Here is a 72089-nt window from a genome sequence, read left to right on the forward strand (position 1 = left end):
AAAGAAGGTAACTTTCTTGAAATTGACAATTGAAGAGCATTTGGAGTGGATAGATTTTAAAATGAGTGAATGAGTAGTTTTTGGGGGCATAAATTAGTAATTAATTTTAGAATTTTTATTTATATTATTAACTAGTAACGAATTATTAGCTCTTGAATTCTTTCTAGTTCTATAAGTTTTAGATTGTTTATTGAACACATCTTAATTTTGGTTATACATGGTATGTTTTTTCATGAATTCGAAGATGTTCTTTCATTTTAATTGCTTGTTTAATGTCAGGCATTTAAATGTCAAATATCAATATGTATGATGTAGATGAACAAATGGAAGAAGAAGAATTGCAAGAAGAGTTGCATGAAATCATTGAATATTTGTTGATGGAAATTTCTAAGACCCTCTATGTGCTATATCAGTATATAGCTAACATACAGGACGAATGTGTTCATCGTCCCTTAAATAGACAACCAATAAGTACAAGTGGATATGATTATATTCATAGAATATTAAAAGAGAATCCAATAAAGTTTCAAGAAATTTATAGAATGTATCCTGACGTATTTTTAAAATTATGCAAGATCATTAGAGAAAGAACCTCCTTACAAGATATAAGACACATCTGCATTGAAGAAATGCTTGCCATGTTTTTACTTGTTGTTGGTCATAATACTCGGTGTTGCTTGTTTCGTAAAACATTTGGACGATCACATTAAAATACTAGCCAAAACTTCAACAAGGTATTGAAAGCATTGAAGAGCATTGCAATAGATATGATGTTCAAACTTGGATTTGCAATGCCAGAAAAAATAAGAGAGAGTACAAGATTTTACCCTTACTTTAAAGTAAGTATGAAATTATTATTATTATTATTGTTGTTGTCGTTATTATTATTATTATTGGTGACGGTGGTGGTGGTTGTTATGTTATTGTTGTTGTAGGATTGTATTAGAGCTATTGATGACACTCACATTCTAGCTATGGTGTCTGGGCAAGCTAGTAACAATTATCGTAACCGTCATGGAGAAATTTCTCAAAATATTTTAGTTGTAACGACCCGCCTTCTACTAACTAAGCTGTAAGGCCGGACCGTCACATTATGCTGTGCTAAGCTATACCCATGACCATCGCTAAGTCTAGGTGCGGAAGCTGTACTAATTAAAATTTTGCTAAACTATTATCATTTCCTGCTTCTACATGTGTTAAGGGGTGTAATCTAAACTATTCCTGTCCTATATTACAACCCCCAATGGTCAAGGGACTTAAATAAAGGTTTCTTGCTGATATCAGGCCTCCCAATCGATCCACGGATCGATTGGATTGATCGATCCAGGTGGCCACTGTATGCGGAAGTCAGGTTGGATCAATCCAGTGATCGATCCAGCACGCTACTGTGCTCGGGCCAATATTCTGGATCGATCGGCTGATCGATCCAGACTGGCTAATCGATCCAGTGATCGATCTCAGAGCCTTCTGTTCGCGACAGAATTTGTTGGATCGATCGGCTGATCGATCCAGAAGCCTACTGTTCGCGGTACGAACTCCCCCAATCGATCGACTGATCGATTGAGAAGCCTCAAATCGATCGACCGATCGATTGGGGTTTCTGATTTCGTATAGAAGTCTGATTTCAGCACTGTTTCGTGCCAAAATCACTTATAACAATTCTAAACTAAATGAAATGCCTCCTAACATCAATTATCTAGCATTCTACACATGTCATGGTGCATAATCCACTAATTCATAACATTTAAGCAAACTGAACGGCAAAAACTAAAATAACAAAGTTCTAATAGTTAAACTTGCTAAAATCCCTAAGATCTTTGTTCCAAGTTCCATCCACACACATCTTCATCACTGCATTGACCTCCATCCTCCACTAGTTCATCTTCCCTTTACCTTTATCTGCAGTATAAGGAAAATAGTATCTGTAAGCTTGAGAGCTTAGTAAGAAACCATCTACCTCACAAAAACATGCATACGATGCTATTTATGCTTTGAAAACATGCTATTTGAAAAGAATATACTGAATATGCTAAACATGGCATGACATACAACACATGGAAATCGAAACTGATCATGGCAATAAATGCTAATCATAATCTATCATGTTGTATCAATTGAAACTAAACTGATACAAAAGCTGAGCTAAGCTAATACTAAACTGATACTAAAGCTGTATTGATTCACATAACCATTTTGTGATGTTTGAAAACTATATTCATAAGTAGATTAAAATAATAATCATGCTGTTGTTTGGGCCCGACAACCGTACTTGCTGTGCGCGCATCCCTAACTAAACCCAGGGTTGCAAATTCCGAATCTAGTAGGGTTACTAGGTTAGCTGAACCTAGGGACGACTATGGGAGCCCAACCCAATGGATGTCTAATCCAGTACAGTGCCTCTGAGAAAATAAAATACTGAACATAGCTAATTATTACTTGTCTTGCTCTTTCTAGGTTAGCTGAACCTAGAGCTAGGTTGTCTGAACCTAGAGGCGACTGTGGGAGCCCACCCAGTGGACATCTAGTCCTATAAGAGCTATAGCAAGACTAAATAAGCTGTGAAAATGCTTCTATTGCATTTATCTAAGCTAATAAAATGTCTAAGTTGCATTTTAACTGTGCTAACAATTTATTCGAACACCTGGTATACGCTAGTTCGCATCCTTTGTGCCAAAAGTCTACATATTACCAAACTGAGGCTTACAATTCATACGAAAGCTACTTATACTGCAGGTGAGGGGTTTCTTACCTCCTGTTCGGATTTTCTTACGATTCTAATCGCTAGATTTCCGGTGGAGACGATCCTTTCGACGATCTTCTCGCATCCACGCGTTCCTCTCGCGGAGGGGAGCGTCCTCGTGTCGAAGTCGTCGCCGGAAAGTGCCCTTGGGCGGAACCCTAGCCTTGCTTGTGGTTGGCGCCGAGAGAGGAAGAAAAGGGAGAGGGGTTGGCGGAATTAGGTTGAGGAGAAGAGAAGTCTCGTTAAAAATTATCTCCTCACTAATTAATTCCCTATTTATATCTAGTGGGTATTTCGACCCAACATAAACATAAATATAATTGATCCCTTTTCCTTTCAGCACGACCCTGTTGGGTTCACCTGGTTACCATGGTTCACCATAAGTCATAGGACCCAATAGGTCTCGGGTTCAATTCCCGCATAGGCTATTTTACGGTCCTATTTATTTTTGCTACTTCAGCTACTCTAAAAATTTCATAAAAATACTCTAAAATTCTAAAAAAATTATAGAATATTTCTAAAATAAGTTTGAGAATTTTCGGGCATTACATTAGTAGCTTGTAACTTTGATTTAGAATTTATATATGTACTCACTGCGTGGGAGGGGTTTGCTCATGATTCACTTGTGTTGACAGATGCTTTATCAAGAAATAATGGAGTTAAAGTGCCCGGAGGTATTTTTTTGTTCTATATGTTTCTTAACTATTTATATTTTTTTAATTTTAAAGAATATATATGTTACTCATTGGTTACTTGATACTACAAATATGGTTTTATAGGTAAATATTTTTTAGTGGATGACAGGTATCCAAATCGATGTCAATTCTTGGATCCTTTTGGAGGTATACGTTATCATCTTCAAGAATTCACTGGTCAAGGTCATCATCCTGAAAATGCAAAAGAGTTGTTTAATCTTCATCATGCTTCTTTGAGGAACGCCATTGAGAGGATATTTGGTATATTTAAATCACGATTCAAAATATTCAAAATAGCTCTGTCATTTCCATATACAACACAAGTAGCGCTTGTATTGACTTGTGTCGAATTTCTCAATTTTCTTCGCAAGGAGTGTCATTTTGATGAATTTTCAATTGAACTGGATAATGAAATCTCATCATCTTCATCATAACAAGTTTATGAAGATGACAACTTTGATCAATTATTTACTCAAGAACAACAACGAGCGAATGTTAACTCATGGAGAGTATAGCTAATCAAATATGGAGTGATGTTGATCATGTTATCAATAACGATTAGGTTTTTCTTCCATACAAGAATGAAAAAATATTAAATTTTCTCAATATTTTGATTATTGTTTATCTAATTTTGGTATATATATATATATATTTATTGAATTGACTTGAAGAATTGAAATTTAATTTTAATAAATTGAATAATGATTCATTATCATTTTTCTTAAATTAAAGTGAAGCTAAGTTAGAATTCATTTTTACAAATAAGTAAAAAAAAAGTTGAAGATGTTACTCATGTTCAATTACTCGTTCAAAGAAATCAATAAAAAAAATAACACAATTATACAAGTTATAAAATTCACGGAACTCTATAAAAAAATATTACAAATGCTTACAAAAAGTTCGCAAGAATCTATGAAATCCTATTTATAAATCTGTAAAATTTTATTTAAAATTAATAAAAATCTATCAACTTAAGTCCATCAGTTTAAAAAAAGTCATTAAAAGTTACTATAAATCTAGAATGAATACATACTTGTAAGTCACTAGTGGTTTTTTTTTAAAAAAAAATTTCGATCCGCCGTGACTTCCCTTTCGGGCCGTCGATAGCGGCAGCATCACGCCGTTAAAAGGAATTCACAAGTCAAAAAGCGAATCTCTTTCTTTCTCCTTTGCTCTCGATCGCAACGCATCTCCCCCTTCTCCACCTCCCCACTTCCCTCCTCGCCTGCTCGCCGTGGCTTCGGCCACTGAAATTCAAGCTTAGATCTCGAAGAAGCTTCGATGGAGCTGGAGAAGCCGAGCTCAGAAGTGGAGGAGAATGCCTGCGGAGAAGCGGCGTCGGAGCCTCCTCCCTCCACCTCCTCCTCCGCGGTGGAGGAGGGGATTCCGACTGTGGATCGAGGACACTGGGGAGTGGAGAAGGGTGGGCCGCCGCTACTCGATCCTTCCTCTGCGAGTACTGACGGTCGGTTGTGCTCGCAGGACCTGGCGGGGGCCGCGGCCTCATCGGAAGAAAATCCCCGCTCAGCGCCTATCGTGACAGTCCCTGTGGTCTCCGTTCCTTGCATCTTGGCCCCGGTCTCTTTGGCCGAGTCTCATGAGTCCCAGGGGTTCGTGGTTGGTGATCCTGATCTTTCTTCCTTCTTTTTGTACAGTTTGTATTGCTCAACTCGCTAGGGCTTATAGTTACCTTGTTACCTGATTGTTGATGAGGATTTCCTTGTTTCATTGATCGCATCTCTCTGTGAGTGATACTTCTGTTAGTTGAGCTGTGATATTGGCGCTTATTGTTTTTTTAGCTATTAATTAGGTCAAAGATCTGACCTTTGTTAATGTAGAATGCCTGATTTTTAACCTTAATCATTGTGGGATTTAATTTGTTTTATTCATTCATCTTGGGGGAACTGGTCAATCTGTAGTTTGGAACACCACAAAATTTAAATTAGAATCCTAGTAAAGGATGATTGATTGCTTAATCTATGTGAAGGGAAAACATTCCCAATTAGTACTACCTAGTCTTTATATATTTTATTAATAAAGGTGAGATATTACAATTACACCCCATAAAGTCTACATATTTACATGAGTGGCTCATAATAACATAATTTTAAATCTTACATTGTACCATCTGGCTAATCAAAATGTATCGTTCCGATAAATTACCGAAATTCAATACATCTTGGCACAACTAATTTATCAAGTGTTGTTGTCTCAATTATGTTGATAAGTATCATGTCATACTAATGTTTGACACTCGTTGACATACTATAACATGTGTTAATATGAATTAAAATAATGTTTGCTATATTTTTAGCTTTTGTCCATGCAATACAATGTCAAAAATATAAAATTGCATATAACCGATAGCATTCCTTATGACAATTAGGTATATAGTTGTGTTCTTTTCTTATTATTCCTTTTCATCTTGTTTTACCTTCCTCATTCAATTCTCCATTGATACCATACATCAAAATATCGATATGATACTAAAAAATATCATTCTAATTGAATGTTTATTTCATCAGGTTTTACCTTTATCCAAAAAAATATCATTCTAATCGATGGTCGAAACTTCGACATGTCTTGAGATTTTGAACCTTTTTTAATTCTCCCCTCAAACTAGTTTAAATGTATTAGAGGGCCTAAACTTATTACAAATATATTTAACTTTAAGCCCCATTAGCAATTTGTTCAGCAAATTTACCAATTGATTGTTATAACTAACAAAAGAAATAATAATCTAACTAGATTACTCTTTCTCTCTAATAAAGACAATCAAGCCCTTGGGGCTATGGTGCACGGAATGACGCCAAGTTGTTACCCAGGCACCGCGGTTCAATCCCCATCTACGTCAATCCCCATCTACGGCGCATTTGCAGGGATTTTTCCTCCAAATGGGGCGCACAATTATGAGATGCTGGGCTTCTGGCCGCCCGTCACGAGTGCTTCCCGATTTACTTTGGCGGCGGATGGGAAACTTCCGTGGGGCTTGGCCGGTCGCCCCAGGTTTGGTGTTACCTGGTTTAATATTTTTTTTTTCTAATAAAGACAATCAATCTCAATATAATGTCTTAGATTTGAGGCGATATGCATTGTACTTTGTTTGTCACATTAACTTCATGGGCTGTGCTATGGTTTATCCTATTTTCGTCATCAAATGCTTAACCTAAATAAGTTCACATGTTGCTAATACTATGACTTTATATTTGCTTTTGCATTGGACTTTACCACCACGGGTTACTTTTTTTCTTTCTTAAGAAATGAGATTACCTCCTAAGAGAACACAATAACCAAATTAAATTAAATTGTTTATTTGTAGAGGAGGCTGCCCAATTGGTAGAGATAACCGAATGATGAAATTCAGCATAGTACTAATGATAGTCTTTCTAGAGGCATTTTTGGAGGCATGAATAGCCAAGAAAGGTGCTTTGTGGTGATAACTTATCACAATCAAGCCACTTGAGATGAGCAAAGCAAGTGCACTTAAAGACCTAGGTGTAACAGAAATATTGAAAGGAGAATAATAAAGGAACTCAATCTCAAATAATGGATGACATGTAATTAATCAGATAGCATGTAGTGAGAATAACATTACTCTATAATGAAAGGGGCACATACATATTCAAGGGCAAGGTTGAAGTGGTTTTTTCGTTCAGCCACACTATTTTGTTGAGATGTACAAGGACATGAAGATGAATGGAAAATGCTAGGGTGTAATAAGAAAGGCTAGGAGGAATGAGCGAAATACTCTTTTAGTACTGGCATTGCATAGAATCTTGACAGAGATGTCAAATTCATTTTTGGTTTCAACATAAAAAGATGAAAAGAAATTAAATAGTTCAATATGGTATTTCATGAAAAATACTATATCTTTCTTGAATAATTATCAGAAAGCTAGAAAGGATTTAAAATATAAAGTTGAGTTTCAGTACTCGAGCTTTAAACATCTTAATGAACCAACATAAAAGGTCCAGGGGCACATTTATTGATGCTCCTAAGGGGACCTAACATGTATTGCCTGATAAGATTCACACTCAGGAGATTAAAAATTAGAAAGACAAGGTACCATCTACATCACTTGTTGAAGGGAAGGATGACCAAGATGACTGTGTAGCTAGAGATAATAAAGTGTAGCCAAAAGAGCCAACAACAATAAAGACACCTTGAACTAGTAAAGTCCATATGAGATATCTTTGATGCACTCACCTTGCCCACTCTTGAAGTTTGGGTAGTAAAATATAATAGAAACATTTGAGGATCTAATAAGTTGACTAATTAACAATAATTTTAATGGGTATATAGGAACATAGAAGACAAAAGACAAATGAAGCAAGGGCTAAGTGGAACATCTCTAATGCCCTTAACCAGCGAGTGTGACCCACAGGCTATCATGACATTAGTAAGAGGCCGAGTGTGATGCTAGAGGAGGAGGAAAAAGGGGGGGGGGGATAGCACAATAAAAATAATTTTCAGTTATAAGCACAACAAAAATAATGATGCATTAAAACAGTAAAGAAATAACTCGGAGATTTATGTGCTTCAGAACCTCCTATCCCTACTCCATGGCACCATGACATATAGACTTGTAAGTTGAGTAAGCTCTTGTAGTACTACTACTTTTCGCTTCTCGTTGACCTTCCTGAGCAAGCGAAACCTTTTTACAAAACATAGGAGATGAAATATGATAAAAAGATTTGCAAATTATGGAGCTTGAAGGTAAATGAAGGATCGAAAGCGCTAGAAGGGGGGGCGGGTGAATAGCGCTCGTTGCTATTTAGCGATTTAAAACTAAGAGTAGAAACGCAGCGGAAAGTAAATGCAAACGACGCAAGTGGTTTACTTCGTTCGGAGCCTATCTCGACTCCTACTCGAAGGCCCGCGGTCCTTGACCGCTTTCGGTGGGCAACAACTATATAACGCAAATCTTTACAAGTGAATAAGTACAAGTATTAAATTTTAAAAGATTATACCGACAAATACAAAGATGAATGAAGTGGTTGTCGATTGTCGGAGTAGCAGAGTCTAGTTGAAGCTTTCGGAGCAGCGTACAAGATCACACGTTCTTCTGATCGAATTCGATGTTTTGAGTTGCACCTCGAGGCCTCCTTTTATAGCTCTGCAAAGTCTTATCCAGATCCCCAAGTCTCGGGATCAGGTTTGACCCGACGCGGATCGGTCGACCGATCAGGCGATCTTCTCCCATCCGATCCGCCCGATCCTCTCGCTCCGCTGGTCAAACTCTATCCGAGGTTCGGTCGACCGATCACCATGTTCGGTCGACCGATCAGCTCTCCTGACTCTGTCAACCTGGCCTGATCTAGTCGACGCCCAACCCTGGTTCGGTCGACCAATCCCTTGATCGAGCCTGGTCCAACCTCTGGAGATCTGATCTGCTGGCTTGTGGGTTCGGTCGACCGATCCCAAGGTTCGGTCGACCGATCCCGGTCACTTCTAACCCTGCACAAAAAGGTTAGTCTCCTGCAAAACAGAGTTAGAGCAAAATGGATAATATATAAACAAATGAATTGACAGCCTTCGGACTGTCCGGGTCTGACTTCGGGTTTTCGACCGGAAACCCTAGGTCGACCCGACGCCTACTGTTCCCTCTACGGGGAACGCGTCCTCACCTACTCCACTCAGGAGATTTACCTGATGCCAGTCCGGTCCTCCAGACCGACTGGACTTTCCGCCTAGGGTTACCGCCCCCTAGGGTTTTTCTCCACCTAGGGTTACCACCCCCTAGGACCTAAGGTTGCCGCCCCTTAGGGTTTTCCTCCACCTCCACCTAGGGTTACCACCCCCTAGGACCTAAGGTTGTCGCCCCTTAGGGTTTTCCTCCACCTAGGGTTACCACCCCCTAGGGTTTTCATCTGCCTAGCCGCAGCTAGGACTTTTGCCTAAGTATCACTTAGGACTTTCCTGCAAGCTCCATGAACCTTGTTAGATAACACCACAGCTTAACTTTGAACCATTTCCCATAATCAAAACTCAGGTTCGATCATCTGGTGCTCACTGCACCAACAGTAAAGACCTTAAGCTCAAGAAACAAAAGAAAATAAAAAAAATTGAAACAATTAGGAGCACTAGGAGGTTGAAACAATTTGACTCACTTCATTACACCTATAATGTAAGTGCCAAATAACCTGTTTTTGCACCCTTGACGCATAGCATTGAGTAACACAATATGAACTTAATTTGAACCTTTGCCAAACACAATAAAATCATATAGTTGGGTTCAACCATTTGGGGTATGATTGCAGCAACTACTAGTAGGACACGTGGGAAATATGAGAATAGAGAAAAAAGATGCATTACCAAAAATGTGTTAAAAATTATTGAGTTTAGGGTCTAGAAGCGTGATTGTGACCTGGAGGTATGTGAGAGGCATGTAGTAGAGGTACCTCTATGGGTGAATGATATAAGAAGCATTAGCAGTTGCTTGGAGCTAAAGAAGCCAAGAGTACTCCTCTATAGGAACTATAATAGTGGAGATGGATGAGAGGTATCAGAATAAGCTGTATGAGTAGTGAAATCCATGAAGTAATTAACATGTATCTTTGATGTGCTTGAACCTTCCACAATAAGTGTATTTTGAGATGTTTTGTCCTCTCCGATCAACTTGTTGGCCTCCATGACCACTTTGTGATCCTTTAGGTGATGAATTAGCTGCAGAGGCAAAATAATCTACCACAGAATTAGAGGAGCGCGAAGCAGAGTCTGAGGCATGCAACATCCACATGTACACATTGAATAAAGGAGGATCCGCCGAGCATTTAGATCACTTATTCAAACTTAGGTTAGATAGCATGAAGAAACATGATGACTAGCTTGTGAATGTGATCCTATATCTCTTGGATATCAAGAGAGATTGAAAGGATATCTTTAAATTTAATCGTGATAGTTTGGAAGCAATCTCCATGAGTGGTCATTTATGTGCCACTCTAGTGTAAAAAAAATAGGTTGCCAATTACACCATGGGTCTATAGATGCCACTCATGTAGATAACCTTTTTTTTGGTCTTGTAGCAAAAGAGATAGCAATAGAAGATGCTTATAAGACTACAATAAATTGATTGTGTAATAGAAAAGCAAGAAATTGTGCATCCATGCCCTCACATGTGGACGATTAGACCCCACGACGGACTATTAAACTGAGTGATCTCCACAACTCAAATAGTTAGGTGTTCTAGTTGATCCCGATCCATAAACTATACGCGAATGGTGACAAAGTAGAAGACAATTCTTTCTTTTGAATTTCTCAGCTGTGATGGTCATAGGTCCTAAAATAGCTAGAATATCCTCCACAAAAGGCATCAAGGAGGTTGAGGAAGAGTTTGACATTTAAGAGTGCAACCAACACAACAAAATAGATTCATGACCATAGTTCTTTTTGTAGGATTGTTGATGGTTTGGCTTTAACCCAACTAGAGGTGGACAGATGTATAGCCGGTTCACCTAATTTGATTTTTCTTTTTTACACAAACACAACGAAGTAATTGAATACGTGAGTGCTTATGTGTTGTTCGTGTTAAGAGTATGCAATGGAAATATATAAAAGAATTAACAATCAAAGCTAATAAAGTTTGTTTAATGTGGCTTAGAAACCCCGTTCCTAATCCATAACCTATGATTCATCTTATGAGTCACCACATAATGAACCCATTAACAAGAGGTAATGGGGTAAACCTCTTTCAATCCCATGTTAGCTTGGATGTTGTATAATTAATTCATTCTTTGCAACTAGAATGAAAGGCAAAGCTAAAATAAAAGAGAATACTAAGGTGCTTGAGTTGAGCCTTCCACCTTATCTATGCCTTTGGAAAAAAAAATGTAGATCCGCTACATTAACGACCCCCTTAGTGCCGTCCCCATGGATATGGAGGGAGGTATATACAGGTACACAGACGTCAGACGCATGGTAGGGTAAGAATCGACTCCTGACCATTACGCCAGAGATGCCATGCACCCATCGTCTGCGCTACGCCCTGGGGGCTTATCTATGCCTTTAGAAGATTTTAGCATAGATGACACAAGATCAGTGGAGCTTTTAGGATGTCTTCATGCATTCCATGCACAACTTAAAACTCTCCAAAAAGCTTTTATAAGTGGGACATATTTTGTCTGCTTCTAATTGACCAAAGGTACTTACTTCACCACTATGGTGGAGGAGGAATGAGATATCCATGGTGTAACATATAGAGAGGTTGTGCCGTGTCTGGAGAAGACACATATGGTTTCGTCGAAGGCAGAAGGGCGAGATGATATGAAGTTTGTGAGAGTTTACCATGTCTGAAGAGACCGCATCATGTTTGGAGAAGAAATGGATGGGTGAGTGACAATTAGAAGAAGTCACATCTAGCATAATAGTTTGGAGGTGAGGCGTGCTGGATTCACCTCAGGTGAAGAGAGAAGAGCCGACGCGGATGATTGGCCTAGTTGGGCTATGACTCTGATACATTATATATATATGTTATTAATAAAGGTGAGATGTTACATGTTACAAATGTATCCTATAATTTCCATATTCACATGGTTGGCCCACAACAATCTAATATGCTCCACATCTTAAGTTTGAACCCTTTTAGTATTGTATAAAAGTAGATAGTTTGCAAAGCCTTAACTTTAATATATTTGGAAATATAACATTTTGTTGACTATTTGATCAAAGTACTCATCTCATTACAATTCACAAAAGGATTTCTAGGAGCTTTCACTAGTACTCTTAGAGAAGAGGAGCTTTGGCGTAACAGTGTAAGTAAAGTTGTTATCGTGTGACCTTGTGGTCACGGATTCGAGTCGAATAAATAATTTCTTGCAATGCAAGGTAAAGCTGTGTACAATCCAATGTGGTTCAACCCTTCTCTAAGACCTTGCATTCAAGAGCTTTATGCACCAGGTTGCCCCTTTTTACCACTAGTACCCTCAGACCATGTTATTTGCGGATCAGTAAGATATGAATAATGGCAAATTTTGTTTATCATGCGAAAACTTTCCGCAAGCTTCATTTAGGATATTCCTTGTGTTGGTCTTCTTTTAATTTCGAATTTTATTGAATTATTAATAGGTCAGAAATAATACTGTGATTTCAGATTATTTTGGGAAATAATACTAGAGATGTCATTGTGTACTTTAATCTCTATATTGATACCGATATGTCTTTTCTTTTGTGTCCATTGTTCAACTACAGCGGCAGCTTGCAATGGCCCATCAAAATGTTTTGGCTACTGTCACAGTGCAAAAACAGATGGAACTACAAGGACCATGGCCATCTGCATTGAACTCATCTACAACTATGCTATCTACTTTTGTCAACCCCATGCCATTACAACAAGTGCCCCCACCAACACCCAAGGTAAAAATTTGTTAAGCCTCAACTCATTTTCTTCTCTGATTTGCACTAAAATGGATCTTCTGTGTTGTGAAGAATTGTTATGGAGATGCTTATAACTGGAGAAAATATGGGCAGAAGCAAGTGAAGAGTAGTGAGAATGCAAGAAGCTATTATCGATGCACAGATTCCAATTGCTCAGTTAAGAAGAAGGTTGTACATTGCCCGGATGGTGCTATTATTGAAGTAATATATAGAGGTAAACACAACCACGACCCACCTCAAAAGCATAGGTACATAAGAGATAGAGGACTTCAATCTGGTGAAATCCCTTTTGAAAGTCAAAATTTTGAAAAACCAAACACTGAACCTGGCAAACCAGATCCTCCTTCTATGACTGAACAGAATCTTAGCACTGAAACTTCTAAACAACAGCTGTACTGCTCTAGTGATTGTGAATTTGATGCTGGGACTAAGAGTGAAGAAGATATTTATGATGAATCAGATCCAAAGCGAAGGCAAGCATTTCATCAATATTTGTGTAGTTCTCTTGTGTTGGTTACTTGGTTTTGATTTTTCTTTTGCTTGTTCTGCAGGCTTAGTGAAAATTCTAACTGTTCATCCACACCAATTCAAAAAACAATTCGTGAATACGTCGTACAGACAGAGATTGATGCAAGACATTTGAATGATGGATATAGGTGGCGCAAATATGGACAAAAGTTTGTAAAGGGAAATAGTAATCCAAGGTACAAGTATACAACACTTTACAAGGCCTGTTTTGATATGTTAAATTCCAGCAAAAAAAAACAGTTATTTGATCTTTCAAAAATATTTTTTTTTTGCCACCCAACATTTTTGTATCATTCATGGAGTTTTTTTTTTTTCTCCTCGACTTGTTCCAATGTATGCTTTCATTAATCGTTACACTTTTTTTTTTAGCATGCCTAATTAGTGTGTATCATATAATGAGAACTATGAGACTGGTGTTTCAAAGGGAGATACTGGTGAACTGGGCTTTATATTGTTAAGACTTAGAGACAACAATTGCCAGCCTATTCTTGATCTTGATGCCAATCACAACTATTACATTCCTAATATTGTATTCATTTATAGTTGTGTAAATACTATTTTTATACAAGATGAAATTTATATAATGATATCAGCTTTTCCCTCTAAGGTGGTGGATTCCAATTCTCTCGTTCTCATTTGGTACTATTCTAGGGGTTGACTTATTTTGCTAAATCTGCTACTTTGTTGATGATTCTACGGACTTTGATCCTTTGTCTATAAATATAGCCTCTCTCAGTGCACTCATACTATGCTTGCTCCCCATGCCACTCGTCTACTCCTCTGGCAATTGCTCCAGGTGCTACTCAGCTTCTCCCATGCCTGCTCTATGCCTCTCCTACACTATTTATGTCTTCTAATTGATCCTACTGTAGTTGCTTGGAATCTCGCAGTTGCTGCTTCCTCACTGATAGAATCTGTCAGCTACCATGAAGGCAATTCGATTCTGTGCACAGCTATTTCCTCTTCTTTTCACTTTTAAAGCCTACAATTTCAACAATAGGAGGCCACCAATAGCCTCATTAGCTTTGAAGCCACTTTGGCCAGATTGTTGGCGCCCCTGTCCACCCTGACAGCTTCCTCTCTAATCTTGAGGATTGTTGCCTCTGGTTGCCATCACCTTCTACGTTCCTCGCGATTGATTAGATCCTAAATTTTTTTGCTTTCCTGATCCATGTCTTGTTCGCCATATAGATCCACTTATCTTCTAAACTTCTTCATCTGCTCTACTGTCTTTTGCTGAACTTCTTCAGATGTCTAATCATTTTGTCTCCAGTGCGAATATTCATGATTCAGGTGGATGATGACAAAGTCAACATGTCTTCAATGATTAAAATATACATTTGATTGGCCCAGTTACACTTCAATCCAAGCTTCTATAATTATTTAATGGGGTCCTCCCCATGCAGAATTAGAGAGGTTAAGAAATTCAGACAAAATGAAGGGAGAACTTATACAGAAATATAGGGCCACCTCATCAAGATTATTAAAACAATTTGGTTTTATCATGCATCCATCCCTCAAAATTTATTGCTTAATATTTATTTCTATCATTACATGTTCCTTGTACATTTCGCCATTACATAAAAATGTATAGATCATCCATAGGTCAAGGTGAGCTGTCTGATCTGGCTATAGCTGGTAATCCAAATTTTTTAATTTTGTTGGCCCTGTCACAGATATTTTGTCATTCGAAGTATCTGCAGATCATCCTTGGGGCTATGTGTGCTCTCTTATCCGCTTAAGTCGGTAATTAGAATTTTTTGCAATGTCTAATGATCCATCTTGACAGATAGTTGAGGTACCTTCAACATATTTTTGTCAACCACAGCTATTACATTTCAAATATGTTATCAATTACAGCTGTGAAATACTAATCTACACAATGACACCATATCAGTGAATAATTCCCATCATCTAATTGTTTTACATATGTAATGATTTACTGGGTTCTGATGGTTTCTCTGAACATGTTTTGGCCAATAAACAATAGGAATTTAATATAGATGATAGAAGAGTAATCTTTCTTAGTTAGTAGCAATGACTATTGTAGTACCTCAATGAAACCTCCATGCATGCTAATATGCATCTTGGTTCCGTATTACATCACTTGGACTAGGGCCCTTAGTTATAGATAATCTGATTAAAAATCTATGATTTAGTTTATCAGGTCTTTATTGACAGAACCTAGGGTTCCACACTATTCCTGCATTGTAACTTGGAAAATGACAACAGGTTGAATCTGCATTACTCTATTACTAGTAAATTGTGTTCAGGCATGTTATATGTTTGATCAGTTCTATTCAATAGATTTAAATCTAAGTTTAAAATTCGAACTTGATCAAGCATTTTGATGGGCCTTCCTTGTCAGCTAATATATATTGAGATGGGTAACCTTTACAATGTTTCTTTATCAGAGCACGTAGGGTGTATTCATGCAATATCATAAGTTAGGTTCCAACAGTGTCAAAGGTCAAATGATGTAAATAGAATTTTAAATTGTTGAGGACAACAGTATGTTTGGCAACATCTCCATTGATAACTTGTACTTGCCACATTAAGTTATGTGGATAAGTCGTCTTTACTCAGTACAATGTTGTCAATAGTTCAGTGAAATTGAATTATGAGTTGGCATCATATTTATGCAACTAAGCATTGGGAACAGAGGCAGTTGAGATGATGCATAGATTTACTCAGCTTGGGACAGTGCCTTTGTCCAAGCATCCTGTATCTAGCTGCTAGGATATTCTCTGTGGACCTCAGAAATCTTGAGTGAGGATGACTGTGATGTCCTTATTAGATTCAATGGATACAAAATAGAGGTCTGGATGACAGTAAAAAATTGTCCACTCTCAAGGAGGGTCATTTGATCTTTATTAGGGCAAGGAAACATGTTGTTTCTCGAACCAATAATGGAGAAAAACATGTTGCAAAAATATCTTCCTTTTCGATGACAAGTAAGAAGTTTCTTTTTATGTGGCAACAACTATCATAATGGAGTATGGGGATAAAATATTAAAGCAATTTGGAGGGATGAACTATAATGGTGTATTATTATTAAAGAGGACAAATAGATCCTGTTATATATATATACACTGATAGGATTCATACATAATTATTCTATGATTAAAGTAGGAACTAAGCTTAATGACACACAACTATTAGTTTAAATAATTAACTCCCTCTTATGTTGGACCATAGATATTATGTATATTTAGTTTGATTTGTTAGAATATAAAAGTCCCATAATATAGTCACATGAAAATGAGCAAACATTCGCTGAGTATGATGAATAGGCAATATTGTTGCAACAATTGAGAAGCTTGATCGTATGATGCTTTGGACTTATCTATCCAGATTAAGTTTTAGGTGTCGATATTAGTGTTGGTTTTGATATTAGCTCCAATCCATACTTTCTTGGTGCTGAGCCATGTTAACTATCGGCACAGATTGACATGGTTGAGATGGTTAGAATTGTGTGGACATGGTTTTTTCATTGGCTCCACTCTTTTAATGTTATCTTCTCCGGCTTATTTACTTCTATAAATAAGAATATAATTAACTCTATAGTAAGTTGAATAGAAATTTCATAAACAACTCAATTTTTTTTTCATAACTATGAACTTCAAACATACCATAGTAATTAGTAAGAGTGTCTCCCCTAATATCTTGTTACTAGGAGACTTATACTAGAATGTGTGTCTTGCATCGATGAGAGAATTAGTTCTTGCAACACCCAATGACTCAGATATTTTTTTATTGCTCTAATTAATTATGTAGTACCCTAATTTAATCTTTATGAACTAATAGAGGTGCTTTATAAGCTTGGATGAGTTACTTACTATTAAGTTGTCTTAAGCATTATGGGCTAGTAGTTGAGTTGATAAGTTAATGAAACAACTTTCTTATCTAACTGGGCAATAACAATCAGGCCCCTACGAGTTGACATAGTTGGTATCTGCATGGATGGTTGTTTGGTCCTAACCATTGGTATCAGAGTGAACCTAATTCAAGGCATGCCAAGAAATCGGAAAGGGTTACTTGCGTGATGGTGGAGCACCATTGGACTTCACATGATAATGGTTGGGAATGATTTTGGGCAGGCTATGAATTAAAATTGGGATGGAGATGGGGATACCAATGTTATAGCATCCCAATTTAGTTTGACATGGTGAGTTATGGACTAATAGAGGAGCATTATAATCTTACATAAATTAGCTACTATTAACTCAGTTTAAGCATTTTGGGGTAGTAGTTGGGTCAGATAAATTCTCTTATCTAAGCGAGGCTTGACAATATTATGACTCTAATTTAGTTTATATGATGACTTGTAGGGGTGCTTTATAAGATTAGGTGAATTAACTAGCATTAACTTGACTTAAACATCTAAACATCTTGGGTAGTAGTTGAATTTGATAAGTTATTGGGTCAATTCTCTTATGTAAGCGGGTTGTGACAATATTGTAACACCCTAGTTTAATCTCATCTGATGTGTGGATTAACAGAGAAGCTTTATAAGCTTAGATGAGGTAGCTTTTATTAATTTTGCTTAAGAATTTTGGGCTATTAATAGGATTTGATAACTTAATGAGTCAATTTTCTCATTTAAGTGGATCATGATAATTAGTGTCAGAGCGAACTTGATTCAAGGCATGGTAAGACTGTCTAAAGGGTTACCTGCATGATGGTAAAACCACCAATGTATTTCGCATGATGATTAGGATGATTCTACGTTATTAGTTAAAGTTTGTTTGACGGGATGCTATACCTTATGTTAGGGACATTGTATCACATCAATTTAGTTCCACATGGTGAGTTATGGGCTAATAGAGTAGCTTTATAAGTTTAAATGAGCTAGCTAATTAACTTGGTCTTAAACATTTTAGGCTAGTGGTTAATGAGTTAGTTTTCTTATCTAAGTGGATATATTGTGGTTTGTTCTTTATATTAATCTAAAATATCTAAATCTTTATAAATTGTCACTTTACTCTATATACAAGTTAGATGTCAAATAAAAATTTGACTCATTTACTTCATCTTTAAAAACAATTTTTGCGCCTTTGTTATGTTAAAAATGTTTTGATATTTTTATATTCAATTAACTAATGTACTCTTATGATTTGAAATTGTTTAACCTTTTGTAAGAGTATTTTAGTCATTTGTGATTGTTCACAGTGGCTTCATCACAAGTGAAACTCAGTTGTGCCTAAGGGTGTCAAAAAGATAGGCAACCTTAACCCTTCTTGTTGGGACAAAGTTAGAGGGGGGGGGGGTTGAATAGCTTGTCTCGCTCGCTTCGTAGATGTTGTTGCACAGATAAACTTGAAGCAAAGCTCCCTAATGTTAACACAAAGAATTTACTTGGTATCCACCTCAAGATGAGATGTCTAATTGAAGGATCCACATACGAGCACACTCTCTATTATCAAAAACAGTTCTCGGAATAATCCGAAGGTAGAGAAACCTCGTACAAACTTACATAAGCATACAACTCAAAACAAGAAGTAAATACACAAAAATACAAACGAAAACCTTCCTGCTTGATCTCTTTAGCTTGTAGATGCCTTGGACCAGTTGGAAAGTACAACAACACTTGTCTTGCTTGAAGTCCGGTGAATAGTAGTGGAGAAGAATTGTGTAAGTGTTGCAGAGAAGAGATACGGTGTTTGAACTCGCCGATGACTTTATCTCTGCGCTTTTATGGTTCCCAATCGATTAAGCCTGCTCCCAATCGATTGCCACATCAGATCTACGCAATCCCAGCTGTCCAAAGCTCGCAACCTGCGCAACAGTCATGTCCCAATCAATTAATGAATTGATTGGGGAGGCTTCGATTAATCAACTGATCAATTTAGAGCGCCTCTGTGCTCTCATAGGAGACCTGGAATCGATTGACCAATCGATTCAGGCCGTCTCGTAAAATTACGAGAAAATCTTCCCCAATTGATCAACTGATCGATTGGGAAGCCTTCCGCACGTGATTTCCTCTCAATCGATCACTTGATCGATTAACCTCCTCGTGTCAAAAAGCACTGTGATCGATTAAACTTTGGTTCAATTGATTACCTGATCGATTGACCAACCCAAACTTGCTCAAACTCAAGTCTAAGGTTCCCACATCCAATATCCGGTCAACCATGACCTTTGGAACTTCGTCACTAAGTGTCCGGTCAATCTTTTGACCCACTTGGACTTTTTTCCTCTGCCGAGTGTCTGGTCAATTTTTGATCCACTTGGACTTCCAAATGCCAGTGTCTAGTCAACCTTAACCCACTTGAATTTCCACTGCCTAACTTCACTCACCAGGACTTTTCTTCTGCCTAACTTTGCTCACTAGGACTTGCTTCATTCACCACTTACTAGGGCTTTTCACCTGGCTTCACTCACAAAGATTTTCCAACTGCTTAACTTCACTCACTACGGTTTTTCACTTGGCTTCACTCACTAGAATTTTTCATCATCTAGCTTCACTCACCGGGACTTTCCCAAACTGCTTAGCTTCACTCACTAGGACTTTTCATCATCTAGCTTCACTCACTAGGATTTTCCCAAACTGCTTGACTTCACTCAGCAGGACTTTCCCAAACTGCCTGGCTTTACTCACCAGGACTTTCTCACTGTCCGACTTCACTCACCGGGACTTTCCACACCAAGTGTCCGGTCAACATTGACCTACTTAAATTTCCATCTTATGTCAACCTTCCCATTAGACTTGGCCTTACTTAACATCCGGTTAGGACTTCTTAGTCAAGTATTTGGTCAACCTTGACCTACTTGACTCCCAATCAAACCATCAATATTTCCATATGGATAATTGCACCTGCATTGTACATATATTGTCAAATATCAAAACTCAAACATCACGACTCAAACTCGAGTTAACTCAAGCTTAGTTAACCTGGTTAACCTTGACCAAGGAAATTGCACCAACAATCTCCCCCCTTTTTGATGTTTGACAATACGTTTAAGTTAGGTTAATCCCATAACCTTAACTTCTTCTTTATGCCCAAGCATGAATGAGGGTTTTCTTCATTTTCCCCTTTTACATAAGGGTTTCACACTCTTCCCCTGTGAACATGGAGAATTTCCTAACTTAATTCCTACATTCTCCTCCTTTGGTACACATCAAAAACTCTTCTCCTTAAGAGTTATCTTATGTCGTTCACAACCTCACTTGTTGTTCACAACATCACGATAAAGGTCCCATACCCTTCATTGTGCCCAATACTCACCCTAGACCATACTTCCATCACACAATGCTCATCCTAAAGCATTCACAATTATGAAGGTTTACAACCTTCTATTGGTTCATTAAAAGTAAATTCATGTTTTTAAGGAGTAGCTCTCCCTCAAAACATGCTCTAGCCTTCTTTCATTGCACCAACAATGACTTGGAGTTTCTAAACCTTTAGAAAACCCAAAATTTAAAGTTTTGAGGTTCAAAAATTAATATTGAATTCAAACCTCTACCTAAACTCTATCTTAGTTTTTCTTAACCATTCCAATCTTGTTTTAATCAAGAAAACTACCCTTAAATGTTTATAAATGAGTTTTATAGGGTTAAGAATGATTAATACGATTAAAAGTGGTTTAATGGATTGAAATCAGACCATTTTAGTCAGAATCAATTTTTCTAATCGATTGAAGTTGGGACTCAATCGATCAAAGCTAATCGATCCAGATGAAGTCAATCGATTGACTGATCGATTCTGAGAGCTTCTGCTAACGGAAAACCCAATTCAATTGATTGGCTGATTGATTGAACTCTCCCAATCGATCGGCTGATCGATTAAGTTTTTGATTTTTCTAAAATATGCTTTTGGCCGAATTTCAAAAATGCCTAAATAATTCTACGGTTTTCCAAAAATCATAGAATTTTGTGTAGACATTATTTAAGTCGTATACTATTAGGGAAAAATAGTTTTATAAAAAAATACATTTCATTTTCAAAGATTGACACAAAACTTGAAACCATTGAAAACTTCAATGTTTTGCTCTAGTTTGTGTCTAACTATACAATGGTGATTCCTATCAAAAGATAGTATTCACCAAGGTTTTCTAAAAGCATTTCGAAATGTTTTTCAAAATCAAATTTCCAACCACAATCTTTGGGCTAAATGCACATGACTTGTATGTTTGCTTTCCCCATGATTGGATATTACATAAACTATGTGTTTTGATGAAATAAAAACTCAAAAAGATGCACTAAATCAATATCTTGAGTTTTGTTCATCCTCCTAGCATCTCACTTGTATCTAATGTGCACTAAAACACATACAAGTCACCTTATAGTCCTTGTGAGATGTAGATTTTGATTTTGCCCTAAACTAAGGGATCATGTATTTCTATCTAGGTATTTTAAAATTGATCATCTACTTAAGATGTCACTTGTTGATTAATGCCTTTGCCCTTATTTACAAGTAATTTAAAATAATGCATGATGATTTATGGCATACATTAAAATGGAAAAGTTTCAAAAGAAAACATACTATAACTACATAATGTATGTATGACATGATATGATATTTTTATTTTTTATAACAATTATGAATGCAAATTTATGATGTCATGGCATATGATGGGCAAACAAAACATGACAATTTGACATAAATAATATACCTAGATTATCTAATTGCTAAACTAAAATTAATCCTAAGTTGTTCCTTTTTCTCCCAAGAAAATGTCAAAAATCCAACTTGACATTTCTTTGACTTATTCCTACTTGTGCCATTTAATTAAGCTTAAATCTTCAAATTTTGGCACACTTGCTCTTCCAAAGAGTAAACAATTAGATCTTCTCATTTTCAAGGAGTATAACTACCTTGAAAATGCCCTCCAAGTATCAATTTCTTCAAGATTAGGTTAACTATCCTTCCAATTGGAGTTGACACTCTCTATACCCATCTAGGGTGTAGAGAACACACTCTTAGGAATCCAAAATCTATTGGTGCTCCTTCGATGCGCTAGGTACTCATTAAGGATAACTTCCTTAGTTACCTTTCTAATGACTTTCCTAGGCTTCTTGGAAACCTTGGTCATGCTAGACTCCTCTAGGTCAACTCTAGGGATGACTTCCCTTGTGACCCCTAGTGACTTTCTTAGGATTCTTAAAAGCCTTAGTCACATTGGTCTTTTCAAGGTTAACTCTAGGGATGACCTCCTTTGTAACCTTGACTTGACCCCTAGACCTAGGGTTAGTTCCATAACTATATGAAACTCTATGGTATGATGACACATCCTTCTTGTCTTTAGATTTATACCTCAAACCTCTATGACCATTGAATGATTTTTGCCTATCCTTTTCGCCCCTTAAAGATATTTTTCATTCTTCTTAGGGTCTTTTCCAATTTATCAAGGCTTAACCTCAAGGCTTGGTTTTCCATTCTTAAATCCTTAGATTTTGATTTTCCTTGATTTCCTTGAGCATTTTTATTTTTAGACATATATCTAAAATCCTTAGAGTTATTACTTAAGTTATCACCTACCTTCCTAGACTTATGTGTGGTAGTTTTAGCATGATACGCTACATATTTCTTTAACCCTATCATGATTTCCTTTTTCATAATAAATAGCATTAAAATGATATAAACTAGACCTAGCATGTTTGTTATCATGAGTCAAAGGAATTAGTTCAATAAATAATATCTTGAGTTTCCCCTTAGAAGTTCCCCCTCGACTTGAGCTTCCTCCTTTGACTTTGGTCGGAGTTTTCCCCTTTGGACATTGACTCCGATAATGTCTATTTTGTTTGCACAAGAAACACATAATATGTTCCTTGCCTTTCTTTATCACGGGGCCGATCTTCCTTGGCTTCTCGTTAGCCTTTGTTGCCACTTGACCTTTCTTCTTGGTCAATTTTAGACACTTGTTCTTGTAGTATCCATTTTTCCTACATTCAAAACATATAATGTGATTTTTATTATTACAATTTAAATTTTTTATACCTTGACATATAGGGATGAATCCTTCATTTAATTTTGTTTGACTTGTGGAGGTTACATCATCTTCCTCTCCATTTGACCCGGAAGTAGAGGCTTCTTCTTGCTCCAGTGTCAATGAATGACACTCCCTCTCAATCCTAGAGGTGGAGGCCTCTTCATCCTCATACATATGAAACAAAGAGTATACCCCCTCTTTGCCTTTATCGTTACACTCCATTTATGATGGATCTTCTTGAATTTTCTCCTCTTGATCCAATGAGTTGCCCTCTTCGGATTCTTCTTGATTTGGTGTAGTGGAGGATTTTTCATGGATTCTTGCCAACTTGCTCCAAAGCTCCTTAGCATCTTGATAATCCCTAATTTTGCATATGATTGTGCTTGGTAATAAATTAACCAAAACTTTGGTTACCTTATCATTTGCCTCACATCTTAGATTTATTTTTTGTTCCATTTGCTTTTCTTGAGGATTTTGCCTTTGTTATCTGTTGGAGCATTAAATCCCTCCATTAGAGCAAACCATTACTCTATCTCCATCATAAAAAAATTTTCAATCCTTGATTTCTAAGAATCGAAGCTTGACGCTATAAATGGTGGAGGTGCCCTTGTGTCATATTCGAGTCCATCTCGGAAATCCATCTTGAAGTTGAGCTTGTTGATGAAGTCTTTGACTTGTTGACTTTTATGCTTCAACTTTTTCTTCCTCTAGCTCGTTGTCCTTTCCGGCGATGAGTCCGGTGAAGAGCGGCCTAGCTTTGATACGGGACACTCTGGAGCTAAGGGGGGGGGGGGGGGAGGTTGATTAGCTTATCTCGCTCGCTCACTTTGTAGATGTTGTTGCATGAATAAACTCGAAGCAAAGCTCTCCAATGTTAACACAAAGGATTTACTTGGTATCCACCTCAAAATAAGGTGACTAATTCTAGGATCCACACACGAGCACACTCTCCACTATCAAAAACATTCCTCGGAACAATCCGGAGGTGGAGAAACCTCATACAAACTTACACATGCATACAACTCAAAACAAAAAGTAAATACACAAGAATACAAATGAAAACCTTCTTGCTTAATCTCTTGTAGCTTATAGATGCCTCTGGATCAGTTGGAAAGTGCAGCAACACTTGTCTTCCAAGCTTGAAGTTCGGCGAACAGTAGTGGAAAAGAATCGTGTAAGTGTTGCGGAGAAGAGATACGATGTTTGAACTCGCCAACGACTTTATCTCTGCGCTTTTAGGGTTCCCAATCGATTGAGCTTGCTCCTAATCAATTGTCACGTTAGATCTATGCAATCCTAGCCATCCAAAGCTCGCAACCCGCCAACGGTCATATCCCAATCAATTGATCAATCGATTGGGGAGACTTCGATCGATCAATTGATTGATTCAGAGCGCCTCTGTGCTCTCGCAGAAGACTCGAAATCGATTGACCAATCGATTCTGACTGTCTCGCAAAAATGCGAGAAAATCTTCCTCAATTGATCGGCTGATCGATTGGAGTGTCCCAATCAATTGGCTGATCGATTGGGAAGCCTCACGCGATTTCCTCTCAATCGATTACCTGATCGATTGACCAACCCAAACTTGCTCAAACTCAAGTCTAGGGTTCCCACGTCCAACATTTAGTCAACCATGACCTGTTGGAACTTTGTCACCAAGTGTCCGATCAATCCTTTGACCCACTTGGACTTTTCTTCCCGTGCTAAGTGTTCGGTCAACCTTTGACTCACTTGGACTTCCAAACATCAGGTGTCTAGTCAGCTTTGATCCACCTAGATTTCCACTGCTTGGTTTCACTCATCAGGACTTCCCTTTTGCATAGATTCATTAACTAGGGCTTTTCACCTGCTTCACTTATTAGGATTTTTCTTCTGCCTAACTTCACTCACTAGAGTTTTTCACCTGGCTTCACTAACCAGAACTTTTCATCACCTAGCTTCACTCACTAGGATTTTCCCAACCTGCCTGGCTTCATTCACTAAGACTTTCCCAAATTGCCTGACTTCACTCACTAAGACTTTTTATCACCTTTCTTCACTCACTAGGATTTTTCCAAATTATCTGGCTTCACTCACCAGGACTTTCCCAAACTGCCCGACTTCACTCACCAAGACTTTCTTACGGCTCGGTTTCACTCATCGGGACTTTCCACACCAAGTGTCCGGTCAATATTGACCCACTTGGATTTTCATCTTCTACCGACCTTTCCGTTGGACTTGCCCTTGTCCTTGCCCAACATCTGGTTAGGATTTCCCAGACCAATATCCGGTCAACCTTGACCTACTTAACTCCGGGTTAAACTTTGACCATCAATATTTTCATATGGACAACTGCACTTGCAATCTCGCTATATTGTCAAACATCAAAACTCAAAAATCACAACTCAAACTTAAGTCAACTCAAGCTTAGTCAACCTAGTTAACCTTGACCTAGGGAAATTGCACCAACACTTCCTAATTTAATCTAATGGAAAAATTATAAACTAAATAAAAGCATCTAGTTGAATCAAACGAAGGCATCACTAAATAAAGATATCTATGTTGAACTAAATAAAGATATCTACAGATATTGTAAGCTAAATGAAGGCACCTATATTATGGACTCAATGAAAACACCTGCTTGAATTAAATGAAGATACACGGTTAAAATAAATGAAGACATGATTGAACTAAATAAAAAATATCTACTAAAATTAAAACAATGTATCTGTAATTTGATGTGAAATTTATGGACTAAATGAAGGCACCTATAAAAATTATGGACTAAATGAAGACACCTGCTTGAATTAAATGAAGATACATGGTTAAAATAAATGAAGACATATGATTTAACTAAATAAAAGTATCTACTAAACTTAAAACAACGTATCTGTAATTTGATGTGAAAATTGCGTATTAAAATAGTGATACTTGCTCAAACTAAACAAAGGCAACTTGATTGATTTAACTGAAGAGAACTAAATTGAAGCATCTGAAAATTAAAAAAAGTATATAAAAAATATTACTTTAATTAAATCGCTTTAAGATCTATACATGATATATGTGATGCACATAAAAAGACCTTTATCAGATTTCGGATGAAGGGTGTCTTCATTTTAGTTTTGTCTAATTTTAAATGAGTTATATCATGCTTGACCCAAATGGCCTTGATCCATGTTGGGTAATAGTTTGTTGGCCAACGTGTCGCCCCAGTGGTAAGTGATTGGTGGTTTGCCACTTGAGGACGTGGGATTGAACCTCGAGGCTAGTAGGGCGTAAATCCTTGCACCCCGGACAACTCACCTCCATCTAATTGCCACTATACTTACTGTGATTTGCCTCCCTTGTGCTAGTCGGGGCTGACAGGGGTGCTAGGGCCGAGCGAATCACCTTTTGCCACTTGTTGGCCAACGTGTCGAGCTTAAATCGTTAAAGAAAATTAAAATCATAAAGGCATAATGTTATTATTTTCTAAAATTACTAAAATTTTCTTAAAAAATTATAAAAATCATAATTGTTTCTATAAGAACTCTCTCACTCCATCCTTCATACATTTCCACATACATTCCCATTCTCATCTAAACTAGGAATTCTTGTACTTGCATTTATGGCATCTTTCTCTAATTTTCTTTTAATCTCTTCTAAGTTTTCAATTATTTTTACTTTTAATTTACTATATTTTATGCTTTTGTCATCAACGACATGCCTAAACTTTTATCAAGGTTGTCTACTTTTCCTTGTGAGGTATAGTTATATTTTTAAATTTTATTGTTTTTATTTAATAGTCAATTTTATTATTAATTTTATTAGTTTTCTATAGAATAGGTTAAGCAAGAGAGAGGAAAATAAAAGATCTTACCTAAATAAAATGCATTAAAGATGAATCAAATAAGGTATCAGTGAAGGATGAGGAAATAAAAGAGCGTTTATGAACTATTTTCATTAACTTTTAAATGAAGGTTCAATGACCAACTTAGCTTAAAAAAATTTAAGTAGGTCAGAATAATATAGAAATTTAAATTTTTATTGAAGAATTCAAATTTCAAAAGTGTAACAAATATTAAATGGGATGCAAAATTGAAAAACGGTTAGGCTAGCTGATATTCCAATAAAAGTTTGGAAGTACTTAGGGATATTGAATGACTTACGATATTCAATATTGAAAATAAAGAAAATACATGATCATTAGAGGGTAAATACTTTAGGCTCTTGTATAAAAACAAAGGAGACATAAAATTGTGTGAATTATATGAATATTAAGTTAATGAGTCATACTATGAAACTTTGAAAAAAATAATAGAAAAAATAAGGAAGGATACCAATATGGCCAAAAATTAATTTGGATTTACGTCTAAAAGTTCGATGATAGAAGGTATATATCTCAGACAATTAATTGAAAAGTATCATGAAATGAAACAAAACTTACATATAGTATTCATCGACTTAGAAAAGCTTATGACAAAGTCTTGAAGGAAATTATATGGAGAATTAAAAAAAAATAAGGTGTTAGTATACCGTACATTGAAACAATCAAAGATATGTATAAGGATGTAATGAAAAGAGTGAAGATTCTAGGTGGATTAACCAAAATGCTTCTCATAAAAATATGATTACATTAAGAATCGGTTCTAAGTTCATATATTTTTATGCTAGTTGAGTGAACTCACTAGACACATCCAAGACAAGTTACCATAGTGCATGTTGTTTGCATATCACTTTATTTTGGTCGATGGGATATGTGAAGTAGTAAATACTAAGCTCGAATATTGGCGGAAAATATTGAAAGCAAAAGATTTTGATCTTAGTAGTTTAAATTTAGTAGTAGTAGATGTAGTGTGACAATTGTTAAGATAGAGAAGATGAATTATGTGTAGTTGAGAGCTTTAAGTATCTAAGGTGTTTTTTTTTTTGCAAAAGGATGGAGAGGTTGATAGAGATGTTTTACATAGGATACAAGTAAGATGGTTGAAATGAAAGAGAATGTCAAGAGTTCTTTGTGATCTCAACATAAATCTAAAGGTTAAAAGAAAGTTTTACAAAATGAGTTAGACCTAATATATTATATGTAGTTGAATATTGTACAATGAAGTGAGCACACAAGTAAAAAATGAGAGTCGTATAGATGAGAATGTTAAGGTGGATGTGTGAACATACAAGATAAACATGATAAAATATGAGAATGTTAGAGAGAAACTCAGATTGCGCCAATTTAAGAAAACTCAAAAAGACACTTTTAAGATGGTATGGACGTATACTTAAGTGAATAATAAATGTCTTAGTTAAATGATATGAAACCATAACTAATACACATTGAGGAAAAGAAAGATCAAAGAAGACTTGGTTAAGAATGATAAAATTCATTTAAATGTAAGAAATAGAATAATGCATTCCGAGGTGTGAAGTGACAGAGAAGAGATGTCATAATTGAGATCTTAAATAAGACGACCTTTGCAGTTTGGATTTTTATCTCTTTCATATTTCCAAATATGGAAAAAATTAAATCAAATAAGAGGTGTTAAGGTTTTTATCATTTTGGCATCGAGGTATTTTTCCTCGGGACCTCCCCTATAGTATCGTCACCGTTGAGATAACCACCAAGTTTGGGATGGATTGGTGTGATTCCTCGACAATATAAGTAGGGGATCAAGCCTAATGATGTAATAGGATCTATGTAACTTACCTCACTTAGTGAGATAAAAACTTGGTTATTGTTATTTTTTTTATGTTTATGTTTTTTTGGGGAAAAATGATAAGAATTCAACTTTTTAGAATTTGCCATCATGAAATGTTAATGAATCATCCTCAGTTAATAGATGAAGTATTGAAAAGAAGGTTAGAGAGGGGTGGGGTGGTAAATAGTCTTATCTACAACTTAACAAGAAGGAAATTTAAACATAAAATACAAACAATTAAGTAAATACACAAAAAAAAGAGTAAGAAGAGGCAATGTTAACTCCAGTTCTTTACATGGTTTGATAGCTCCTAAATTCCTGTTCCATGGCCTTCGACTTTTCAGTAGGTCACAACATGAAATTTAATAATTTTCTTCTTTTTGAAACTCTTAAGGAAGGTGGGAAAACTCCTTACAAGGCCTTGAGTAAAAAAAAAAAATGCAATTAAAGAGAGAGAGAGAGAGCTTTAGTAGAGAGTTTGACAGAGTATAGTTGCTTTAGAAAAGTTCCTCTTTATAGCTCATAGATTTTATATTTATAGCTTTGGCCAAGCTCTCAAGAAGTCTCTAGAATCATCTAGTTGCCCTTAAATCACGAGTCGACTATTTGTTGTTGGCCGATGTTGGATAACTGCTCTTATTGTTATTTTAGTTGATTGCTCATTCCATCAATCAATTGCCTCTATCTTGAACAAACTATTTTGTTACAACCATCCAACTACCATCACTCAATTGCTCCTATTATACTGCTATATGTTGTTACAATAAATTAACTATTACTCCTGTCGACTCAAAATAAACACTAGATGAATGCTTTTCAGGAGACGATTAAACAGAATGTTTCAAAACAAATAGTATGTTTCTCAGTTGGCTGGTGCAGTCAACTTATTCATAATTAGTCGATTGCTAAGTCGACTGACACATTCTAAATCATGTCATTTGCTCACTCAGTGAGCAGTAGATTAATAGTTTTAATTCAATTGACTGGAATGGTGACGAGCCAATTTGAAGGCTTTCATTCGTGCCCATGATTACATGTTCACTCTGCTCATCGTTGCACAAATAAAATCCGTCAAGTCGGCATTGGAGAGAACCCTTCTCTAAGTATAAGACCTTAACTGAAATATTCTTCGACTTGCCAAGCCTTCCATGGGTTCAGTATTTGTCATGCCAAGTATCGGATCAATCTTGATTTGCTAGGGACTTCTTCTTGTCAGGTACCTTATCACCACCCTTGATTTATTGGAACTTCTCCTTGCTAGGCATTCAATCACCTTTTATCTGTCAGGGCTTCTTCTCTGCTTTGTGACCTTTTCCAGCATACACTTGCCACAAGCTAATTAAACACATTTTTCAACACCCAAGATCAAAGCCGATTGCACCACCAATAGACATAAGTTTTGTTCCAGAATTTTGGGAAATTATTGTTCAAAATGATGAAGAAAGAATCAAATGTAAGAATAACAACAACCAAGTATTATCCCACTAAGTGGTGTCGGCAAAGAATCAAATGTAAGAAAATTTTGTCATGCAAATCTTCTAGTGGGATATGCCACCTTACTAAGTCAAATCTCATAAAATAGAACAACATTATGTTTTACTATTTGTAGTCTTACTATTCTTTTTCACATGAAATTGATAGAATGAGACTCACTAATCCTGAATATATGGTGAAGTTTGAATCATCATTCTTAATAATCGATTCTACAGATTTTGAAATTTTTGTTGGGATATATTTACAACTTCTTTATAAGGGAATCTTTAGAAATGCATTATTTTTTTTTTTTGAGATTTAAAATTAAATCTCGTTCTTCTGCAAAGAATTATATTAATATTAATATATGATGTTTGCAATAGTAGCCACTCCGCAATGGATAGATGAAAACTTTTATACAATAAAGAATTGTTAGTTTTAGAAGTGTAGAATATCTTTCTAATACGTTACCATATCCTACTAATATTTATAGTGTAGCATAGGCTTATTGTATCACCTATATATCTTTCTTTCATTACATTTTATAAGACAACAAAAAATGATGTGCCAGTTTAAAGATAAATTTAATTCTATATTAAATTGTAGACTTTTCCATATTTGTTATGCTTGTAATATTTTAAATGTGTGATCAAGATAATCTAAAACTAATTAGTGAATGCGTACATTAAATTGATGTAATGCATGTTACCTTTTCCATCGGTTCTCTGTGTACTGCAAGAAGAATGTAGCTTGTTTATATATTACAGTGGTTCTCTTTTAGGTTATTCAAGCTTGGGTTTCTCTGTATATATTTAAACTCAAGATGAGTAGTACACTTCTTGATTATTAATTCATTTTTTGTAGCTAATGGATCTCTTTTAGGATATGTTTACCTACAGGGATGAAAAAATAATAATTTAATTATATTTTCACTTTACTACAATGGATAAGCTATGATAAATGGATGGTAAATAAAGGAATGAATGGCTCGTTCATTCGACATACTCATTTGATCTGTCCTATTTACTCAACTTGCACAACCTGTTCAGACAACCAAGTCCAACAGATATCTAGGCCCTTGCAGCTTGTTTGGTTTGTTTGAAAAACCTAGCCTATGCAACCCAATCAACTTGTCCGAACCATCCCTCTCATCTTGTTTAAACTATTCAATCCACTTGACTCATTCAAACCGTTTGGCCCATCCAACCCAATTAGTTTGTAAGAACTACCTGGCCTGCCCAAGTGTCTCATTTTTCCACGCCACTTGATCAGCATGCTCAGCTTGATAAGAGCACTTGTCCTACTTAACTCTCCCAATTCACTTTGCTTGCTCGAGCTACTTGACTTGCTAAATTAACTTAGCCTGCTTGCCCCGCTCATCCACCTAGGCTGCTCTACTCACCTGACCATTTTGTCTTGCTTGTTTTATTTGTCAGGACCGGCCCATTTAGCCCAATCTACTTCATCAACCCACCCGACTTGCTTGGCCTGGTTGACTCGTCTAACCCATTTGACCCACTTGACTCGCCTAACCTGTCCAATCTTCCAGCCCATTTGATTCGATCAGCTCTTTTGATTTGACTGATTCTATTGGTCTACTAGGCTTAGTTCAACCCGATCAAATCAATTAGCTCACCTGACCTATCTCACTTGATTTGATTTTTTGGGCTCTTCTAGCCTATCCAAATTGTCTGATCGGTTGAGCTTGCTTGGCCTGCTCAGCTGGAGAAGTCCATTTGCTAGTTTGGCTCCTGTATGCCACCTAACCTTTGGCTCAATCGGCCTCATTAACTTATGTTGGTGCTCACAAGTTCATCGTTTAGGTTTGATAACGAGGTCAGTGATTGCGAGTCCAGTGTTCACTAGGTCTGCTAACATTTTGTTGTCGTAAGTGCAGATTATTTCACAAACAGTCACAATTGTAATTATTTTTGCAAGGAGTCATAAATAGACATCTTTTGGTAAGGGCGAACTTTAGTTTTCGTCCAATTTGGGTGGAAACAAAATTGTGGAATAGAGAGATCTATCTTCTATCCAATAGTTTTTTTTTTTTTCAGTAGTAAGGATAGAAAATTCTAAACATCTATTCTCTTTATAATCTATCCTTTCAGTTTTCTATCCAAGTAAACAATCCCTTAAGGTTGAGTTTACTTGGGGTGGAAAGATAGAAGGGAGAGGGGGAGGGCAGGGAAAATAACCAAAAAAAATGTAGGAGTGACACAAGCTTCATGTACAATTTTGTAAGTCTTTCCCTCCTCCCCCCTTCCCCCTTCCCTAAGAGATTGGTAAATGACTTTTCACAAAGTGCACAATGTGTTGATGCTCTATGAACTAGAATGTATCATAAACAAATGATCTAATCCTCAGAGCTTGCCGACTCTAAATGAATGAGATAATAATTTTAATGCCATGTCATTCTTGAAAGATGGGTTGCAAGTCTGTTGGCCTAAGGCTTCCCCTCCTAGGTGTTGGCTGACACCACCTCTTTCTACCATATGGGCATCGACCTTGATACCATCTTTTGCCGATTAGGCACAGGAGTCTAAGACTGATATTGTACTAGATTTTTACCCTTAAGCCATATACTAGTATTTCATGCTAACCAAGACAAGTTCACATAGGTAGTGATGCATGATCATTTCATTATTATTCTATACTACATGATGAACACACATGCATAATAGTACTGACTCAATTGCTTCACTTTTGTTATTTGCTGTTTTATGTTGTTTTACAACCATCCATTTCCTTTTATATAATGCAGAAGCTACTATAGGTGCACTCATAGTGGTTGTCCTGTTCGTAAGCACGTCGAGAGATCATCACATGATGCAAAATCTCTTCTTATCACTTATGAGGGCGAGCACAATCACCCTCAGCCATCAAAATACACTAATGTGTCATCATCGACTGCTATTAAAGTTGCCACAGCTGTTGCTGATGAACACCTTGGCACATCCCCCATTTCTGGAAAAAGTTTGTCTGCCAAGTCACCTCAGAATACCAAAGCGGAGAAAGCAAATAGGGGTTCAAAATTTGAACTCGGGGATGATCGGGCATTGGAATCAACTCAAGCCCATCTAAATACTGCAGTTGAAGAAGAAGCTGCTGATATGAATCGCGAAAATGGAGGTGATCCAGCACCGGAATCTGCTCAAGCTCTTCTGAGCATGGAATTCAACTCATCCTCAGGAGATAGCAGCGGCATGAATAGCTCTGAAGGCATCAAAAGCTCCATGATTAACAAAACTTCAGCTTCAGTGTCTATTCAAAGCACCTAAATCAATATACTTACTGCAATTTTGACGCATGCGCTTTATTTAACTTTTCTAGAGATTTGTTGTAATTGCATCTGTATAGTCTTTCAATGACGTCCCTCATTTAACATTAGTTGGCAATGTCTCATACTCCAATTATCAGGGTTAACTTTGATCTGTAAAAATTTCTCTAATTATTAATCCTGTTACTAACTTTAATCTTGTCGAAATTATTTTGAATTGCATATAAAGCTCATGGGGAATGGGGATGGTGGGGATTCTAAAGTTTCCAAGGATCTTGAATTGATTAGTCCTTTGGATTAGTGTGCTACCTTTATTGTCATGGAGCATGTTGATAGTCTAACTATAGACCTTGGATTGTCTAGCTTTTTGGTGAGTTGGTGGTTAGTAAATTTATGATTGTCTTTTGGTAGGAAATGTTGAAGAATCTTAATTTCTTTAATGTGATTAGGTCCAATTAAATGATATTAATATTTGATAATAAGTCCTAACTAATCTGTATTAATTGATGATATTGTCTTAAATTTACAATTCTAGCCTTTCATTGTTGATCTTTGGAAGAGTATTAAGTTTGGTTGTACTTAGAGAATGAGCATAAAGAAGTTGGAGCCTCCATCTTGGTGAAAGTGTTTAACTTTGAAATCTTTTAAAGATATGTACGAAATGTATTTTGAGTCTGACTAGATTCCTATAAGAATAATGATGAGGCACTAAAGATGACAAAATAGGTTGATCTAGCTGAACATGACTTGGGTTGAGTTGTGTACCGCTTAATAAACCGCTCAATATGAATTATCATGGGTCATGTCAAACATAACCTATGTAATATTTTATTGATAAGTTGGATTGAGTTGATGTGTAAAGCTATGGTACAATGGTAGAATACTGCTATAGTCTTTCTTTGGAAGTATCTTCATTATATTTGAAAAATATATAGTCTATATTATTTTTTAATTATTAAAAAAAATAAAATAAAATTAAAAAAATGATAAACATGATTCTACTATTTGCTTACCGTCGGAAGGTGGGGAGGGAGGACAAGGTGGATCATACTTGGCGTGGTCTATCTTTGTCACGATTTGAATTTGATATTGACAACTCACTTCACTTCCATACGTTTATCTAATCCATCAAGTTTATACATATCTGCAATGCATCAGTCTTCAAGCGATAACTCTTCTTATCCAATACCCTATTACCCACATTAAAACAGACTTAGACGCTATTGTAAATATGAGAATTGTGAGTAAATTATGATAAATGACAACTAAATAGGGCATATAGAAGCATCATTTTTCACTGATCTAATACATTTAACTCATTATAGTTTCCTAAACTATTGGTAGAATTTAAGTAAAACATAAGTTCATTTACCTCAATGTGAAATTTATTATTTGAGACTCGACTTGATTAGTTCCAATGAGCACTAAGAGCAACTCCAACCGGTGCCATTTTACATAATTTTGGTGTAAAAGGGACATCATATCTCCTCCAATGGAGACCCTAAAACTTGCACCAAAATGGCGCAAGTACGGATTTTTTAATTATAATATATTATAATCTTAAATTTATATTTAAAATATTCTTAAATATTATAAATTAATATTATTTAATTTAATTGAATTTATTATGTAAATTTTATATATTATAAATTTATATTAGTTATTAACTTAAATAATTAATATTTAAAATATTTGTTATATTACTAAGATTATCAATATATTAAAATTTAGAATATTGGTAATTTCATAACAAACACACAATTAAACATTTAAAATTTCAAAATACATAACACATAGTCCATCATACAATTTAAAGATGCCACAAACACTAAAGTAAACATATATTTAAATAACTACTATAACATTGCAATACTAAACAAATCAATGTTTAATATTATGAAAAATCACTTCCTAATAAACCACCGAAGTAATCATAAAATTTACCGGAACCATTCAAAGGATCTTGAGATCCTTGTTCTTCTTCTTGAGACGAATTGATCCTAGATCCTTCTCCTTGATGTGGAATTGATTGAGATTTTTGATTTTCAGTCCTCTTTTGCATAATTCTGAGTTGTTCACCGCGAATAAATTCACGCATTATTGGATTAGCAATGGTATTCAAATCTTTGAAAAAAAATTTATTCTCTTCCTTGAACATAGTAACATTGGTACTTCGATCTAACGCCGCAACAAGTTCGTCATTCTGTGAAACCATTTTATTGAATTGTTGTTCATTCTTTCTCTTTAGTTTTGCTTTCTTCACCCCAATAGGTCGTTTAGTTGAAGTACCACCACTGTCTGAATCAGTGATGTTAAGATTAAACGAAGAGACATGTGGAGATGAAGGTGAATAAATATCTTTCTCGAGATTATATGATTAAGAATAATCAGCTTGAGCAGTTTGTCGTTGCACTCTCGTAGATGCAGCTTTGACGTTGTCACTGTTGAATTTCTCAACACCTTGAAGAATGCTCCACACATGTCTAAATTTGAAGCCCTTTGAGTAATTAGGGTCTTGTACTAATAACATTTGAGCACGATTCATCTGTAAGAAAATAATACAATTATGAAACAAAATTAATAACTAAATTAGATATTAAAAACAACTTGGATAGTCTACAAAAGAAATAATGAAAACAACTTACAATATCTTCCTTTGATGCTCCACTTGGATTCAATTCTTCGATTTGTCGTATGTAACCCTTCAATTTGGAAACAGCAGCAATCATAGTATTCATTCTTTTTTTTGTAATGATCTTCTCGGTCGCTCTGAATTTTTAAAATTTGGATCTTAATTATACTCTATCTCAACTCTTGCCCAAAATTGATCCTTTTTTTGGTTGATTCCTATGATTGGATTTTGAGAAATATGAAGATAAACATGACATAAATGTTTATCTTCTTCAACTGAGTAGAATGATGAACGAGAATTCAAACTCATTTTTTTCAAGAGTAAAGGTGCATTGTGATGATCATGTCTAGTATGCCATTATATAGGAAAAAATTATGTGCATTGTATAAGATTTGTGTGTGCATTGTGATGTCCCATTACCTGCAAAAATAATAGTGTTGTGTGTGCATTGTGATGTCCCATCTTCTGAAATAATTATAATAGTGTGTGCATTGTGATGTCCCATCATCTGTAAAAATAATAGTGTTGTGTGTTCATTGTAATGTCCCATCTCCTAAAATAATTATCATGGTGTGTGCATTGTGATATCTCGTCGTCTGCAAAAATAATAATGTTGTGTGTGCATTGCGATGTCCCATCTCCTGAAATAATGATAATGGTGTGTGCATTGTGATGCCCCTTCATATGAAAAATAATAATGTTGTGTGTGCATTGTGATGTCCCATCTCCTAAAAAAATAATAGTGTTGTGTGTTCATTTTAATGTCTCATCTTCTGAAATAATTATAATAGTGTGTGCATTGTGATGTCCCATCATCTGCAAAAATAATAGTGTTGTGTGTTCATTGTAATGTCCCATCTCCTGAAATAATTATCATGGTGTGTGCATTGTGATGTCCTGTCGCCTGCAAAAATAATAATGTTGTGCGTGCATTCTGATGTCCCATCTCCTGAAATAATAATAATGATGTGTGCATTGTGATGCCCTTTCATCTGCAAAAATAATAATGTTGTGTGTGCATTGTGATGTCCCATCTCCTAAAAAAATAATAGTGTTGTGTGTTCATTGTAATGTCCCATTTTCTGAAATAATTATAATAGTGTGTGCATTGTGATGTCCCATCACCTGCAAAAATAATAGTGTTGTGTATACATTATAAATACATACCATAACTGAAAACAATTCAATCACATTCTTCATCTCAAAAAATGAGTGCTAGATATGAAGGTACATCAAATTTATCATCCTCAAGCTCTGAAGATGATGATATATTTGAAGCACACAGAAGGCTTATCACTCAAGCGATCTACCGAAACAATCAGGTCATTTTGAAACATCTAAGTGAAGAAAGCAACAAAGGCAAACATCAAGGATCTATTCCTGGTCACATAGTGATCAATCGTAATAGAGAAGCTGTTGATCGTAATATATTCAATGATTACTTTACCAAAAATCCTACATATAATGCTGCAATGTTTCGAAGAAGATTCCGGATGGGAAGAAATTTATTTATGCGTATTTTTAACGAGGTTAGTAATCATGACAATTATTTTGTGCAGAAAAGAGACGGAGTTGGAAAACTTGGTTTGTCAGGTTTACAAAAAATGGCAGCTGCATTTTGAATATTGGCATATGGTGTACCGACAGATGCTACTGATGAGTACATCAAAATAGGAGAATCAACTGTCATAGAAAGTGTGAAAAGATTTTGCCGTGCTGTTGTTGAAGTATTTGGAGGACAGTACCTTCGATCACCCAATGCTAATGATGTTGCCAGACTTCTTCATATTGGTGAGCAACGTGGTTTTCCTAGTATGTTGGGTAGTCTAGATTGCATGCATTGGAGGTGGAAAAATTGCCCAACAGCATGGGCTGGGCAATATTCTGGTCGCAGTGGAAAGCCAACAATTATTGTAGAAGTTGTAGCTAATTATGATATTTGGATATGACATGCATATTTCGGTTTACCTGGATCTAACAATGATATTAATGTATTGGAGTCTTCTCATCTTTTTTCTAACCTTGCTCAAGGTATTGCTCCCCTGCTCGTTATGTCATTCAAGTAAAAGAGTACAACATTGGTTACTATTTAGCTGATGGTATATGTCCAAAATGGTCTACACTTGTTCAATTCAAGATCCACACAGTACAAAGAATAAGTTGTTTGCAATGAAACAAGCGGCATGTAGAAAAAATGTTGAGCGAGCATTTGGAGTGCTCCAATCACGCTTTGCAATTGTTGCAAGACCTTCACGTTTTTGGCAGAAAAATATTTTACATGATATAATGACTTCATGTATTATTATGCATAATATGATAATTGAAGATGAGCGCGATATGAATACCTCAATTGTTGATCAAGGTGAAGTCTCGTCGGTTGCAGATGTTGATACAACAGTAGATGACAATACCCGATTTCAAGAGTTTCTTGCTAGATATGAAGGAATCAAAAATAAAAATGCTCACTTTGCCCTTAGAAATGCATTAATTGAGCATTTGTGGGAACAATTTGATAATTCTGATAATTAAGGTTCATAATGATGTATTATTAATGAAGTGTTATTTGTATTATTAATGATGTGTTATTTGTTTTGTGAAAATATTTAAAAAAAATATCTAAATTGTTTATGACTATATATTATCTTTAAATATTAAATATTAGTATGTTTATTAAATTATTTCTAACAAAATTATAAAATACCAATTTTAATTTTCTTGTAACTAAAAACATAATATCATAAAAATTAGTTATCATATACAATAAATTTTTTAAATTTAATAGTAATTATTATCGTAATAAAAATATTTAACAAATTAATATGTATGTTGATAATAAATTATAAGATGGAAAATAGAATATTCTAAAAAATATTCCTTTTAGTGTAGGAAATGATGTGCATTGGTTGGAGTTGGAAAAATTTTTGGTGTTCAAATGACACCAAATTGGTGTTGAAAGTACACCAAAATAGATTTTGTGGTTGGAGATGGTCTAAGTAATCATAATTCCCATGATAAATTAAATATTATTTACAATTTCTAATATTTTTATTGTGAATTTTCGAATTCTAAGTTTCATCTATGGCTATACGATTAAAACTTATATATTTAAATTGACTATTTTTGAAGGTAATAGCCTGACCTTATGGAAGTTTCCCATCAGCTATCAAGATATATCGGGAAGTATTAATGGAGGTTCATCTAGACGACCATCATTCTTAGTCCCGCTTCTCATTGGAGGAAAAATTCCTTATAATGTGTCGCAACTGAGATTCGAACCTTAGATTCTTTAATTATCCATTGGAGGGTTTAACCATTGCACAATTGTCCCATGTATATTTTGTTGGTGCGGTTAACACTAGCAGTCTAACTCAATTTTTGATGAATGATAAAGTAGGTTAAATTAGTTTCATATTCATCTAACACTTTGACCAAGTGTGCAGAAGAACCCCAGCTAGGTCGACAGGCCGACTGGATAGCTGCCACGAAGTCCAGACAGGTCGACAGACTGACTGGATGTCTGGCACGAAGCCCAGCTAGGTCGACGGGCCGACTGGATAGTTGGCACGAAGTCCAGCTAGGTCGACGGGCTGACCTGATAGCTGATACGAAGTCCAGACGGGTCGAAGGGTTGACCGGACGTCTGGCAGGTAAGTTGAGGTAAGTCACTGGAAGGGAGTGACTGTGGGGACGCGTTCTCGGGAAGGGAACTTAGGCGTTGATCCAACTTAGAACCATTTCGAAACTCTAAGTTGAGATCTTGACTAGATTTCGGTCTAGGTGAGACATAATCTAATTAATACTTTGTTTATTATAACCGTGCTAACACTTTGTTTTGCAGGGTAATATAATTTACATTTTGCTTTGGACTAACTCTTTCTTGCAAGAGAAGGACTTTTTGGAGAAGAGTGGTCCGGGCGCCCGGAAGGAATCCAGGTGCCCGGAGGTCCGGGCGCTCGGAAGGGATCCGGGCACCTGGAATGCAAAAGTTATCCTCGACGCACGGTGCCACGTGGAGCACTCTGGTTAGATGGGCTACGTCACACTCCAGGCGTCCGGAAGGGATCCAGGCGCCCGGAGCCTCCTATATAAGGAGGATGCACCCTGGAGCAAAGAACAACGAACAAAAAGATCTTCCAACACTTGCTCTGCCGTGCCGTGCCGTGCCGTGCCGTGCCGTGCCGTGCTCCTGCGATGCTGCGAAGCTCCTCCGACAATGCGCTTCTTTTTCATTCATTATTGTTGTCGGTATTTTTTTTAAAGCAATTGTACTTTCACTTGTAATATTTCGAATTACTAGTGGATTGCCCAATGAAAGCACTCAACGAATGCGGACCTTGGAGTAGCAATCGATCAAGGCTCCGAACTAAGTAAAAAATTACTTGTGTTAGCATTGTTCGAATTTCGATTTTTCGCTGCATACTCGATCTTCTTTACGATATTTTTTTAAAATCAATATTCACCCCCTCTCTCCCCCCCCCCTCTATCGACTTTCACGATCCAACATATTTATGACGGACCAACTCTTTGGTGGGGTGAGATGGGTCGACTTGTTATCTTAACAAATTGAAAAATTCTCATCCAATCTAAAGCGGATCGTAGATTAGATGGACCAACTCACGAGTCTATCTAAAAATTATATATGAAAAAAAAATCATATCCCAAAGATTTTACTTACGGAAGATTTACTTTGAAAGCATCAATTTCAGATAGTCTCAACCAAATGTATTTCTAGAATATATATTTTAAATATAAATGGATATAGAATGGACACTCATGTTTGATAAAATATATAGTTTTTATTTCAAAATTGCAACAAAGATAAATAATAAAATGATATAAAATTTAAGTTACACGTGTTTCTTAATCTGTGGGTTAATCTGTGAGTTAATATGTGAGTCTCGGGCCTAAGTGGGTTAGTCTATTGGGTCTCATCTTAAAATTGATTAATAAAATTTTAACTCAATCTATTTAAATTATTTAATGGGACGAACCAATGAATTTAATTTAAATTGATGACTCTATCTTTCATGGATTGTGGGACAAAATGGTCTGATGGACTCAGGTATAATTTTGCATTTGGGTTCACATCCAATAGTTCCTTGTTGGATCAAACTCAATTGCGCTGTAAAATAGGCCTTAGCTTGGGTCCCAATTTACGAATCCGTGAGTTTGTATTAATTCGGATTTTGGATTTGAGAAGACAAATTCTCCAAATCCAATTTAAAAAAAAAACTCTGAGCTGAGAAAGTTTCATCCTTCCTTTGCCCTGTTTCAGAGTCAACCTCTCCTCCTAATCGTCGGCCAATTTGATTGATTTAGTGCTCTCGAATCTCGAATCCTCTCCACCAGTACAGTACAGCAACCAAATCATCCCCTTAAATTGTCTGAATTTATCATCTCACAGTTGATTTCTTAACGCTAAACAGTAAGAGAAAGCGATCGAGCCTGCCGGCAGTCGAATACGTACATAACTGTGCAGATTGACAGAGATGGTAGGCAGCGTGATGCGAATGTGAAGGTCGAGAGAGATGGTAGCCATGTAAGAATGCACATGCTGTACCCTTGTGCCAATTAATAACTTGCCGAGGAGGTAAAGATGCTCCTGTGCTATGAGAGTTTGGTAGCTGGATTTCTATTTACGAAGGAGGTGCAGAGTGCGAAACAGGGGACCGCTCTGCTCTGTCCTGCTCTCCTCTGTTCTGTTCTGCTCTGCTTTGTGTGTGTAGTCTGTGCATTAAAGCAACAGTTGATGAATGATTAGGAAGTGGAGGAAGCGTAGCACGATTGAGAAATGGAGGAGGGACAGCTGGTGGTGTAGGGGACCATGGATCCATTACCCACCTGTCTCATTCACTCCGCCCCCATTGCTCTTCTTCTTCCTTCCTCCTTCCTCCTTCCTCGTTGCTTCGTGCTCCGTGCTGCAACTCTTCCTCTTCTCTCTCTCTTTCACTGACGGCCTTCTTTTTGGTTCATCTATTAGCGGTTTGATTGTTTCTGATTTAGAGTGTATTTGCTTTGGGAGGATGGAGGGAAACATAAATGATTTGTTTTCTTTGTGATTTCATTTGGAAAGAATGAAAATGCTTTGGTTTGTGATTTTCTTCATGCAATTCACAATATAAATGATTTGTGCTAACGATAAAGCGCTTTCGCAGTTAATCAGACATCCATAACCGATTTCTAACTGTGGCACATTGTAAATTAAGTTCCTCTATGGGAAGACAACTCGAAAACATTGATTTTCACACTTCTTAATTTATTTTGATGATTGATAAAAAATTTACATAGGATTAAACTGAATCAATTACTTTCAAAATTAATTGATTCAAAAAATTAGACATAAAACTTCTACTCTTACTTAGCTAGCAAGGTGAAACATTAAAAATTATATACAACAAAAATACATGTTTTAAAACCCTCGTTCCTGTTCCTATTACACGGCCCCCACTAATCGATCGGTCACTTTTAAAAGCTAGGTACCTTTCAGGATAGAGAAGCTTTTTACCCAAATTATCTTATGAAATTTGACCAAAGAAAGGTTAGAAGATTAGGCTATAGATACATGAGAGCCTCTCTCAAGAGATTAAACAATAAGAATTTTGCCAACCTTTAAATGTTCTGTAGGTCCCTTTTTCTATCCTTCAACATCTATAGCTTTCACTTTCTATTATGTTATTCTGTCACTGTTTAGTTGATTGGATTTACCATCAACCAACTATTTTCTTGATCGCTATAGTATTTAGTCTGTCAATGATTAATTATCTTAGTCGATTGACTTTCATCGATTGTTCTCCTATAGATCTAGGTCATCCAATTATTATTTTTTTGGGATGGTACGATAGTTGAGATATTAAGTGTTATTATATTAGATTTTGCGGTCAAAATTTGGTGCGTCCGAGCATTCCTTCTCCTATGTCTTGGTCACTGCACTAATGATTAGTAATTACCCATGATTTACTTCCTCTTTGTTGATCTAAAAATAAATTAATAAAAAAATTAGGAGCTAACGAATCACCTTTTACTACATTAGGTCATTCAATTGTTATAGCTTGGGTGTGTTAGATAAACGACTATCATTCAACTTTCTCATTGCTCATTTGACCTGGCTCCCAGTTGAAATATTTTATTTGCTAGCTATCAAAGCAAGAGTCAACTATGTAGTTGACTAAGCTGATTGGTCAATTGAAACCTCGACTATGATCATTCTAATTCTAATGGTTGAGTGTTTGTCAAACTTGGGAACTACCCTCTCTTGGGTCATAATTCTCTCACCTCTTAACTTGTTTATGAGCTTGCCTTCCCCAATCTGACTTTACCATCAAGGTTATCCCCCATTAGGTCCAGCCCCGGTCCTAACAATCAGGAGGCTCGGGGCGAAACCATCAAAATAGGTCCTTAATTTTTTTTTCATAAAGTAAAAATTATTTATAATGACTTCTTCTAGTTTTTCTAGATGCAAAGTCATCTATAATATTATTAATTTCATGATTTTCTAAAATTTCTTTTTCAATAGATAAAATTGCTAATCCATTCAATCTCTCTTGTGATATTGTTGATCTCATGTATGTTTTTAATAATTTTAATTTTGAGAAACTCCTTTCAGCTTATCCTAAGGTAACAGGCATAGTTAACAATATTCTATAAGCAATTGCAACATTTGGATAACAATCTATATTTTTCACAAAATTAAGAATATCAATTGCTGACATTGTCTCATTTGGTAAAGTCACTTGTAATATTTTTAATTCCGTAAACAAATCATCTAACTCAACATCTAATGAATTTTCATGCGTAAAAGTGGATGTTAAATTAATACAATATTTTCTCAACTTATCATTATCTAATGATTTTAATGTTTTCGAATCAAACAAAAAATCAAATATATTTTCAAATGTTTTCATTTCATCAAATCTACTTTTCAAAGAAGAAATTGTCATGTCTACAACAATCACAAAATAATCAATTCTAAAAGATTCTTCCGATGATAGTGGAATTTCATCATCTTCTTTCTCATCAAATTATTTTTTTCTAAAAATACGACGTTTCATTGAAAATATTGGCTCTATATTCATATTAGATGCAAGACTTTTAGCAATAGTCAAACTTGTTGCAAAATCATCATTCCTATATTTTTCAAAATATGATATTACACCATCTAATTGTTTCATAGCAGAATCAATGCACATAGATTTTGATTTTAACTTCTTACTTATCATGTTTATAGCAAATAAAATGTCATACCAAATAACCATACCAAATAAAAATTCAAAACTTTCAATTGAGTTAATTATACTTTCAGCTTCACTCTTAGACTTTGCATCATCACAAATGTTATATAACTCTAATAAAGCACTTCGCACTTCAAGAGCATGAAATCTAATAGCTTGAACACTTTTAATACGACTTTCCCAACGTATGTTTGAAAAAGATTTGACAGTTAATCCTTTCACATTATCAAGTAAAACTTTCCATCTTTTAGGAGAACTTGAAAACAATGTGTATATGCGTTGGACTACTCCAAAAAAAGAAACAGCTTTAACACAAGAATGTGTCATATCACTAAGAGTCAAATTAAGACTATGACAAGCACATGACATGTATAACGCTCTTGGATTTATTTCAAGCAACCTTTTTTGAACTCCTTGGTGTTTTCCTTTCATATTAGAACCATTATCGTAACCTTGACCTCTAATATTTTCAATACTAAGATCAAGTGATTTTAACACATTTTTTAATTGATTAAAAAGTCCAAAACCAGATGTATCATTAACTTTTAGAAACTCTAAAATATACTCTTCTATCTTCACATTGCTAGATGACATATTAACACATCGTACTATGAAAGTCATTTGTTCTTGATGACTTATATCTGGAGTACAATCAAGAATTACTGAAAAATATTTTGTCTCCTTAATTTTCTTAATGATAATACTTCTAACATTATCAGCTAAAAGAGAAATCAACTCATTCTGAATTTTATGACTAAGATAATGATGATGAATTTCAAGATAATTCTGAAAGATAATTTTTTTCTTTTTTCACATCCAGAAATATGTTTTCTAGGCAACATATTATAATGCACAAAATTAAAATAATTGCAAAACTATAATTTAAATAAACTGAATAAAATTATAATTTAAATTAACTGGAATAAATGCACCTGGATGAAAAAGATGAGTAGATGACAACCCGCAACCGCCGCAACTATAATTTAATTATGTTGTTGTACAATAGAATGAAAAAAGTTAAAATATAATGACAACAACTTGCTATGCATAAATAAAAATATGGGCATAATTTTAACAATTTAAAAATAAAAGTTAAAGGAAATTATGTGATTTTAGTTCGTTGTAATCAAACTCTACTCAAATATATAGATGAATCTCATCTGAGCTAACAAAAGAAACGACGGAAACACGACAAATTAAACAATTGCCACATCTAATGATCCAATTACTCTTATCGCCAGTACGAATAAACAACAGTTACAAAGGAAAAAACTAGCACTGAGAATAGAAATCACACACATACAAACTAATTCAGCTTACTGTAGGAGATCTTGGTGCAGCCATGTAGAGAAGAGGCAAAGGCGCAGAAATTGCAAAAAGAATCCAAGAGAACAGAGTGAATCTGGAAAAGGAGAGCGTCAGCAGAAGTTGCAAAAGCGAAAAGCTTGAGCTTATCTGCTTGTGCGGCGACGGAAGAGAAGTTTGAGCTTATCTGCTTGTGCGGCGGCGGAAGAAGAGAAGTTTGAGCTTGTCTGCTTGTGCGACGGCGGAAGAGAAGTCCAACAGTGCAAGGTTTATAAAAAGTCAAAACCTAATTCTTAAAACAAATAAACAATTAATATATATATATATATATATATATATATATATATATATATATATATATATAAACATTTAACACAAGCTTGTGGGCCCCTCCCAAACTGGGGGCCTGGGCAATCGCCCAGGACGGCCCGACCTCTGGACCGGGGCTGATTAGGTCTTACGTTCTCGGATGCACTGATCCCATGACGTGCTCCCCGTGCCATCTTTTACTCCTTACGTAGTTCAACTTCCTCTAATTACCATCAGTGTGGCATCTTGATCTTTCTTATTTTGTAGTCCCCTCGAATGTCCCATTCTATTATATTGGTGTAATCAACCGCAATTTGGTTCCAATAAACTTGTGTTTTGATGTTTAAAAATATATTTTGTGCAAATTATATTGAAGTAAGATTACATTAGATTTTTCAAGTAAGTTAACATTGACTACATACCTGACATTGATCGAAGTTAAAAATGAGTCGATATTGATTTGTTGGCAAAGTGAGAAGTTCAATAGGAAATCCACAAGAGACATTTTCAATAGACGTTGGCAAGTGAGAAGACCAACTCGAAGTTGGAAAGTGAAAAACCAACGAAATGTTAACAAATAATGAAAGTCTAAGTAAGCTAAAAGAAGATAGGATGTTTGACTCTAGAGTGTTGAACACAATAGAGGAGATGAAAATTTGTTTACAAAATTGTGTTATTGAGACTTGAATTTAATGTTGGAGTAATCAGTGTATCCTTAAGTTTTGATGTTTAGACAAAGAGTTTAACTTAGGGTTTACATCTATATTTGATATTCGTTATTAAATGTGTAAGTAATAGCTGCAAGGAAAGACCAAGTGTGATCTTAGCAAAGGTAAAGTACAAGCATGAGAGTTTTAGCGGTGTAAGTCTAAACTTAAGGTTTAGCCGTATAAGTCCAAGTGTGACTTGACAAGGTGAAGACCCGGAACAAGGGGCTCTTGGCAAGGATGAAGTCCCAGAGTGAAAAACTCTTAGCAAGTGAAGTCCCGAGAGTGAAGAGCTTCTTGGTAAGGATGAAAACCTAGTGGTAAGGAGCCTCTTGGTAAAGGAAGATTTGACAACAAGAACAAAGCTGAAGGAAGCACTTGAGGCAAGGCGTAAAGGATGAGAAAGCATTCAAGGGAAGCAAGGCTTATGGAGGAGGTTAGAAGACAAGGTCAAGGTTATGCGTGAGTGATTGTACTTGGGAAGTAAAATCTTAAATTAGGCTTTATCAATTGATTGATATATGCCTCAATCGACTGGTGGTTGAGAACCAGTAAACTCGGAACAAAATTCCAGGATTTGTGGTTCTAGGGTTATTAGTCAACTAGTAAAGTTACTAGTCAACTAGTCTAGTCGACTGGGTAGCTGTCTGGGAGAGAGCCGTTAGATTGTAACGATCGAATTCCACAAAATTGAACCGTCATTAGAAGTTCAATTTTAGTGAACTTCTGTTTGCTCATCCCATGAAGACTAGTCGACTGATTCATGGTGAGAAGTTCACTAAAATTGAACCGTTAGATTGTAACGATCGAATTCCACAAAGACCAGTCGACTGGTGGTGGAAACACAGTTTGAGTGTTTTCTCCCGAACTCTATATAATGAAACTCAGATTGACTGGCTTTGATGATAAAATTAGAGGTAGTTAACCCCTAATAGTCTCCAAAGTTCAGAGTAATCCAAGAGTTCTTAATTGAGTTTCTGATGAGGTTTCTCCACTAACAAGGAGGATTGAGCTAGCCAGAGTTCCGGAGACTAATCCACTAACGGATTGAGGGATTGTCCATCTTATGAACAACCGTGGAGTAGGAGCATCATCTCCGAACCACGTAAACAAACATATTAGGATTTGTTTTCTTTCTTCTTGTCTCTAGGATTAACTTTCATATTTGATTGTGTGTATTTTTACTGCGCTAACAAGTATAGAAAAGTGAATGAAGTGGGTCACCGTCTATTCATCCCTATAGCCGATGATCAAGGTCCCAATATCTAAGATATCTTGAGTGAAAGGCAAATATCCTAACCAATTAGATTATAAGAAATTAAAATTTATATATGTTAGTTAATTATTTAGTAATTAATTAATATTTTTCTTTTACTACGTAAAAAGAAGAGTAAGAGAGTAAATAATTTCTTTCAACTATGTACTAGTTTATTTATACTAGTGCGATTTAAAAGTTAGAAGGAAGAATAAAAATTAATTTAGACTGTTGGACCGATGATTCTAATCATCGTGGGAGAGAGAGAGAGTTTTTATTTTTTCTAACGGTTCAAATTATTTGATTATTCTTTATCAATAACTGTGATTTAATATTCGTTATTTTTTAAATTCTATAAATAAGGAAATCATTTGATCATTTTCTCTACTCTTATTTTTCAATTTCAAAATTTAAATTATTTTTGACTTCAATTCTCTAATTATAATGAAAGGAAGAAGTTCATCATCTTGATTTTGGAGGAGCAAGAAAATCCAAATGAAGATCACGATATTCAATTTATCGATAATTAGTCCAAGCAAATTTTGACGCCCAAGATATAAGAAAGTATTCAAGTAATGGTACAATACTTCTAATGTTCAAAATACTCCTTTAAAATCATAGGGATAAGTAGACAACTTAAATTAGTGAAAAATCATTTTTTTTTATAAATTTATAATTTATATATATGATTTAAAATAATAATAATCTTGAATTGTAGTGATAAGTAGACTACTTAAATTAGTGAAAAATCATTTTTTTTTTATAAATTTATAATTTATATATATGATTTAAAATAATAATAATCTTGAATTGTAGTGAATCATGAACTAATGGTTTCAAACCGTAAATCATAACCGTATGCAACGATTAAGGTTAAGAGTTGATTTATCAGGAATCGTCGAACAAGTAGTTTCAGACCATCAAAGCGTTGAATCGTCAATTTCAAATCGTGATCGGTCTAGTCTAAATAGCATTTTTTTTGTAAAAATTATAATACGAACCTAAACTTTTCAAAATATAAAAGTAAAGCATGTATGAATTCAAATAGGTCCAAGAAACACATTCATATTTGAGATTTGAATAATTTAGATCTATTAATTAGTTTTTGGATCAAAAAACTATTACATGAATTTAATTTCTTTAAAATATTATACGCGTTTAGTGAATTTCGGGAACCAAACCCTCCATATTTGGGATTTTAGTACAAAAGGCAGCAACATCTGCGATATAAAACTCTAAATCCTTAAACCATAAAATACATCAAACTTGCCACCAACCTTTGAAAGACTATATGTACAAGACAAGAATTAATGAAATTAATGAGCGACTAAATACACCATAATGTAAGCGAAAGCCATGATTTTCAAGAGGTAAACAGTGGCAAGTGATAATTGACTTAGAATGATTTAATAATAAATTTTAAAAAAAATTAAAAAAATTTGTTGTGCAGTGCAGACAGTTTAAATGATTAGAGATCCGAGGAAAAAGGGTAAAAATATGAAAATAATAATAAAAAAAAGTAAAAAAAAAAAGAATAATAAAAAAGGACAGCCCAACTCAGGCCATCGGTCACCAACCAACCACTGCAAGTCGTTGTCTCTCTCTCTCTCTCTCTCTTCTACAGTTGTGCGCTTACTATTTTTCTACTTTCGACTTCCACTGCTTGCCCAGTCTCCCTTCTCCGGCCATGGCGTTCAGCGCTCGCATGCCTCGCGACTTGGCCTTCGCGGACCAGCATCTGACCGATGGTCCCGCCGCCATCATCGGATCCGTTGATTCCCTCGACAGCGCGGCGGAGCCGGCAGCGAAGCCCTTCGCCTTGGCTGCCGCCGCCGGCGAAGGGGGCGGTCCTTCCTGGCTCAGCGCTTCCTCCCTCTCGCACCACGGAAGCGTCCTCCATCTCCAGTCCCATTCTGACTCATCTCCCTCGCCGGGGTCTGCCGTGGGACAGTGGTTCCCGCGCTTGCCTGTGCTGCGCCGGGATGCATGCGACGACGAGGATCTCGCTGCCGATGACCCCGCGGGGGAGGAAGGGAGCGGCGGAGGGGAGGTGGGAGAGGGAACGTGGCGGAGCGCGAGGTACAAGGCGGAAATAATGGCTCATCCTCTGTACGAGCAGCTGCTGTCGGCGCACGTCGCGTGCTTGAGAATCGCGACGCCGGTGGACCAGCTGCCGAGGATCGACGAGCAGCTGGCGCAGACGCAGCACGTCGTGGCCAAGTACTCCGCGCTTGGCGCTCAGATGCTGTCCGACGACAAAGAACTCGATCAATTCATGGTAAAAACAATTTTTTCTTTTTCTTGATTAGTGATTGTGATTTCAACCAGGTAATTCTTGATTGCTCTGCTCGATATCTGAGTTCAGTGTAGGTCAGAGGGGATGGAAGAGTCTCATAAAAATTCCCCTCACGAATTTTACGGAAAGAATAAAATTCCGGCGCATTATGATATTATCTAGTTTTTTTTGCTATTGTCCTCCCTTCTTGCCTTTTTGTTATCTCTTGCAACTCTTGTCATGTCATGTATCACATACAGAGATACTTCTAGGGAGATGAAGGTAGAAGGTTTTTTGCTGTTCATTAACTCCTTTTGTTCCTCAGATCACCAATTTGTGATGGCAGGATTTTTTAATGCCGACTGCCAAGGACCTTTAGCTATTAATCAGTAATGAAGCAACTTCATGTTTGTGCCACACGATATACAAAATTTCAGCAAGAATTTCACCCAAAAATGTGAGGAAGATGGAGCTGGATTCTCATATGAACTGAAGGCTTGAGTGATTTCCAGGAAACAGAACTTGGAATCATTATTTATCCTAATTCTAGGATGGAGACCTAGATTATTCTTTATAGCTTGAATTTTATTTATTAGCATTATTAATTTTCTGCAGCACAAATGAAACTGAAAAAATAGACACTAATTTTTCTTTTAATGAACCATTAATTGTCCGAAGTTAGCACATATCTCTTTTCCCCTGCGTAGCCATTCTACCATCCATGTCGTATTGGCTACTCGCTAAATGACTGTAGATTTGTTCCTGCAGGTCATTGGTCCATTCAAATCAGAAAATTTTCAGCTCTTTCAACTAGTTAAATATTTGAAGATACTCAGCACTTAAACTTTACTACTTCATTATGTTAATTGTGCTATTTTTCTTACCACTATAAGCTTATATCAGGCTTTTTATATTTTTCTTAGACACAATATGTCTTGCTACTCCGTTCCTTCAAAGAACAGCTACAGCAGCATGTCCGTGTTCATGCAATGGAGGCAGTAATGGCTTGCTGGGAGCTTGAACAATCGCTACAGAGCCTTACAGGTTAACTTCATTTTATATTTCATCATAGGTTTAGAGTAGTTGACCCACTTAATTCCTACTTCATACCTCAGCTTTGTTTCCTTTTCACTCGAGTAAATGGGAAGTGATGCCATAACTCAGGCCCATATGAAAGGTTGAAGATTGATTCAAATTTTAATACAAAACAAAGAAATTGTCTAACCCCTATTATTTGTATAAGCATTAATTTAACCATTAATTAATTCTATAGTTAAATAAATTGAATTAATTAAATTTTAAAATCATAAATTTTTTAATTAATATAATTAACTTTAGTTCACTTGTCTAAGCTCAAAAACTCTCTTTATTTCTTAATTCATCGTTTCATAATTCTTGTATAGATAATTGACACTAAAATAATTTATCATATTAATAAAAAATGAATCAATGTGCTATTTGACTTCTTGTTAACTGCATAGCCTAATAATTTTACTGTGCCTATTAATTGTGAGCCTAGGCCTAATAAACTCATGTGTGATTTAAGGCCCTAAATAAACCTTATTTTCCAATTTTGCACACTAGTAAATCCTACTTTATGGGTTGCCAAGGATATTGATTGGAAATTGATATGGTTTAGGCTTTCTATTTACTGGATCACTTTCTAGAGCTTAGAGAACACGTTGAGGTTCTTTGGAGGATGTAGGATATTAGATTTATTGTAGAGAGGAAGATTTACTTTATTATTAAATTTTGCTTCGTTTGGTGGAGTAGGTTTGTATTGAACAATTTTTATTCATTTGGTCTATTAAGGCATTGAATTTTCATCTTGAGGCGACAAATTCCTTTAAGCGTAAGTGGTGCTCTAATCCCATTTAGTGATACTAGACAGGTTTGATCCTAATTACAATTATTGAGCTATTAACACATACATTCCTATTTGCATTCTCTATTAATCTCCAGCTTTCAACTGTTTGACTGACTATTTGAATAATTTTGCATGTTGATGAAATAAAATGGGCACCTAAATCAATGCACAATTCCTCCACAAGAATGATTTAGCTAGGAAAGGCGTCTGACACAGTTTGTGGTATGGCTGCAGGAATTTCTCCTGGTGAAGGCACAGGTGCGACCATGTCAGATGACGATGAAGAACAGGATGACAGTGAAGCAAACATGTTCGATGGCAGCCTGGATGGATCAGATAGCATGGGCTTCGGTCCGTTAGTACCAACGGAGAGCGAGAGGACCTTGATGGAACGAGTACGACAAGAGCTGAAGCATGAATTGAAACAGGTTTATGGATGATGAGTGCATAATTTTCATCCACTTAATCGTATCGATCATAACCGTAACGTATACTTCTGAAGGGATACAAGGAGAAAATCGTAGACATCAGAGAAGAGATACTCCGAAAAAGAAGAGCTGGAAAACTCCCCTGTGATACCACATCAACATTGAAGGGCTGGTGGCAGTCCCACTCCAAGTGGCCATACCCTACTGTAAGTTCATAGATCGCTTGAGAAGTATTGGAATCTTGACTGGAATATGGATTGTGTTCGTAGGAGGAAGACAAGGCACGGCTCGTGCAAGAAACAGGATTGCAATTAAAGCAGATAAACAACTGGTTCATCAACCAAAGGAAAAGAAACTGGCACAGCAATCCTACTTCATCAAGTACATCAAAGAGCAAGAGAAAAAGGTACAAAAAGCAAGACAAAAACATCAAGTTTCTTCTTATCAATTAAAATCGAATTTAGTTTTCTGCTCTTATTTTGGGCCGAGCTTTCTTCTTATACACAACTGCGAAATAAAGCAATGCAGGTGATCAGAAGCAACTTTGACAGCAAATTGTTAGGATCCTCCACAATGAAAAGAAGATTAGTTTTTCAAAGCTCAATAAAACGATGCAGAACGACCAGGTTGAGAATCAAAATCTTTTATCTGAGCCACACTGCAGAAAACTGATAAGTAGTGCTGTAAGATTAGATTATAGACATTAGACTCAACGATCTTCTCGTAGTCTTCTTCTCCTTTTCTTAAGAAGATGTGTATCTGATCAGGAAGAAACTAGTGTGATTAAATTGAGTAATACTTATCTTCTGCTCGCACGTTGCACCATGTGCTCTGTTATCAAGTTTTTGGTCGAAAATGATTGGGATCGAATTACCTCTCTCCCATCTCATCATTTTTTTTCAATTCGTGGGATCGAGAAGAGGTTTCTTATTATACCTCTCTACCTTGTCGTCCTTCCAACTCGTGGGATCGAGAAGGGTTTTCTTATTACCTCTCCTAGACCTCGTTACTGGTCTTTTGAGTCACGGGATCAAGGTAGTTTTCTATTATCCTAGTCTCGACTTTGTTGGTCTTCCGAGTTGCAAGATCAAGGTAGCCTTCTATTCCTATTCCTAACTTTGCTAGTCTTCCGAGTTGAGTGATCGAGCTTGATCTTCTCTATTATCCTCTCTTCAACATCGCTGGCTTTTCAAGTAGCGATATCTAGTTGGTCTTTCCCTGATTTTGTTGATCTTCCAAGTTAAGGGATTGAGTGAGTCTTCTTTATATTGCTCTCCCAAACTCATGATCACGGGATCGAGCATCCTCTTTAATGATAGTAAATTACCGAACTGCTGAGAGATCGACTTGATAGTGTTCTCCCCTATCAGAGAATTAGATACAAAGATTTGGTTGTGATTTGAATTTTGAAATTGTAAATATTATAATTATGATAATTTATATTTTAGTGTAAATTTTTTAGTATAGCTTAGTTTTCAGATTTAAATATTTTTATTCTTTATATAGTTTTCCAATTCAATGGAAACAATACAAGAAATTTTTTTATCAACTTGTTTGTCTTTCATGATTGATATCCTCAGTCCTTCCTCGTGATGACCTGAGGTCGGGTGCGGTAGAGACGCTGGGGGCGAACAATTTCATCTTTTGATTGATATCGTCAGTCTCTTCTTTATAATAAAATCCTAATTTCTTCTCTCCCTTTTCCCATGACCATTGCTCAAACTCAAGTGACCTACAATTCTGTCAATCCGACCTCCCCTCTCACCCTCATTATTATTTCTATCAAGATATTGTCGAACTTATCTCCACCAATTGTACCTCGTGGAAAATACAGATTGAAGCTATCCTTATTAGATATGATCTTTTCAAATTTCTTGATGGCTCTCACCCATGTCCACCACCCATTGTTTGCGTGAACGACGTTGACACACTAAATCCAAATTACCTTCCTTGGATCCGATAGGCCAATGTGGCCACTACTTCAGTCTCTGCCTCTCTTGCCTGACTTCTTGATAGTGATACATCTCATCATGTTACATTCTGCATATGACAGTCCTGATGACATTGTGATTGACGATGGTACTGAGTTATATACGAGTGAACATTCTCCATGAGTGGTTGGCCTCACCAACTTCCTCCTCTTCCCTCATTGTGTTTTCCAGGGTCAAAACTTCACCTTCTAAGTGACATCATCATCTAGGACATTCGTCTGAGTCTATTTTTAACATTTAGCTACCAACTTTAATTTAGATTTATCATTCAATTTATCATGTTCATTTCATTGTCACATTATCATTGCAATAAAAGTCATTAATTATCATTTTCTCAATCTTCTATTGTCTCTATTGCTCATCTGTAAATTATTTTTTCTGATGTCTGGACTTCCTTTATATATTTCGTTGACAAATACAAATATTAAGTTATTTTTATTGTTCATTTCACCCACTATATCTAACTCTATCCCCTTCAACACAAATCTGACCTCTCTTTAGTTTTTCCACATTTCAAAGCGCTTGTTGAAAATTATTTTAAATAGAAAATTGTCACATTTATTATGAGGTTTTTGGGGTGGGGGGGGTATACACAGGTTTATGTCCTTTCCTAGGTCAACAAGGCATTTCATGTCTCACATCACCACCTCACATTCCATAACACAATGATTTCTTTGAGCATCATCGTCACATTATTGAAATTGGTCTTCCTCTCCTATCCCATGCCTCTTTATCTCTTACCTTATGGTCCTATGTCTTCTCTACTACAACTTATCTCATCAATTGCATACCCACTGTAACTCTTCATATGATGTCTCCTTACCACAAATTGTTTGATTTTCCTCCCAATGACTCCAAATTTCATACTTTTGAGTGCCTCTACTATCCCTAGTGTTGGGATTCAATCAAAGTTTCACATTGAAAAGATTTGATAAAGATCATGAGTTTAAAAGGATGTAGATTGGAGAGATGTTTTATTTTTTCTTTAAAAATTATTCACATGTTGATAAAATTAAAATTATAGAAATTTCCTTTTATCAACCATGAAGAGATTTTAAAGAGAAATTTTATTTTTTAAAATTTCCGGAAACAAATTAGGAAGTTTTAATTGTTGATTAAAACTTGTCCTCTTTTGTTTTCCAATGATGTGGCCGGCCATCTCAAGTTAATTGGGAAATTTTATTTTATTTTTCTCAATTAATTCATGTCAAGGAAAATTAAGGAAATTTTATTATAATTAAATTTCCTAATTTGCCTAGGCCAAGGAATATAAAAGAAGGGGTGAGCGTGCCTTCAAGAGACAAAACATCTATTATTCCTCTCCCTCTCTTGTTCCTTGGTGTGGCCGGCCATCCTCTCCCTCTCTTCCTCTTGTGGTGGCCGAACCTCTCTCCCTTCCTTGGAGCTCTTGTGGTGGCCGGATACTACTTGGAGAAGAAGAAGAAGAAGGAGAGAAAGCTAGTATCTCTTGGAGCTTGGTTAGTATTTTGGTTTTTCTCCTTGGTGAAGCTTTTCTTTTGTGGTCGAACCTTGCTTGGAGGAGAAGAAGGTGGTTGGTGGTTTCTCATCTCGGTTGATTGTTGCCCACACAACGTCCGAGGTTAGAAGAGGAATACGGTAGAAGATCAAGAGGTTTTTCTACAAGGTATAACTAGTAATTTCTATTTCCGCATCATGCTAGTTATTTATGGAAATAATACCAAATACAAGAGGCTTACGTTCTAGAATTTCGAATATGTTTTTCGAAGTTGTGTTCTTTTGTTTTTTCTTTTCCTTGTGATTTGATTGTTCTCTTTGGTTAACCTAAAGTTATTTTAGGAAATTAAATATTAGCTTTCTATAAAAGGTTTTGTCTAGTCGGTGGTGGTTGCTCGCATATCCAAGAAGGCCATGTGCCTCACCACGTCAGTACTGGGAACCAATTATGGAAATTAATATTTAATGGAATAAATAATTTAAGGAGACTTGGGTCGAACGTGTTAAGTTCCGCAGGAGATCCAAGTCAAAACATAAAAGAACAAATAGATTAAGTTTTGAATCAAACGTGTTAAGTTCCGCAGGCGATCCAAAATTTAATTTAAAAGAACACATGGTAGCTAGGAAAAGGTTCAGACCTTTGTACAAAATTTTTGTACAGTGGAACCTATAGGTTTTTCGAGTAGCAACCAACAGGGGGGTATACACAGGTTTATGTCCTTTCCTAGGTCAACAAGGCATTTCATGTCTCACATCACCACCTCACATTCCATAACACAATGATTTCTTTGAGCATCATCGTCACATTATTGAAACTGGTCTTCCTCTCCTATCCCATGCCTCTTTATCTCTTACCTTATGGTCCTATGTCTTCTCTACTACAACTTATCTCATCAATTGCATACCCACTGTAACTCTTCATATGATGTCTCCTTACCACAAATTGTTTGATTTTCCTCCCAATGACTCCAAATTTCATACTTTTGAGTGCCTCTACTATCCCTAGTGTTGGGATTCAATCAAAGTTTCACATTGAAAAGATTTGATAAAGATCATGAGTTTAAAAGGATGTAAGATATCTCCATTGGCATGAGACATTTTGGGAAGAGCCCAAGAGCAAAGCCATGATGGTCTAGGCCCAAAGTGGACAATATCATACCATTGTGGAGATATGTGAACATCCTTTGGGTGCAACAAATGGTATCAGAGCCATGGTCCAGACCAGATGCAATGTGGGGTGGCCTTGAACAAAATTAAGGGTAGGCCCTGGGTAGGTCAGGTTGACTGGATGCTTGTAGAGGGGCTCGGAGTAGGTCAAGAGTTATCGGAAGCGGATGGTCGCGGGAAGACCTTGAGTGAGTCAGGATGACTGGATGTTTGTGGGAAAGGCCTCGAAGCAGGTCAGGATGACCGAATACTCGTGGGAGGCCCGGAGCAGGTCAGGGTGACCGGTTACTTGCGTGTAGGCGAGTAGGTCAGGGTGACCGGATGCTCGCAGGGAGGCTCGAAGCAGGTCAAAGTGATCGAATTCTCACGAGAAGGTCCCGAAGCAGGTTAGAATGATCGGATACTCGCGAGGAGGCCCGGAGTAGGTCATGATAACTGGATGCTTGCGGGGAGGCCTGGAGCGAGTCAAGGTGATCAGATACTTACAGGGAGGCGAGTAGATCAGGGGAACCTGATGCTCTCACGGAGGCCCGAAGTAGGTCAGGGTAATCGGATGCTTGCGGGGAGGCCCAGAGCAGGTCAGGGTGATCGGATGCAGATGCTCACGGGGAGGCCCAGAGTAAGTTAGGGTGACCGGATGCTCGCGGGGAGGCCCGAACCATGAGAGTAATTGTGGTCCTTCGTTTAAGGGGAGGATTGTTGGGATTCAATCAAGTCCCACATTGAAAAGATTTGGTAAAGATCATGAGTTTAAAATGATATAAGATATCTCCATTGGCATGAGACCTTTTAGGGAGAGCCCAAGAGCAAAGTCATGAGGGCTTATGCCCAAAGTGGATAATATCATGTCATTGTGGAGATATGTGAACATCCTTTGGCCGCAACACCTAGCTTCGTCCTTATTCTTCTCACAAACTTGATCCTCGTTATGCATCTTATTTTTTTCTTAGATATTCTCTTACTCAAAGTGCCTATATGTGTTATGATCCTACCACCTTAAAAGTTTATATCTCTCATCATGTTCATTTCGTTGAGTCTTATTTTCTTATGTCTGGTTGTCAACCTACCCTTCCTCATCCTGATGAGTGTACCAGTTCCACTTGACTTTTAATTTCCATTCTATTTCCGTCCTCATCTACACCATCAATGGTTCGCCTAGGCACAACACCTTCAGCTACCCCCTCTAGCACTCCAGCACAATCGACACCACCCACCCAACCTATACCTTCAATCCGACCACTCCATATTATCAACCATTCTCATAACAACATTCATAAACCCATCACCAAGCTCAACTAGCCCATGAAATTGAACCAACCTCTGTAACCCAGGCTCTCAAGGATCACAAATGGCGTTAGGCCATGTCAAATTTGATGTTCTTATTAGCAATGACACTTGGGATCTGACTTAGTTATTGGCTCAGAATATAGTTGGTTACAAATGGATTTGTAACATTAAATGATTAGTTGATGGTTTTATTGACATGTACAAAGCTCGGTTAGTAGTCAAGGGTTTTCATCAATGACCTAGTGTTGACTATCATGATACATTCAACCTTGTTGTCAAACCAATTATAGTTCATCTTGTTCTCTCTCTTGCTGTCAACCATGGCTGGTACATCCGCCAACTTGATGTTAATAACGCCTTCCTTCAAAGTACCATAACAGAGGACGTTTATATGATGCAACCATTCGGTTTTCTTGATACATATTATCCTTAGCATGTTTACAAATTGAGGAAGGATATCTATAGTTTCAAACAAACTTCTCGTGCTTGGTATAATAAATTACGTTAGTTTCTCATTACTTTTGGCTTCTACAATTACACTGCAGATACTTCTCTCTTTATCATCAATTGTATAGTTTTCACATTATATCTTCTTGTATATGTTGACAATATTATCATCATCAACAAAGACACAAACTATTCAACATTTCATTGATTGACTAACCAAGTGGTTCTCTCTTAAGGATCTTGGCACCTTGACTAAATTTCTTGGTATCGAAGTACTCCCTCATCCATTGGGTTTGTTACTTTCTCAACATCGTTACATTGCTGACCTTCTTGCTTGGACCAAGATGATAGATGCTTATCTAGTTTCCACACCAATACCTATTATGCATACCCTTACACTTCATGATGGCACAACCCTCTCTGATCCGTCTGAGTATTGTATTATAATAGGTAGCCTTTAGTATTATCTCTTACTTATACTAACATTGCTTATGTGGTTAACAAGCTATCTGAGTTTATGCATTGTCCTACTAATGAGCATTGGAATGCAGTTATATGTGTTTTAAGATACCTATGCAACATTATTGATCAAGGCATTCTACTTCATCATCAATCATTTTTTTCTCTAGATGCCTTTTTAGATGTAGATCAGACTGGAAACAAAGATGACTTTACTTCCACTAGCGTGTATATTGTCTATCTTGGACGAAATCCTATTTTCTAGAGTTCGAAGAAACAACACACTTTTACTCGATCCTCTACTGAAGTAGAATATCGCTCCGTTACTGCCACAGCTGCCGAACTACGTTGACTATCTTCCCTTTTCGGTGAGCTTTGTTGGTGAAACCAATCTCTAGAGTTTTGATATTTGTTTGAAATATATTTAATAGAGTTTAGTTAGGTCAAGGTTGACTAGATGACTATCAAGGGTTAGTCCTAACTGAAAGTTAGGCAAGGAAAGTTCTAACCGAAGGTTAGGCAAGGTTAAGAAGTCTACCGAGTGACTAGTCTTAAATGGAAGTTAGACAAGGAAAAGTCGTAACTGAAGATTAGGCAAGTGAGAAGTCCTAACTCGAGGTTAGGCAAGTGAGATGTCTAACAAGTGACTAGTCTTAACTAGAGGTTAGGAAAAGGAAAGTCCTAACTGGAGGTTAGACAGGTGATAAGTCTTAAAGGAGTGAAACACTGCTTTATTTTACTGTTTTATATCTATTGTGTTGATTCAGTATTGTAGAAAAGTCTTAGTGGATTAGGTTCATCAGACATTAAGTAGGACTAAAGAAAGTCCAAATAGCTCTAGTGGACCAGATGTTTAGTGGGTAAATTGAGGTAAACTCTCGGTGTGGAGTGGTGAGATCGTGTCTCAATTGAGACAAATCTTAGCCATTGATCCAACTAAAAAAACCAACGAAGGTTTCTAAGTTGAGATCAAGACAATACTAGCTGTCATATTCATGCATCTATAATATTTGTTAGGACCAATACGAGCCAAAGGAGGGGGAGTGATAAGCTTCACTAGCTTATTGATGATGATTTGCAACTGATAATTGAAGTAAATACTCCACAATGCTAACACCCTTGATGTGACTTGGTATACACTTTCTTGAGGTGACTAATCCAAGGGTCCACTCTCCTCACGATCTCATCCACTATGAAATCACTCATTCTCGGAAACAATTCGGAGGCGGAGAAGCCTTGTACACTTGTTCTCACAAGAACACACAAATACAACAAGAAATGAAAGCAAATACAATGAATATACAACATTACTTGAGTCTTTTTTTTTTTTCACTTTTTTGTTGCTTAGAATTGCCTCTTGTAGACTCGGAAATGCAGCAGCACTTCACCTTGAGTGTTCCAAGAATCGACGGAGAGTGTAGAGAGAAGAGAAGAGTTACCGTTTGAATCTTCACAAATGCCTTTATACCTCACGATCTAGGGTTCCCAATCGATTGACCTTACCCCAAATCGATTGCCACGTCATATCTTGATCAATTATCTGATCGATTACACTCTTCTAGATTGATCACCAAATCGATCCAGATCGCCTTTGTGCTCTCACAAGGAAGCTACCATGCTTCGCAAAAAACTCCTCTTGATCGATCAGACAATTGATCAAGAAGCTCCTGTCTGTCGCGATTTTCTCCTCCCAATCGATCATCTAATCGATTGAGAACCCTTCTATTTGCTTGCCACAATCTCCCAATCGATCACCTGGGTTCCAGGTAAATCGATTACTCAATCGATTCATCACCTCTCTTTGCGATAACACTCCCAATCGATCCATTGATCGATTGATACTTGTGCTAATCGATTTCCCAATCTATTGCTCTAACCCTAACTCACTCAATTTGAGTCTAGGGTTCCTTTGCCTAACCTCCGATCAATCGTGACCTATTGAGACTTCTCCACGAAGTATTTGGCCAATCCTTTGACTCACTTGAAATTTTCTCCTCGTGCCAAGTGTCCGGTCCTCTATGATCCACTTTGACTTCTCTCCTTGTGCCAAGTGTTCGGTCCTCTATGAACCACTTGGACTTCCAAACATTAGGTGTCTGGTTAACTTTTGACCCACCTGGATTTTCCAATATTTGACTTCACACATCAGGACTTTTTTCATCTGGCTTCACTCACTAGAGTTTCCTTACTATCTAGCTTCACTCACTAGGACTTTCCAATTGCTTAACTTCATTCACCAGAACTTTCTATCTGCTTAGATTCATTCATTAGGACTTTCTATCTACCTGACTTCACTCACCAGGACTTTTCTCACTGCTCAACTTCATTCACTGGTACTTTTCACACCAAGTATCTAGTCAACATTAACCCATTTAATTTTTTTTCTTCGGCTAACCATCCCATTGGTCTTACCCTTATCAACGTGCGGTCCCCCTTGACCTTTCTCACATATTGTCCAACAACATATTATCCAAACATGTTGTCCACAACATATTATCTAAACATTAAAACTCAAGCTCGACCCCACTCGAGTTTAGTCAAACTGATTAACCTTGACCCAGGGACTATTGCACCAATAATCTCCCAATAATATTATCTAACTCTATTTTATAAGATTACTATTACTATTATTTCTGCCTATTCTAACATTGTGTCGTAGATAAACAAAGTCCCGAGTTGACCAAGGGTTCAGTCAACTAAACATAGAGATCAATTGACTGATCCGACTAACATGGCAGAGATCAGATCAAAGCTTCGCTAATATGGTAAATAATAGGTTCCGTCGACGGATCAAGGTGATCGGTCGACTGAACCATAAAAGGAAATGACAGATGATCAGATTGAATTGCACAGAAAAGGAATTCTTAGGCTTCCATCAATGGATAGGCTAGATCAGTCCACTGAACAATGAGATTTATGGGATTAGACAGATTGGATCATGGCAAGCAAAAAAGGGCACGGAGATCAGTCAACTGAAAGGAGGTTTCGTCGACGGAACATGGTTTCAGTCGATCGAACAACACGAATAAAAGGTCTCAGAGTTCCAACAGATTAGCACTTCTCTGTTCATAATCAATTCTATCTGTTCGTCTCCGCTACTGCTACTTGTGCAAGCTACAACTACTACGACGCCATGAGACTTCCGACAATATACGCTTAATCTCATATAATTGTTGTATGTATACTTTATTGTACTTTCATAGTTTGTTACTACATATTTCATATTTACACAAATCTGCTTCTTCTATGAGAGTTTTTGGAGAGAAGAATTATATTATATTATCTATCAGAAGCGATCAAGGATTACAAATCTTGGAGTAGTAGTCGTTGGACTGCGAATTAAGTAAAATTGAAATCTTTTTCTTTTCTTTATTCTGCCACTACTCTAGTTTGATTTGATTTTATGAAGATGAAAAAGAAAAAGTTTTAAACAATTTTTACGATCCTACAAGCTTGACTTCTCTTACTCCAAAAAACCAGTCATTTATTGTGACAATGTGAGTGCCATCAATCTCTGCTCTAATATAGTGTTACACTCTTGTATAAAGCATGTGACTCTCAACTATTACTTCATTGGTGAACAAGTTCAGAATGGTGATCTCAGAGTTACGCATGTGTCTTCTAAAGATTAACTAGAAGATGCTCTCATCAAATCATTATCCTGCATACACTTCCAACAGTTAGTGACTAAGATTAGTCTCTCCTTCCAGAGCTCCATCTTGTAAGGACATATTTGGAGAATCGGATACAAAGATCTGATTATTATTTGAATTTTAAAATTGTAAATATTATAATTATGATAATCTATATTCTGCTGTAAATTTCTTAGAAGAGTTTAATTTACAGATTTAAACGTTTGTATTCTTTATATAGTTTTCCAATTCAATAGCACAAGGAATTTTTTATCAATTTATTTTGTCCTTCACCAACCCAAGGTCATAGGATCAAGTGTCCTCCTTAGTGCAACAACCCTCTTAACAATTTATTTTGAGCACCTTGAATCGGGCTTTCTTAAACTTTGCTCCTTTTTTTTTTTGACTTAAAGGGGGACTTGTTATACCCTTGATCCCTCTCTAATCAGGAAGCCCATCTCACTTGGTTTGGCTCCACATCAACAGACTCGACACATTAGCCCTCATATTAGTTCAACCCGGACCATTGAGCTAATGGCTAGAATATTTAGTTTCACTAGAGTACTTGATGGCCTAAGCACCCTTCTTAGCCACCAAAATATTTAGCAGTCTGAGCACCCTTCTTAGCCTTTTGAGCGCTTGACAAACTCAGCAACTTGAGCACCTTCCTCAACTTTTAGAATACCCAATTGTACACCTCTTTCAACTTCCAATGTTTTGTAGCCCAAGCAATGGCGGAGCTAGGCTTTAGGCTACCCGGGCTATAGCCCGGGGACCCATTTAAAATTGTGTTAAATTTTTTCCTTTGATTGCATAGATTTTTCCATTTCCAAATAGAGCAAGGGGATCTCTAGCCCGGGTACCCCTTTGGAGGACATTTGTAGCCCAGGTGGGCTACAAATACTGGCTCCGCCATTGAGCCCGAGCACCTATTTTGGCTTTCAGAGTGCCCAGTAGCCCGAGTACCCTTTAGTCCTTCTTAGCCTCCGGAATGCTTAAAAGCTTGAGTATCTTTCTCAACTTCTAGAGTGTTTAACATCTCGAAAACCTTTTTTTATCTTCCAAAGTACTTGGTAGCCCCAACACCTGCCTCAACTTTTAAAGTGTTCAACTCAGGGGCGGATCCAGAGGGGGGCAGCATCGGCGATCGCCCCTCCTTATCGACGGTGTAACCCCTAGTATTATGGGGTTTCACTGGTGGAGATAGAGGATACTGCCTCTTGTTATGCCAATAATCGCCCCTCCATGTTTGAATTTCTGGATCCGCCACTGGTTCAACTCAAGCTCACAAGGCTCCACCTTGTGGCAATGAATGAGTTTAATGTACAACTTTCCCCTTCGAATGCCTCAAATCTCAATAGCCCTATCAAGGTCATCAACTCTAGCCATCCCTAGGCAAGATTCTGATAAGAATGGTCCTACGCCTTATAGAGTACAATTTGTTAGGACTCATGCGAGTTAGGGGTGGGGGTGAATATTTTCGATTATTTTTCGTCTTGATCTCGTGTTTGTCATTTAAATGCGTAGCAAAAATTTGAATCAGTACCAGCTCTGTTGGTTAGTCCTAGGAAAACGTACCGGTTCCACTGTACAATTTTTTTTTTACAAGTGTCGAACCTTTCCTTAAATAACCTATTGTGTTATTTAGAAATTAAATTAGAAATCGCAGACGGAACTTAACATCATTGATTCCAAATTTAACTTATCTGTTCTTAATGGTTTAGATTTGAATCGCAAGCGGAACTTAACACTATTGATTCAAATCCACCTATGTTATTAATTCCATTAAATATTAATTTCCAAAATTAGCTTCCAGGACTGCATGGCGAGGCACATGACCTTCTTGGATATGGGAGCAACCACCACCGCCTAGACAAAACCTTTTAAGGAAAGCTAATATTTAATTTCCTTAAATAACTCTAGGTTAACCAAAAAGAACAATCGAATCACAAATTCGAAAAACAAAATAAAAAGAAACACATCTTCGAAACAAATCCGAAAATCTATATTCTAATGCCTCTTGTGTTTGGTATTTCCAAAAATAACTATACAAAGAAAACTAGTATAATGCGGAAAATAATTACTAGTTATACCTTTCTTTGTAAGCAAAAATAACCTCTTGATCTTCTATTGTATTCCTCTTCTAATCTCGGACGTTGTGTGGGCAACGATCTTCCGAGACGAGAACCACCAAGCTCCTTCTTCTCCAAGCTAGATTCGGCCACCAAGAATTCTCCATGAGAAGTAGAGGTCCGACCACCACCATCAAGATCCAAGGGATGCTAGAAACAAAGCCTCCTTTCTCTCCTTCTTCTCCTAGCTAGAACCGGCCACCATGAAAAGCTCTTGTGTTGATGCCACCAGCCACAAAGGAGGAAGAGAAAAGAAGAAGAAGAGAAGACCCTAGGGCTGGCCACACCAAGGAGGAAAAGAGAGGAAGAATAGAATAGAGTTGTTCACCATGAAAACACCTCTACCCCCTCTTTTATAATCCTTGGTCTTGGTAAATAAGGAAATTTTAATAAAAATTTCCTTAATTCTTTTGCCATGAAAAGGAAAATTTATTTAATCAAAAATAATTTTCTCTTCTCCAAATTATTTGGCCGACCACTATTCTCCCCAAAACAAGGAAAGTTTTAATTAAAACAAGAATTAAAACTTCCTAATTTGTTTCCAGAAATTTATAAAAATTTCTCCAATAATTTTTATCCCTTCATGATTAATTAGTAAAAAAAAGAAATTTTATAAATTAAAATCTTTCTTTTAAATATGTGGATAATTTCCAAAAAGGGAAGTTATCTCTAAAAATTAAAATCTCTTTTCAATCTACAAATAAGGAAAGATATCAAATCTTTTCTTAATCTTTTGTAAAAACTAATAAAAGAGAATATTTAATTTTTAAAACTCTCTTTTAAATTATGATCATGGTTAAAAAGGAAAGTTTTCTCAAAATTAAAATCTCCTTTCAATCTACAAATAAGGAAAGATTTCAAATCTTTTCTTAATTTTTTGTAGAAAGCTATAAAAGGAAAATTTTAAATTTTAAATTTTAAACTCTCTTTTAAAACCATGATATCCACATAAGAAATAATTTTAATAAAAATCTTTTTTAATATTCTAGTGGCCGACCACCTAAGCTTGGGACTCAAGCTTTGGCCGACCACCAACTTGGCTCATCCACTTGGTCTTGGTCGGCCCTAGCTTGGGTTCCAAGCTAGCTTGGCCGACCCCATTAGGATGGGTAAGAAGGTGGGTATAAATCTCTATATACAAGAGGCTACGATAGGGACCGAGAGGAGGAATTGGTTTTAGTCTCCCGATGAAATTAAGCATCCCGTGTTCGCCCCGAACACATAACTTAATTTCATCAATAATAATTCATTTCACTAAAGAACTATTATTGAACTACCGCACCAATCCCAAATTACATTTTGGGCTCTTTCTTATTATGAGTGTGTTAGCCTCCCTGTGTTTAAGATATCGAATGCCCACTAATTAAATGAGTTACTGACAACTCACTTAATTAATATCTTAGTCCAAGAGTAGTACCACTAAACCTTATCGTCATGTCGAACTAAGTCCACCTGCAGGGTTTAACATGACAATCCTTATGAGCTTCTCTTGGGGACATTATCAACCTAGATCACTAGGACATAGTTTCCTTCTATAATCAACAACACACACTATAAGTGATATCATTTCCCAACTTATCGGGCTTATTGATTTATCGAACTAAATCTCACCCATTGATAAATTAAAGAAATAAATATCAAATATATGTGCTTGTTATTATATTAGGATTAAGAGCACACACTTCCATAATAACTGAGGTCTTTGTTCTTTTATAAAGTCAGTATAAAAAGAAACGCCCTCTAATGGTCCTACTCAATACACTCTAAGTGTACTAGTGTAATTATATAGTTAAGATAAACTAATACCTAATTACACTACGACCTTCCAATGGTTTGTTCTTTTCCATCTTGGTCTTGAGCAACTGTTTATAATTTATAAAGAATTGATAACATGATCTTCTGTGTGTGACACCACACATCATGTTATCTATAATATAAATTAATTGAACAACTACATTTATCATAAATGTAGATATTTGACCAATGTGATTCTTATTTCTAGATAAATGTTTATACCAAAAGCTAGGCTTTTAGTATACACTCTAACAAGCTCCACATGTATAACTCTGAGATTTACTTGGCATCCACTATAGGTCCCTTACGACCGGCAAGAGGGGGTGAATTACCTTGCATAAAATAAAATAACAAACACCTTTCTCAAACAATCAAGCTTTATCAATTACACACTTAATCAAAATATAATGGAATTAAAAGAGTACGAGACACAATTTTTTACTTGATTTGCAATTAGAGGATTGTTATTCCAAGGAAAGTCGGCTCAGTAAGAAGATCTCCTTCTCGAATAAAACGTCGGAGGCGGAGAAGCCTCGTACATGAAAATGACGTTCGGAAATGAAAGACAGAAAGAAACTCGAAGTACAAAATATGTTATTCGAAGAGGAGAAGACCAGGGCTCTATTTATAGTCCACTGGTTGAAACTGACTATTTACTGATGTGGCATGGTTCGGATGTCTGGACCCTCTCCGGGGCGCCCTTAGCGTGGCAAATTTCATCTTCTCACAAATGGCTACGCAATGGATGTGAAATAAAATTTTATCCCACTCTGGGCACCTCGACCCACTCTGGGCGCTCAGACTCTAACTGATGCTCATCCACAGTGCTGAGGAATCGAGGCACCCCAGTTGGACCAAAGTGGTCTGGGCGCTCGGATTAGCTCTAGGCGCCCAGACTCCGGGCACTCGAAATATCTCTAGGCGTCCGGACACTAGTCAACTCAGAGTTGACTTTTTGTCCAAGTATTCTACCTTGGTTTCGCTCGCTTGAGTGATCTTGGCTATCCAGAATAGGGTTCACTCGAACCTATCTTCAGGCCTTCTTGAGCAATCTTCTGCTCTGACTTCTTGTCCCTCGGAAACGTCGTTTCTTTCCTTCTCGTCCACTAGCATACTCTTCCATAGTAGCTCGTCCCTCAGATGTACCGAGCTTGTCGACTCTCTCCCGTGCCATCCTTCTCACTAGCTGCGTTTTTCTCTCAACTTCTTGTGCTCTTAAGTTCCTTCACACTTAGACACAATGATCAAAACACAATAAGACCTAACTTGACTTGGTTGATCACATCAAAACTACCACGGGGTACTTACATCCACCTCTTAGGTGACTAATCCAAGACCTACTCCTAGTGATCTCCCTCACTATGAGCTTCTCTTTTTGGATACCTTTTAGAGGTGGAGAAGCCTTTTACAATATATTCTTACAAGAACACAACAAGAAAATGAATACAAAGACAAATGAAATCGAAAATAACTTTATAATGAGGAATTTGCTTTGAATGCTTTTTTGTTGCTTAGAAATTCCTCTTATTAATCTGGAAATGCACCAACACTTCACCTTAGAATCTCCAAGAATTGACTATGAAAATCTCCTCAAAACCCTTCTTTTAAAGCCTTTAGGTTAGGGCTAATTTTCATCTATCAGTCGGCTGATCTTACCCATTAGTTGATTAATATATCTTTGACACTATTCCTACCATTGAATAACCACTGAATCTTTTGAAATCAACATGATTGAACAAACGAATCTGACTTGCTTATTTTTAATTCTGATCTGCATCAATTGACTGATGTGAACTATCATTTGATTGATGCAATCAGTTGAATCGAACAAGCAAATTTGATTTGCTTCTATTCAGTTAATGAAGCTATTAGTTGACTGATATCAACTATCAATCGATTAATGTAATCAATCGAGTTGAACAATCGAATCTACTTGCTTCTGTTTAGTTCTGATCGAAATCAATCAACTAATATATATTAGGACATGTAGAGGGCTAGATGGGGTAAATAACTTCGATTACTTCTTTGTGTAGGATCGTAACGTGCTAGAGGGGGGAGGGGGGGGGGGGGGTGATGAATAGCACTCGTGGCTAATTCGTTTGTTGACTAAACATGCAGTGGAATAAACAGAAATCAAACATAAACACTAAGATTTTTACTTGATTTGGAGCCTGTGGTGACTCCTACTCCAAGGCCCGCACGTAAGAGTGCTTTCAATGGACAATCACTATAACTTCAGAAAATTACAACTTGAAGTACAATTTTAATGCAATAATAAAAAGTATACCGACAAGTAAGAAGAGGGAATTTATGGCTTCCGGTTGTCGGAGTTGAGTTATAGCTTTGTCGGATCGTCCTTTGAGCAGTGTGCAGTTGAAAGATTGCTGAAATCAAGTGTATATTTGCCTCTGCTCGAACTATACTTAAATAGTCCATTGAGGGCACCTCCAACCTCCATAGGAGGTGCCTCTAGCAAGTTTTATCCCCTTTTCCGATGTGATAAGCTCTAATGCATGTGCTGCTTATCCACCCGAAGGCGCCTCCAAGCTCCATGGAGGGTGCCTCCCATCCAACACCGAAGGCGCCTTCAGCAGCCTTGGAGGGTGCCCTCTGCCCAGCATTCAAGGCACCTTTCATCTCCTTGGAAGGCGCCTTCTCTCCTTGCTGCGCGAGGGTTTCATCCAAGGTGCCTCAGGTACTATTCATCCGAGGCTTCTCTTGGGCAACTTCATTCCTACAAGGCATATTAGTCCACAAACAAAGTATACCCTGCAAAACTAAGTTAACATAATAAAATATAAATAATATAAGTATTTGATAGTCATAGGACTGGCCGATTCTGACTTTGAGTTTCTCGGAAATCCTAAGTCGAATCGACGCCTATTGTTCCCTCACCGGGGAACGCGTCCTCACCTACTCCTCTCAGGAGAGTTTACCTGTTGCCAGATCGGTCCTCCAGACCGACTAGACTTTCTACCTAGGGTTACCACCCCTTAGGACCTAGGGTTTTCACCCCCTAAGGTTTTCCATATCCTAAGGTTATCACTCCTAGGACCTAGGGTTACCATCCCCTAGGGTTTTCCACAGCCTAGGGTTACCACCCCCTAGGACATAGGGTTACCACTCCCTAGGGGTTTCCACCTGCCTAACCGTAGCTAGGACTTTCCATCACATAGGGTTACCTCCCCCTAGGACCTAGGGTTACCACCCCCTAGGGTTTTTCACCTGCCTAGAATACACTAGAACTTTTGCCTAAGAACACTTAGGATTTTCCTGCAAGCTCATTTAAACTTGTTAGATCACAAGACAACTTAACTTTGGACCCTTTGACATAATCAAAACCCAGGTTCAATCATCGGATGTTTCCCGCACCAACAATCTCTCCCTTTCTAATTATGACAACATGGTTCAAAGTTAAGTAAAACATAACAATAAATAAAGGAATTTAAGCATGAGCATAAATACAATAATTTGTAAAAAAACTTCCTTATGCTCCCCCTTTAATAAAAATTATGTTTAAATTCTTAACTTTGACTTTTCTCTTCCCCTCTGACATAAATCAAAATAATACTAAGTAGAAAGAATGTTGTTTTACATGTAAAGATAGACAAAAAATATTTATTCTATTTAACTTTAAGCTCCCCCTGAAGAGTAGCAATTAAAAAAACTTAGCTAATTTTTAAGCATTGAAAATCACTTAGCTTTAAAAAATAAAAACTTAACTTTAAAAAGAATTCATTGTAAAAATACTTAGCTAAGAAGATAATTCCTTAAAAAAAAAACTTTACTTAGCTTTATAAAAATTTACTTAAATACTTAGCCTAAAAAGCTTTTGATAAAAATACTTTAGCTTTAAAAATATTTTGATAAACACTTACCTTTAAAAATATTTTGTTAAAAACTTTATCTTTAAAAGGATTTTGATAAAAGCTTAGTTAAGTACTTAGCTAAAAAAAATTGATAAAAGCTCAGTTTCAAAAAAATTTTGATCAAAACTTAGTTAAGTACTTAGCTTAAAAAGGATGTTGATAAAAGCTCAGTTAAGTACTTAGATTAAAAAGAAATTGATAAGAAGCTTAGTTAAGTACCTTTTTTTTTTTAAAAAAAACTTGTTTTTATAGATAAAAAATATTTAAATTTACTTTTTCAAATAAAATATTTAAGGATTAAAAAAAATAGTTAAACAGGAAAACTAAATTTTCTTTTTCTTTTTTTTTAAAAAAAAAACTTTAGCTTTTCAAAGAGTAAAGAGAAACGTTTAACCTTGAAATTTTAAAAAAGAATACTTTAACTTTTCAAAACAAAAAAAAACACTTAACTTGACTCCCTTCACTCTCCCTAGATTAATACCTTAAAAATATTTTGAGGATCATAGAGTCCAAGCATATATAAGATAAAAGAAATTATCTATTTTTCTAATTTTCTAAGGTAGTTTTCTATTTTCCTGATTTTCCATCTCACCCTTTTCTAAGTTATCAAATATGTAAAACTTATGAGTTTGTGTGAGATGGAGTTAAGTTTATTTTAATTTTATCAATATTTAAAAATATTAAGATTTTAAAATATAAGTTTAAATTTTCAATGAGTTTAAATTTTAAATTTTAAATTTTAAATTATAAGTTTAATTAGATTTAAACATTTGATAATAACTAAAATTTTGAAGATTTTGAAAATATATTGAAAATTAATTAAGTTTGAAATTATAAACTTACATATTAATTATAATTTGAAAATTAATTATCTTTTAAAAATAATTAAGATTTTGAAAATCTAAGAATTAATAATTTGAAATTTAATTATTATTTGAAAATTAATAATCAAATAATTAAATTTTTTGAAATTCATTATAATTTTAAAATTAGATTTTGAGATTAATCATGATTTTAAAATTAATTATGAAATTAAGCAAGATTTTAAAATTAATTATGATTTTAAATTTAATTATGATTTTGTAAATAATTATAATTATGAAATTAATTAAACTTTTATAATTAATTAGATTTTGAAATTATGATTTTATAATTAA

The 72089-nt window shown here is 36.3% G+C and overlaps 4 protein-coding genes across 5 annotated transcripts; 3 read left to right on the forward strand and 1 right to left on the reverse strand.

The window, feature by feature from the left end:
• The first annotated feature begins 4589 nt into the window (after window positions 1–4589).
• LOC122014657 (probable WRKY transcription factor 33) lies at window positions 4590–33868 on the forward strand. The gene is made up of 5 exons (XM_042570999.1): window positions 4590–5052; window positions 12622–12786; window positions 12859–13280; window positions 13359–13511; window positions 33157–33868. Exons 1-5 carry the CDS (start codon window positions 4717–4719, stop codon window positions 33671–33673), a joined length of 1593 nt encoding a protein of 530 aa, XP_042426933.1. The 5' UTR covers window positions 4590–4716; the 3' UTR covers window positions 33674–33868.
• Window positions 33869–35566: 1698 nt separating this feature from the next.
• On the reverse strand, window positions 35567–36401 carry LOC122013753. The gene is made up of 3 exons (XM_042569980.1): window positions 36318–36401; window positions 36086–36217; window positions 35567–36034 (listed from the first exon to the last, which is right to left on the reverse strand). The coding sequence occupies exons 1-3, from the start codon at window positions 36399–36401 to the stop codon at window positions 35567–35569; spliced, it is 684 nt and encodes a 227-aa protein (XP_042425914.1).
• A 1111-nt stretch (window positions 36402–37512) lies between these two features.
• Window positions 37513–38833, forward strand: LOC122013754. The gene is made up of 3 exons (XM_042569981.1): window positions 37513–37897; window positions 37952–38095; window positions 38442–38833. Exons 1-3 carry the CDS (start codon window positions 37513–37515, stop codon window positions 38831–38833), a joined length of 921 nt encoding a protein of 306 aa, XP_042425915.1.
• Window positions 38834–49699: 10866 nt separating this feature from the next.
• Window positions 49700–53503, forward strand: LOC122016492 (homeobox protein knotted-1-like 13). Of its 2 annotated transcripts, none has more exons than XM_042573805.1 (6): window positions 49700–50386; window positions 51307–51427; window positions 52485–52678; window positions 52753–52884; window positions 52948–53084; window positions 53207–53503. In XM_042573805.1, exons 1-6 carry the CDS (start codon window positions 49796–49798, stop codon window positions 53208–53210), a joined length of 1179 nt encoding a protein of 392 aa, XP_042429739.1. In that variant the 5' UTR covers window positions 49700–49795; the 3' UTR covers window positions 53211–53503. The 2 variants fall into 2 exon arrangements, with proteins under 2 accessions (XP_042429739.1, XP_042429738.1); XM_042573804.1 differs by having other exon boundaries at window positions 49702–50386; window positions 53199–53503.
• Window positions 53504–72089: the final 18586 nt, after the last annotated feature.

The sequence above is a fragment of the Zingiber officinale genome, chromosome 8B (assembly GCF_018446385.1).
Source record: "Zingiber officinale cultivar Zhangliang chromosome 8B, Zo_v1.1, whole genome shotgun sequence".
Taxonomy (NCBI): domain Eukaryota; kingdom Viridiplantae; phylum Streptophyta; class Magnoliopsida; order Zingiberales; family Zingiberaceae; genus Zingiber; species Zingiber officinale.

Coding starts and splice junctions, on each gene's coding strand:
- LOC122013754 (XM_042569981.1), top strand. CDS start 37,513: ATGAGTGCTAGATATGAAGGTACATCAAATTTATCATCCTCAAGCTCT. Junction 37,898..37,951: donor TGGAAAACTTGGTTTGTCAG/GTTTACAAAAAA, acceptor GTGTACCGACAG/ATGCTACTGATGAGTACATC. Junction 38,096..38,441: donor TGCCAGACTTCTTCATATTG/GTGAGCAACGTG, acceptor GTTCAATTCAAG/ATCCACACAGTACAAAGAAT.
- LOC122013753 (XM_042569980.1), bottom strand. CDS start 36,401: ATGATTGCTGCTGTTTCCAAATTGAAGGGTTACATACGACAAATCGAA. Junction 36,218..36,317: donor GAGCATCAAAGGAAGATATT/GTAAGTTGTTTT, acceptor ATTTTCTTACAG/ATGAATCGTGCTCAAATGTT. Junction 36,035..36,085: donor TCAAAGCTGCATCTACGAGA/GTGCAACGACAA, acceptor TATAATCTCGAG/AAAGATATTTATTCACCTTC.
- LOC122014657 (XM_042570999.1), top strand. CDS start 4,717: ATGGAGCTGGAGAAGCCGAGCTCAGAAGTGGAGGAGAATGCCTGCGGA. Junction 12,787..12,858: donor TGCCCCCACCAACACCCAAG/GTAAAAATTTGT, acceptor TGTGTTGTGAAG/AATTGTTATGGAGATGCTTA. Junction 13,281..13,358: donor GAATCAGATCCAAAGCGAAG/GCAAGCATTTCA, acceptor CTTGTTCTGCAG/GCTTAGTGAAAATTCTAACT.
- LOC122016492 (XM_042573804.1), top strand. CDS start 49,796: ATGGCGTTCAGCGCTCGCATGCCTCGCGACTTGGCCTTCGCGGACCAG. Junction 50,387..51,306: donor AAGAACTCGATCAATTCATG/GTAAAAACAATT, acceptor TATTTTTCTTAG/ACACAATATGTCTTGCTACT. Junction 53,085..53,198: donor TCAAAGAGCAAGAGAAAAAG/GTACAAAAAGCA, acceptor TGCGAAATAAAG/CAATGCAGGTGATCAGAAGC.